Raw genomic sequence first — 62,342 nt, 5'->3', positions numbered from 1 at the left:
CGATTCCCTAATATTTAAAGTGTTGGACGATCTGCAATTCTGTATTTAGGTTTAGTTCAACCATGGCACTATTGAGGGGTAAAAGACATGATTTATTCAAATGTATCTTGTAACGGTTAGGGTTAGGGGTTTTTAGATATTGAACTAAATTGGGTAAAGATATTTAACAGTTTAGGAAGCGTAGTTGGTACCTCGTCCAAGTACAGTAGTAGATCATCCGCATATAACGAAATGTTGTGGTCTGTCTCTTTTACAACTATCTGTTTTACTTCTTTGGATAGTCTTATTTTCTGTGCAAGCGGTTCTAGAGAAATTGCAAACAGAAGCGCGGAGACAGGGCAACCTTGCCGTGTGCCACGTGGAATTGGAAATCTAGGTGACCACTGATTGCCTGTCAGAACCATAGCACTTGGATTATTATATAGGATCTTCAACATAATCATGTTGCCCCAAAACCCATTATTTGCATTGTATGCCACAAAAATTGCCATTCTAGCCTGTCAAAAGCTTTTTCAGCATCAACTGATAATACGGCGCAAGGCGATGTTATGTCTGCTGCAAAATGAATAACATGCAGTAGTCTCCTGATATTATCTGGTGATGATAATCGGTTTTTCATAAAGCCTGTACGAAGAGTAGGCTACATTTTATAAATAAACACACAGCAATTGTCCACTTGTCCCCATAAGATGAATCTGTATTAAGTACAGTACACTGGAAGAGACAGACTTGCTGTAGCACTAAATGAGTAACATGTAAGAAAGAAAAGAAAATGGGCCTGAACCTCAGTTGCTTCATTGCTGACAATGTCAATATAAACTAAACCAAACGAAAGTGTCTTCTTGACATCGATTTTACACAAGGACTCTGATTTTGAATCAAAGAACAACCATTTTTTATTTGGCCAGTGATTACATTTCAGCATAAGTATACTACTAATGTGTGTGTTTATTTTACATCACTCTGTCTAGAGTAATAAAGTAAACCAGTCTAGAGTCTAGACTGGTTTACTTTATTTATTCCATTTTCCATTTTTGATACTGAAAACAAATATTGTTTTCATATATTTCATCCATCTTTGTTTTCCTGCTCAGGTTAGCCTCAGAGTCAAAGTAAAGACCTCAGCCTAATGGTGAATCTGCTCCATACAATCAAAACACTGAACAGCAGAATGTGTGAAATGTGAGCGTTTAGTTATAACTATAATGTCTAAACAGAAACTGCGACGGATTTTGACTTGTGATACAACAGCATAAGACATGTATTTAAAGAAAGCCATTTAGCAGACAGGTTTGTTTTTAAAACCAACTTGCCTCTGATTCATTTATAATAACCATATAATGAACGTGTAACAAGTAACATGTAATGTAATGCCGATTTTAATATGCATGTGTTTTTTTTTTCGAACTAAAGCAAACCTTTATTTTCTGTGCTGTCCCATTGGGATACTGAAGCATTAAATAATAATGTCACTGTTGAATAATGCAGACAGCAGCAGGAAAGGCTTGTAGGCAGCAGTTAAACAATATACCAATGAAAGTGATTGTGGCATTTCCAGGAAGAAGGACAGGGTGAAGAAAAATGCATCAAGGCAATGCAACTGATAAGAAAGGTTTCCGGTGTAACGTCCTCGCCTTCAAAATAAGATGCAAACGTTTAGAAATCAGAACTTAATCATTTAACTGAATTAAGATAATTTAGTAGTTAAAGTTATGCACTGTCAAAGCAAACTGTCCGATGACAGGATGCCAGCATTGAAGTATGTCATATTTAAAATATACATATTTCCACGTCTACAATGAGACAATTGTTGTGTCAGTTTTGATTGTTAAATCTTCCTGAATTATTATAAGGGGTTTCATCAGGACATTTTTGCCCTGAGGCCCCGATAGCAGTTTAATATGTTTATGTCTGCACAAGATAGAATAAGCCTGTATTGATCCAGGAGGGAATTATGTTAATAAATGATAGAAATATGAAAAGAAAGATAGTAAAAAATGTTTTAAATAAGATTGGAAGTAAACATCAAAAACTATTCAGAAGCAATTAAATACAAAAATAATACTGTTGCAGCATTCCCAGGTCAACACTTCTTCTGTCAATAGAGAAAGCCGCTCAATTGCCAACATCACATCTGCAAGCAGCATGGAGAGGGTTTCAGTCTTTAGAAACTCTATTTTTGTTTTGATAATGTACAAACGCAGCAAGAAGACCAATCAACAAACAACTATCTCCCACGTTAGGCTACATACTTATTTAATACGTATAAAACACATATTGGATCAGTCAGTGCATTAGGCAGGCATCTCCATGTCTTCTTGAACTGTGTCATTGCGACTCTTGTTTTGAAAATCAAAGAGCGGAAGTTGCACGTTGATCGCGGTCAGTCCAGCAGCAGGAACTTTCTCTACGTTCCTTCATAACAACATGGACTGGAATGAGGGCGATAATGTGAGTCGGTTTATGTTTCTTTCGCTCTTTCTGATGCTTGTATTGTTTCTGTTTTACCTGGTGGAGAACAACCTAACGTAGTGTACCCTAAACACATCACTAGTATCGGGTTGTTAGCATTTCCTAGCTAGCTTTTTGTCATTCTTCCTGGTCTGTAAGTTGCTGTGAGGCGGACTAACCTGTCCTCAGTGATACTCATCGGCTCAGAGGAAGCTGCTGTCAGTCTGCTAGCTTCTGTGGGCGTAGTTAGCATGCTGCTAGTTACCTGGCGGTTAACAGCAGCTAGCTAGCTAATCTCTCCTACACTCCAAATATCACATTAAGCTTGCTTTCTTCGTGTAAAGGCATCCACTTCAGGGAATGTGTGTTTAATTTCTCTGGATGTCATGATGATGCATTGACAGCCAAGGCGTGTTTTTTAACAAATTATCTGCGTTAGTTACCTTTCTGTTATTCTCCTATTGTTACGAAACAGTAATCCTCTCTCACAGTTTAATACCGGGCTGTTTCTGACTGTCGCTAGCTGCTGTTGTTCATCCAAATCCACATGTGTTTATACTATTACAGCTAGACAGAGGTTAGCCTAGGGTTGCATATCGTTGACTTTTTTACGATACCGATACCGATACCACTGAACGATACCGATACATATCGTGATACTTTCATGTTGCATAAGGGAACAATTGAATCATCCCGCAATTACTCCCATGAAGCGCTTTATGATATAGTTAACATGTCAAATGAATATTAAATTAAATTGTGGGACTTGGATCTTTTAGTACTGAACAAACAATGAAGAACACGTTATCTATGAAGAAAAAAGATTCTGCGATATCATTTATTACAACCATCAGGCGTAAATAGTACATCTTGTCAATGCAAAAATAAAATGGCACCAGTATAATCAATATTCAACCTGAGATTCGACTGACCAGAGAACACATAAAGGATCATGAGATCTGGCATTGCACATAAAACAAATAGCATCATTAAAATCAACATTTGCCTGATGAAAGAAAACAAATCTCATCACAGTTCAGTTTTGTGCATTAATCTTCAAGAAGATGAGCATATCTGCTCTCTGGATCCAAACGGGCCCTTTCACAGCATGGATATCACCTACTGAACTGAACACTCTCGCTTGGCATGCTGCTTCCCTGAACACAAAGGTACTTGGTTGCCATACGAGACAGCATTGGTTGGAGGTTGGATGTGTTGCCACCTTTCCCAGAAATAAACTTCTTGCAGTGGTTACAGACCCCACCATTCAGACTGGCAGTGGTTACAGACCCCACCATTCAGACTTGCAGTGGTTACAGACCCCACGATTCAGACTGGCAGTGGTTACAGACCCCACCATTCAGACTTGCAGTGGTTACAAACCCCACCATTCAGACTTGCAGTGGTTACAGACCCCACCATTCAGACTGGCAGTCATATGCAGCCACACTTTAGATTTTCTAAAGTGACTCGTTTGCGGATTTTCACGGCGAAATTGTCATTGTCATTTCGATGGTTTGGGCGCGAGTTTAAGGATATGACGCCTCACTTTTATAAAAAAGCCAGTAAGCGATATTTCGGTAATACCGGGTACCGGTATGCACCCCTAGGTTAGCCTTTGCCATATGTTAAGTTTGAACCATCTGTCTGGATCATGGCAGCAGCAGCAGCAGTCTGTCAGAATATGACATCAACATGCAGAAAAAGATAGCTTCCTGTAGATCCATCCCAGAGTAGAGATCAGCCTGGATTCACCACATTTAAACTATTTTACATCCATGGCAGTTACTATTATCGATGACCAAAATATTTTCTGAATAGATTTCTATCTGACCTATACAGCACTTTATTCTATATCACTATATCAAAGCATAATTATATTAAAAGTTTGTTGAGCATGAGTTTTTTGCCATACAAGACAGATGTCTGTTTCACCCAAGTCAGACATTTAAATATCTTATCAAATCTTGTTACTTGAATGATTCATCAGTTGTATTTAACATCCAATATGTGAAAACAACAACATGATCACTTATTTTACACAGTGACACCTTACAAAATGCATCTTCCACCTTTGAGTAGTTGGGTGACCAGTGGGGGGGCCCCCAGGAGTCTGATTGTGTAACTGGCTAAATCAATAACCCTTATTATAAATGTCAGTTTAAGATTGCCATGTAGACCACTTTGGACCTTATATGTGTGTTTTCTTTGTGTATGTGTTGCAGGATCACGGCAACATGCATGACAACTGTAACCACGGAAATAAAGGTCATTCTCACAGTCATGGGCCCAGAGCGCCGCACCCCTTCATGACGCCTTTTCAAGGACAGTTCGCTAATAAAGCTGATCAGGCGATGGACATCAGCCAGCAGCCGAAGAGACGCTCACACATGGACGACAGCGCCAGCTTGGACATAGTGAAGGCAACACAGTGAGTGGAGGGACATCTCTGTCAACTGGTGGACACTCATGAAGTGATGGAATTAATTCATGCAGCTTTCTTTGAAATAAGTTTGTCTAAATTGTCGTTTTATATCCAATTTTATAATTGTATTCAACAAGACCAAATGCAAGATTTTCTATCAACCACACACTATCTACTTTTTGAAGGTTGCAGATGCTCCTGTCAAACCTTTTTCTGTAATGTCAGTATTCAGGATGACATGTTTTATTTTGCAATAGATATTTCATTTTAACAATATCACCATAAAAAACAACATATGGGAAATAATTTGAAACCTTCCTTTGAATGGTTTATGACTGAAAACATGAAAACCACAAAGGAAACGATGTCACATCTTGATTATTGGTGTTGGTGTTTGGTTGTACAACTCTTGTGCAACTCTTCAACCAATCTCTGTAAATCATACCATAATGTGGAACTATGCAAACTTATAACCACATATTGAAACCATATAACAGATTGGTGGAGGAAACATCAGGGGGTATATTTTCTGTTCATTCTCATGTTAAATGTTTTACTAGGAATGTTTTTAAAATGAGGCATGTTTTGTGTAAAACAGTAAGACAGTTCCATTTTTATTATAATGATATGATAAACCGATGAAACATAGGAAGGAGAAGTAGACACACAACTGACAGTGCCATTGTGAATGTATGGCACTGACAACTATTTGAACAACGTATTTACACAGGAGTTGTGACACAAAGCTTAAGGAATGCACATAGAGCTCTGTGTTTATTAAAAGTCAAATATGATGAGGGTTTTTATCCGGTAGATACAACTATAGTACAAGCTGCTCAAACCTGTCAGTGTGCTTTAGGTGAGATTAGAAACTCGGCAGTGCTTGCAGGAAAATGAAATACTAATTTATTTTTCCAACTGATCAGTGCGTTGAGGGGCAGCAGAACAAAGGTCACACTTATTGTCAAAAAAATAATAATCTGCAGAGCCGCTCCTCCTGTCCTGTCTTTTCATCTCACTACAGTAAATATATTGGTAACTATGACTACACATACTGCAGATTTATTTTACACAGCCTAAAGCTATGAATAAATACATGTTTGACGGTTGACAACTACCGTCAATCAAGTGACTGTGACTCAAATGTTTTTATAGCTATAGCAGTAGTTTATTATGTTTAGGCTTCTGTATTTTGTTTTGGAGCACTGTGCAAACTAAAGCATTCGATGGGGAGTTACTATTAATAGTATTATTATTCTGTGTGTGATCCTCTCAGGTTCGGTATCCTTGAGCGCTGTAAGGAGCTGGTGGATGCAGGATATGACGTCAGGCTGCCGGACAAAGAGAACGTCACTCTGCTGCACTGGGCGGCCATCAACAACCGCGCAGAGCTGGTCAAGTAAGACCTGCAGATAACTGTTCTGTTTGAGCAGTTACAAACGGCTGAGCCAACTGAAATACAACACGCCTCAAACAGGACATTTTTTTATTTCCTCTATTTGTTTCTTCCTTGACAGGTTTTATATTTCTAAAGGGTCATTAGTTGATCAGCTTGGAGGTGACCTGAACTCCTCTCCTCTTCACTGGGCCATAAGGTAATCTTTGCTCTTTTCTATTCCATATTGTATTAAATCTCGTTCAATTGCTCACATATGATTTATCTGTCAAAAGGAATGTTTTAAGGGTCACCTATTATGCTAAATCCACTTTTTCATGTCTTTTATACAGAAATATGTGTCCCCTGAGATTCTGAAGTTTCAGGAAAAAAGATTCACTGCACTTTTTGTCCCTGATCCAGTGATATAAAAACCTGTCTGAAAACGAGCTGATCAGATTTGGCCACTTTAATGATGTCATAAACGATTTTTGGGTGTGGTAACCATTAGTCAATAACGCAACCAAGGTAACCCCCCACCCCCCCCCCCCCCACCTTATCACCTGAATCTCCTCCTAGAGCACCTTGTGTTCTTTGTAACCCAAGATCTCTCAGAGGGGCGTGGGGAGGGGCTCCTTATTTTTCATCTAAAGTAAAAGACAGAGAAGCAGCACTTTTGAAACAGGGGCTGAAACAGAGGTGTGTGTGTGTTGTGTGTGGTGTGGTGTGTGGTGTGTGTGTGTGTGTGTGTGTGGTGTGGTGTGTGTGTGGTGTGGTGTGGGTGTATGTGTGTGTGTGTGTGGGTGTGTGTGTGTGTGTGTGTGTGTGTTGTTGTGTTGTGTGTGTGTGTGTGTGTGTGTGGTGTTGTGTGTGTTGTGTGTGTGTGTGGTGTGTGTGGTGTGTGTGTGTGTGTGTGTGTGTGTGTGTGTGTGTGTGTGTGTGTGTGTGTGATCAGGCAGGGCCACCTCCCCATGGTGATCCAGCTGATTAGGTACGGAGCAGATTCCTCCATCGCTGACGGAGAAGGTTACCGCGCTCTCCACCTCTCCATCCTCTTCCAGCACATGGGGATAGCAGCTTATCTCATGGCTAAGGGACAGGTCAGACTCCACACGCACACACTCTTTATTTGTTTTAAACCTTTGTAGGAATCATTGTACCATCCTGGAGCTTGATATTTGTTTTTCTTTTAATTTGTTTGTATGGTAATTCTCTCATTTGCATCCAGGAAGTCGATGGGCCTGACTGCAACGGACAGACGCCGCTGATGTTAGCAGCACAGAAGATTATTGGGTGAGCATCCGTTACTAAAAACCCCATTAGTTTCAAGGAAATAGTTAGTGACACCGTGAATAAAGGTAATGTCAATGAAAAACTTTAACATTTGCAATAGGAATCTGACTATCTGATGATATTGCACATGTTGTCTGCCCTCATTCAAGATTCAAAGGTTTTATTTTCATATGCACAGAGCTACAGTGTAGAAATGGCAATGAAATTCTTCTGACCTGAGCTCCTCCAACAATGCAACATATATAATAAAATACAAAATAAGAAGAAGTGCAAAAAGACTATATACATGTCAATAGAATATGGGATATTGGATATGTACAAGAACAGAATATGAAATATGAAATTAAATAATGTAAATTAAGACAAAATTAAATACGGTTTATTGCGGTGATAACTATTTATATAAATGAGTATATTGCAAGATGACAACAGGAATCACATATTTGACTTGCAATCACTGTGAACTAATAAACTGAGGTGAACAGAGAATACAGTCTTTAGTCTTTTCTGAGAATGCGTCTAAATTTAAGAAAAATATTTTCAAATTAAAAGCCTTTGAAAAAGCCTTTGTATTTATTAAAAACAAACAAAAAGTAACTCGGATAGTTAAGTATGTAAGACAAAGTTGATGTTAATTCATGACATTAGTATCTAGAGAGGTTGATTAAAAAATAAACAGCACATGTTTTTCTGTCCTAGGCCTGAACCAACTAATTTCTTAATAAAAAATAACGCCTCAGTGAATGCGGTGGACAAAGTGAACAGGAACACTCCGCTCCACTGCGCCGTGCTGGCAGGAAACGTGGACGCCGCCCACATCCTGTTGGAGGCTGGGGCCAGCGTGGATGCGGAAAACCTCAACGTAAGTCTGACTCACACTGAGAGCGACACGTATCTCTGTCAGCGCTAAGTGTTAAAACTGAGAAATAAAGGCTTCAATGTAACCCTCTGGCGTCAACAGTGAATCTATTCTGTGCAACATTTTGAAGACATTACAAGGACTCTTAAAGAGCAACTTAGAGACCTCAGTGAATAATGTGTAGGAAAATAATGTATACACTAGATTTTCAATAACATATACAGAAATATACACTACAGTGACATCTGGCGTCGTTTTTGTAAGACATTTTTACTTCCGCATAAAAAAAGACCACCCACGTGTGACGTCACATGAGGGAGAGCGGCCGGTCTAACGTATTAATAAACATGGATCACAATGCTAGTTTTGACACAGAAGAGGTTGAAAATGTATATTCGTATGCATATGACGGACCACAACCTTATAATGATGAGCCTGCTAGGCGTCCAAGAGACCAGGAGCAGCCAAGGATTAGAAGAAATAACGGCCATCGGAGAGAAATGGAGCTGTGGTGTGAGGAGAACCAGTGGAGAACTGGGCAGCTGTCTTGGTGAGTGACCGGCGTTAGCTACAGTTAATGTTAGCTAACGTCGGTCACATCACAACATTGTAAAGTTAGCTATCATATATCAGGCTATAACTAAAGTAGTATTGATCATATAGTAACGTTACTGGCAGGACTGTTGATACTGATCCATAACAGAAACTAATGCGCAAGTATCAGCCGTATCTCGCAACCTGCACAAACACAATAGCTCACCATGATTAAAAATGGTGAAATGCAATGTAAAATTACCGAAAAAATACCAGCTCACTAAATCACAGCCGCTCAAACCAACTACTACCGTGAATTGGGCAGCGAAGGAGTCCGAGAAAGTTGCTCCCCCATGTGACTTAATATGACGCATTTATCGTATGACGTTTAAAAAAAAAAGGTTTTTAGTAGCAGAGCTCAAAACGGCTCCTTTCCCCTCTGAATTCCTGCCCTTATGTCTCGTAAAACATATGAAATCCTGCATTAACTTTTTTAATTGTAATTTTCAGGCAAGGTTAAGCATAAATCTAGTAAAAAAAAAAAACCTGCAAGTTGCTCTTTAAGTCCCTGACACACCTAGCTGATTTCGGCCGTCGATAGATGTCTGGCCGTCGATGAGCGTCCTGTCGCCCTACTCAGATTGGTGTGTCCCGCACCGTCGTGTCTTTTCGGCCGTGCCGACACCTTCCGCTCCCGATTGAACATGTTGAATCGGGAGTCTATCGGCATAAGAAATCACTCTGATTGGCTGTTCAGCTTAGCGAAACAGTACATGAGAAGCGAGGTACGCAAACAAACGGAAGGTACACACAGACGGCTATTATTTTTCCTTTTCATCTATCTGCTTCCACAAGCAAGTCCAAGGGCTGATACCGCCAGTACCGCACTAAACATGTTTTCGATGGACGAGAGTGAAAATGGAACGCACACGCTATTTGTTGTTTGTATATACCACGCAGTCTGTCTTCCGGTTGCCTCTTTTGAATGACGAATACACACTACTGCCGCCTGCTGGTAAGGAGAGTTATTGCCACTCACGCATGCGCAGTGCGTACGTGCTACTTGGCCGTCGGCTGAAGTCTTTGCGGTGTGTTCCAGTGGGACTTTTTGGCCAAGACGTGAGGCGACACAACAGTCGGGTCCGTCGGGACGTGTTCTTTGGTGTCAGTTTGGTGTGTCAGGGCCTTTAGTTTCATTTGTAATACTTACTTGAATAATTATGTCACAAGCATTGGTTTTATTTGACAGACAAGAGAGGTTAAAGCCCAAAGAGTCGGATACATAGTTAGATACAGATCAAACCCCCCACTGCACATACACTGAAAGCAATACTATCTGTTATTTCCAATTGAATGAATGGTGAAGCATTTCTTCTTCTGTGTTTTCCACTTTAGGGTCACACCCCCATCGACTTGGCCCACCAGGTGCACAGCCCTCTGCTCATCCACATGCTCAACCACGTCAAACAGGAGAGGATTCGCTCCAACTCGCGCTGCCTGCGGATCGTCAACAGATACAGGGTAAACACACACACTAAAGACCACCCCCATAACATCTTAAATTACAAATGTTAAACATTTTGATGAAAATAAATCTCTAGTATCTTTGTAGAGAACTATCCTAAGCTGTAACACCTTCCTGTATTTCCAGGTCTTTCTACAGTTTCTGCTCTGCACAGCCGTTTTTGGCAGTGTGGGTGCCATAGTGGATATGAACTCTGAGTCCTGGCTGCTCAAAGGGGTCCTGCTGGCCTGCGTGATCGGGGTGCTCAATTTGGCTGCAAGGTAAGGACACTTTTCTACTGAGCTTCATGTAAAAGAAGAAAGGATTTCTAACAGCTTAAAAATACATTCTGCAGTGTCCCACCCATTCATTCACAGTGGTTGACGGACATCATGTCCTGCATGAAACTTGAAAAGGGGTGCGCTAGTGAGCACGCTCATGAACTGTTCGCCGGAGCCTCGCAGCAGGGTTACTGTTCTCTCTCTCTCTCTCTCTCTCTCTCTCTCTCTCTCTCTCTCTCTCTCTCTCTCTCTCTCTCTCTCTCTCTCTCTCTCTCCCTCTCTCATCTCACTCACTCACTCACTCACTCACTCACTCACTCACTCACTCACTCACTCACTCACTCACTCACTCACTCACTCACTCACTCACTCACTCACTCACTCACTCACTCACTCACACTCTCTCTCTCACTCACTCACTCTCAAAAACCAGTTATGTGCAGCCCTGTTTATAGACATAAGCACACATATACACACAACCTAGTTAACCACTGTTAACAGAACTAACACAGAATGTACGGAGTGAGTGCCGAGAGACGTCTGACACAGATTCAGACCTCTCCCGACTGATCGTTGTCCACAGGCTTTGTAGTCGTCTCCGGAAGATGTGCGCTGGGATTGGAGCGTGTCGGGCCCGGCATGCTCCAGTCACAGTCTTCGGGGCGGGCCAGGAGATGAGCAGCCTAGGGCATCAGGGCAACCGCATAGCTCATTTACATAGAACATATTCAAAGCAGAATTGACAGGACCGGGGATTGATCTAGCTTTTCTGCAGCATGTGTATGTATACAGTAGATGTGTACTATGAGTATATGTGTTTGTTGCCTGTATTACATGCATATGTATTACATGCATATATATTCATTTAACAATGTTTCTGGTAATTAATCGTGTGTATGAGGCTCACTGGCAGTGAATGTAGGGGATTACTTTAGTCGTTATTATTGCTTGTTTTATGTTTTTCTTGGTACATACAATCAGTACAAACCACTGTCTCATTTGTATGCATATATTTTGCTTTCCATTTCTAAATGACAAAAACTGGTTATGCATTGTCGTAACGCAATAAAACGATTTTTGATCTAAAAATAAACATTCTGCTTCAGGTCACGTTTGCCTGCTGCTAACAGGTTGTATGTTGTTTAATAAGATTTTTTTCTGAACAGGAACTTCCCAAGTCCTGGCTTCCAGACCCTCCTCCCTGCCACAGCTCTCATGGCCTCAGTGTTCTGGATGATCATCACCTGGTGCCTCTGGTTCCTGCCAGATATCCTTTTTTGGAAGTAAACATAAAACAGTTATGAGACAGCTATCATGTGATGTTCCCTGCAGATAAGGGTTTGTTTCGCATTTCTGTTACCTCTGCTGTTTGCTGTTTTATTCTTTTGATCAAGCCCATGAATGGAGAGTTTCTTAACCTTTGACCCCACATGGGCCCAGTGCCACGGCTCAGGCTTTGTTCACTGTGAATGCCACCGCTCTGCTCTACTTTTACCTCCGCACCTGCAGGACCGACCCAGGCTCCATCAAGGCAACTGAAGAAGAGAAGAAAATGGTGAGAGGGACATTATATGTTGACTCTGCATAAAATTATCTTTATAAAACCTTTTCTGACAAATTAGCTGGGTTTTGTTTGTTTGTGCCGTCAGAATGTGTTGGTGTTGGCTGAAGCCGGCGGCCTGGAACCCAGGATATTCTGCACGTCCTGCATGGTGAGGATCTGAACACAAACACTTTATACAACTCTGGCCTATCAACGCAAGCAGTGCAGCTTATTGTGTTTGTTATTGTTTTCACAGATTAAGAAACCGATGAGAACGAACCACTGCTTTAACTGTGACGCCTGTGTGGCCAAGCAGGACCACCACTCCATCTGGACCAACGGCTGCATCGGTACGAATACCAGGCATTAGAGAAGATAAATTAATGACGTGTTTTGTTACATGAACATCATCTTCAGAAAGTGTTATTTTAGAAAAATGTGATTATATTTACCCGTGTAGGTAAATAAAAAACAAATATTATAAATATTACCGTAATAAAACAGTAATAGCAGCAAATAAAATAATTGGAACTTAAAATGTAATTAAATTAAACATTTACACACTTGAGAATAATGTTATAAATATAAAAATATGTTAAATATTTGTTTCTCTAATAGTGGAGGTGCTTTATTTAGGGCCTGATAAGTTTAATTTGCATCAAAATTCACACTGTGGTAAAACTGGACCATTGACATGTACTCTATCTGTGTCAAAAAGATTAGTACAAAACTAAAAAGATTATTGTCATATAGGTAGTGTAAGGATGATCTTAAAAAAGGCTGCTTATATAACTAATTTGTGCCCAAAGAAAAAATCACCTTTCTGCTTTGTCTTCCAGGTGCGAGGAACCACCACTACTTCATCCTCTTCCTGTTCTCCCTCATGCTGATGGGAGCCTGGATGTTCTATGGTTGCCTCAAATGTTAGTACTTTTGCATTTGGTGTAATAACAGACTCTGCCGCAGTGTACACTCCTCTTGATACACATGCCTGTGCTGTGTGTGTTTTCCAGACTGGGCGACTCACTGTGTGCTGCATTACGAGGAGCAGGGCCTGTGGGGGGTGGTCTCGGTGCTGGTCACCTGCTCCCCCTGGCTGCTCAGCGTCTTCCTGCTCGCCTTCTACCACACCTGCTGGTCCGGCCTCATGCTGCTGCTGCAGCTCTACCAGGTGACCGCAAAGATCCTATCAGGAGTGTCATACAATCCAGACTCAAACTGAAGAGAGACCTCCGAATGAGTGTGTTATTTAGGTTTTTGTGCATGTGAATGGTCTGCATAGGCTAAAATCCCAAAGTTCCCTCCAGACGGAGTTTTGTCCAGACGGAGTTTTGTCTCCAACACAATCACAATCCTACATTGTACGTGCTGGTCTAAGGGGCGGGACATCTCTAAGCCGTTGACCAATCACAACATAGCCGACCAGCTAACCAATCAGAGGAGACTGGGCTCTGGTTTCAGACAGAGGGTGAAAAGAGGTGCTGCAGCACAGGCAGTTTGAGACAAATAAAGACCTTTTTTTTTAACATTAAAGCTGTAATGATCACTGTCTTTTCATCCCTGAAATGTTCAAATATTGCATATAAAACCATTTAGAGTTCGATTGGAAATGTCTCCTCAGTGTTTGATGTTTTCTTTGTGCCGGAGCAGATTGCCTTCCTGGGACTGACCACAGCAGAGCGGACCAGCCTGACGATGCACCAGAGGAAACAGCGACAGCCCGTCCCCCTCAAACAGAATCCATACAAGTGAGTTCATATTACTGACGCCACTTTGTCATCACAATCCTTTAAAATGATTTTACTGAGCGCTGCTCTTTGATGCCAATGATTTATTTCCGGTGGAAAACACTTTAAAACTACATGTGACTTCAGAGGATACATGTCTTTAGTTAATGACTGAGTTTTATTAGGATGCAGGGGGATCTTTATGTGTGTTTTTAGTCAAGGTCTTTTGTGTTAATGCATGTCTTCTTGCACATTACCCCTGATTCATTATTAAATACACAGTGCCAAACAGTCTATTCAGTATCTATGGAACTACAAGCGGCAATACTAAGTGGCTTACCTGAAAAAGTGTGACAATCAGTTACAGTGAGCCAAATAATAATAAGATGGAATGATAGAGCTTGAATAAGCTTAGTAATTGTTTGTTGGGCCTTGAACAGATGGAGCTCTGCTTTGGAAGTTAACTTTAGAAATAATTTTTAGAAAAGTCCAGTGATTTGTTAAATAAGAAGAAGACAGAGTTATTATATCAAATGGACATCATTGAAAGCTTGCAATGCTGGACTTGATTTCTGAGGAAAGAATACTACTAGGTTAAAGGATGGCACATTCATATTAAGCTTTTATATCTTTTTCATACTCTTTCAGCACCATCAGTTCAAAACATACTTTATATTTCCCTAAAGATGCAAGTTTCAGGCAACACATACAATTCAAAAAATATAAATGAGTACAGAAAAACACATTTTAAATATCATTGGTAGACATGAATCGTGTGAACAATATTGCACACCATGATGGCATTTAGTCACCATTCACTGATCCCCCTCTCCTGATTGGTGTGTCTGCAGTTTGGGCGTGATGAGGAACCTGGCGTCGTTCTTCCAGCTGCGCTGCTGCGGCCTCTTCAAACCGGCCATCATCGACTGGACGCAGCAGTTCCCCCCCGGCCGCGACCAGCACGGGTTCGGACTCACCGATTTGGTCTGACCCCTCCCTGCCACCCCACTCTCAGGGTCAAGGGTCGGACTCTCACAGTGGTTCTGGACCAAAAGCACAAAGTGTATTTATTTATTTTTTTAAAGGGTTGGCTCCATGTGAAGAGAGAAGTTGGGAACAGGCATCGTGTAGATATCATTTGTTCCGGTTGCTCTTTGTAAAGACTGCTGCTGCCTTATACTTGACCAATGTAAGTGAAATCACACAGATGTGTTAATTTTGGTGAGGTTCAAAAACCTTTTAAAGGCCTAAATTGTAATTTGAAGTTAGGAGATGTTTTTATAAACGCATCAAGCCTATTTTGTATCATGTTCTGATGGAAAAAAGGATCTTTGTACGTGTAAACAGTTGGTTTTATGACTTTTGTAAGAGTTGCATGTTTGATAACGAATGCCACTATTCAATAGAGCAATGTTGTGCCTGTCTTCTTAACTGGCTCTGTGTGGACTATCAGGCCTTTACATACAGGGGTGGACAATATCATAGAAACACTGTAAATCAGTAAATATCTATGTGTCGAGGCTCATAAATGTCAAGCTTTTGCAGATTGTTTAACCCTGGTCATTTTTCAACCCTGATTTTGAAGACTTCCTAACCAGAAAGAACCTATTCTTGACTTTTTTGCAGCATGATGTGTCACCATCAACCGACCTGACAGTCACAATTTTGTCTTCAAAAGTCTATTTACTTATATTTTGTATTAAAATTGAGACACATGTCTTTGTTTCATATGAAATGAGTCTGTTAAGGTAGCCCCTAAAGGCACACTCGTTGCTCTGTGAATGGTTTCCTCCATGTTCTCATCACTGCTAATTTGATAGTGCCAGATAACGGCTCTAATTTTAGCTTGACAAAAACATCTAATCCCGTTACGCTCTGCACGGCTGCTCACACATAATTGTTTGGGAAAACTAACACGTTCCATTGGTTAATCACTTGTTGCCCTGATAAATGTAATTAATTATGGCAAAGAATTATTTATGAATGCAAAAACAATTTGATAAATAATTAACTTTAACAAAATGAGTCACTGCTAATTGTCTTCTCAGCGGTAAGGAAATCATTTCATTGACTAATAGGCAGGGTTGGGCAAGTTGTAATCATCAAAACTATAATAAGTTATTTTACAAACAAAAGGATTATCTAATTATTTTTAATTATGAGTGGTTCCTATTCTTTTCTGCGTGTGAGGTACACATGGACCACAGACTGTATTTCAATTCTTTCTTCACTTTAATAAAGAATAAATCAATTCAGGATACATTTTAGGGTAACAAAATCATTTTATTGTGTACTCACAATGAACATAAGTATTATTAGTTAATCTCTAATAGTGACCTTAAATATGCCTCGATTCAGCTGTTATTTGACCCGCCCTGGTGCTTCAATCATGTATTACAAACATCCAGTGTATGGCTTCATTGAAACAGCTGCCGTGTGACAGTGATGTGAACTTTACACCAGAATGGTTCACTGCTCTTAATACAACATGGCGGCGTTCCCCAGTCCAAATCCTTTAGGGCCGAAGTTTTTGGCGTAACAAACTGAAGAGAATTTTGAAAAACAAGAATAAGTTCAAGTTATACCACAAATAAAAATGCTTCCTGTTCTATAAAAAAGTTGTAGGGTTGTAACTGCCATTTTTATTTCTGAAAAACTAGACTATTTTCATCTAAAGTAACAGACAGAGAATCAGCACTTTTGAAACAGGGCTGAAACAGGTGTGTGTGTGTGTGTGTGTGTGTGTGTGTGTGTGTGTGTGTGTGTGTGTGTGTGTGTGTGTGTGTGTGTGTGTGTGTGTGTGTGTGTGTGTGTGTGTGTGTGTGTGTGTGTGTGTGTGTGTGTGTACCTACCTTTACAGTACAGCTCTCCCTCCTTGTCTGTCACTGTGGTCGAATCCAGACTTTTAGCACACAGAGCGCAGCGGAAACAGGTTTTATGCCAGGGCTACGCACACACACACACACGATTATTATACAAGTATTGAGTAATATGTAACAAAAAATAAAGGTTAAGAAATACTTTCTTCTAAACTGAACAAACTTGATCTTAAAACCTATAAACTTTGTGAAGGTGACACTACAGTTAGCGATGTAGGGCACCTTTTTGATAACTTCAAAATGTACATTTTCAAACACAGTTCAAACTGGAGAGTACATAATAACAGGACATTTACAATTTAAGTTGTCCAATTTTAAATGAATTGAAAGTACATTTAGTCATACTGGAAAGGTAATGTGACCATATCCTCAGAGGAAAGGTCAGGTCATTAAGGTCACAAGGTTTTATGTTATTGGGTCCTTAATGATCTGCAGTTGATTTCATTAAATATCAGGACCTACAATTTTGTTTTAATTGTCTAACAGTCAGGTTGGTTGTGTTTTAGAAGTGTTCTAGCTTGTGTGTGCAATAATGTATTTTGGGGCCAGAATGTTTCTGTTACAGTACGAATGCATCATGATTGCACATAACCAATTGTCCCATTAGTATAGACTTCTCGTGCTGGCTCTTACAAATCCCTGAACTGAGTCCCAGCTCCGTCAGCATCTCATTACCCCATCATGGCTGACAGTGTCTGCAGCTGTCTGCACTCACTCAGCCAATCAGATCGTCAGCCTTTGGGAGTTCATTGCCTTCAGTCTCTGTTTGAGTGCAATGACTTTGCCACAGAGTTTCTGCTAGAGTTTAATGATTTTTGCTGTGGTTTTGGTTCCTGCCTGCAACTGCCCAGTAAGTAGAACTTTAGTTAGAAGAGCTACTGCCTTTTCTGTCTGTCCCTAAGCAAAGCTCCTTATTCTCTGCTCCTGTTTCACCTCTTGTTTGGGCTCTAAGAACACCTTGGTAGTTTTATGGACAACAATTAAAACACTTTTTAAAGAAGCATCCTGTCTGTGTGCTAGTGCCACAGGACAGTAACAACAACAATGAAGTATAATCCGTAGAAAAAGGTTGTATAAATACAATTACAACAGACATAGTACTGCTTACCTTCCCTGCTCCCATCACCTTCTCTGCTGCGTAGACGGCTTTCGAGCAGCGAGGGCAGCGGTCTGAACATCCAAACTTCTGGGAGGATTTATTCTCACTAGAATTTGAAGAAGCTGGTCGTGGTTTAGACCTAGAAAAAAATAATTTAAAACAAAAACATTTGTAATGATCTCTGGTCACTAGAGTTTGACTTTCGTACTTGTAGTTTGATTATTGTGGGTTTTTGATATGTTATATACACCATTACTTTTATATATTCACAATCATATTCAATAGTTTTTCACTCATGCCAGAGTGGAACTTTCTCTGAAAGAGCAGTAAGACATCATGGTAGCTACACTAAAGCTTTATTTACTTGTTTTTTCCTTAAATGTAGAAGATAAACAACATTAAGTTTAAGACTCAAACTTTTCTGCAGCTGTGTTTAGAACGGAACCTTCTTCATACTGGAGAATGATACATTTAACATAGTTTGACTTTCAATCATTTAAGGTTTAGTTCTCCAAAAATGATGATGGTGCAGGTTGAAATGTTACGGGTGGATATCTTAAATAATGTGCCCGTAAAAACACCTATGTGGCTCAACACCATTCTCTCTAGATGTGGGTGGAATGACCCTTTAATGAAAACCCAGGCTCCTGTTTCTAACCGCAGTGAACACATACTCTTGAGGCTGCAGGCCGGCATATCGAGGAGGGTCTGAGCTCAGAGCTCCAGCTCCCTGCCCGTATCCATAGCCTTTTGGCCCATATTTCTTGCCATAGCAGGACTTGCAGTAAATCTCAGACTCATGTGCTGCAACCGTGGTGCTGTCCAGCCCTTTTCTGCAGCCCACTGTGTGAAAGAAACACAAACATACTAGACATTTGCATCATTTGTTGTCTGACCACAAGGCTAGGGAGAATGGATTCAGTTTGCCTAGCGGGGAGTGTCATGGAGGAGTCATGGAGGGTAAATACAGCTCCCACTTAGCTGGTTTTATCAGTCAACAGTGACATTACACAAAGACAGATGTCTTGTGTTTCTATTTGTAGGAAGAGGAGAGGGTGTGAGGTGAATGTTTGAGAAAAGATGAACACTTAGCATGATGGTTGAGCTAATAGCAGGCTTTTAGAGCTCCCACTGGAACAATCCAGCAGTCACACAGACTCGCATGTTACCAGCTGGTGGGGGTTTGAAGAAAGCAATAAGAACATGAGGTGTGCCTTGATTAGACAACTGCAGCTGGTGAGGGACAAAGGAGTAAGAACCTAAACTGTATCACAGCAGGAGAAATTCAAGTCATTACAGACGGTCAAACCAAAGGATAGGAGGGGGAACTGCACCGTCCAAGAAAGGCTATTCAATAACTAGAACAGGTTGGATGAGGAAAAGGAGATGTCTATAGAGTACATGTAATTAATGAGAGAATATGGCCAGTGCTTGTTTAACTGTGAAAAGAAAAGAGCCGCAATAGGAGGTTGAATTATAAAAAGAGTGAGATTATTTTATTAAAATATAGAGATGGGGGGAAGGGAAAGAAATAGCAGTAACAAAGCCAGGAGAAAAGAAAGGAAGTAGGCAGATTAGAAATACATAGATCTTTGAAAGAAACACAAAAGAGACAAAAGTAAAAAAGAAGAGGAAGAAAAGAGACAGATTTGAACACGATGAGAATGGAACAAATAACATTAAAAATGCGAACAAATAAAACTAAAAGCGGATTTACTGAAGAAGAAAGTGATCAGATAGAGGCTCATGTGCTGCTGTGAGTCTTCTGACAGTGCAGAAGCAGATGGCCCCTTGATGTGTCAATAAGAGCAAATGGGACGAACTGAAACAATGTTACACCGCTCTTTACTCTGCTGATCTATGACACACTACACACTGGTCCAGCAAAGACAGGGGCTCACTGCAGATGAAGCAGGTCTTATGGAAGCTCCGGCCGTTACACTGGACCTCCTCTGCATGGTACACTGTCTTCTCACACGCCGCACACTTAGCTCCACCTCCCAAGTTTGGCATCTTAGAAAAACCAAATAAAACAAGCTTAGAGCTGCAAATAATTACTAATTTCATTGAAGATTACGGACTCTCTCAAATGTGAAATAGTCTAATAGGGCCTGACCAACCAATAATGGTCATTAAAGATTGTTTTTTGTGTAAATCCTTTAATCAAGTGAAGTATGCCCATAATATTTCATCATAATGTATCTTAGTGTCTTTGAATCCCTTATTATGTCTGACCAACCAACAAAAACATTCAGTTTATGATTATATGAAACAGCAGAAAAACAGATTTTTCTTTTACATTTCAGAAGCTGAATTGAGAGTGTTAGGCATACTTGCTTATAAACATTTTTTGAAGATTTATCATAATGTTTTAAGTACATTTTATAAAGTAATTGTTCCATCTCCAAAATAAGAGATCTGCACCACCAGGATTGTGGGTTAAAAATCTAGCCAAAATAATGCTTTCAGAGTTAAAATTGAAATCAAAAATAGCATATCTTACCATACCATAAATTCTAAAAACCTAACCACACCTCAGTGATGTCTTGACCTCCTGTGACTTTGTCTTTCTTAATTTCCAGTCTGATGATTTAAAAGTCTCTTACAAACATCAGTTTGAAAGCTTCTCATCTCAATTTGACTCTATTGTCAGCCGACATTCCAGTTCCTGCTCATACCAGAGGCTGCCCATCACCTCACAGGACTGGAATGTGATATTCTGGGAGCAGAGGCTTTTATGGGACCTCAGATAGACAAAAGACGCAAAATAGGCAATGTACGATAAAATACATGTAATTACATCTATGAAAACTAAAATAAAGAAACATTAATTAGCCCCAAGTTGTACCCTAACTGAACTACGAACAGGACATTTTAAAAATAAATGGGTCCTTACCTTGAATCACGGCCTGTGTGCTTCAGTGGCAGTGAATGCATCCCAGGCGGTTTATATACTGCCTGTCTCGCCATCACCACAGTCCACTGGTGACGCTAAAATGACAATATCCTCCTAAAATAACTTGTGACAGAGCAGAGCCCTCTGACCCTTCATCACTGAAAGAGGTCTGAACATCAGCCAGGCTAACATTTGTTCTGGACTCACAGGCAGACACCGGAAACTCTAAACAGAACTCTAAAGACAGCTGGGAGCAGGGAGTTATCCACATGGTTATGGGATTATGTATGACGGGAAAGCAACTGCATATCTGACTGTGATTACATCTCTTTAGATACATGAGTGACCATGTGATGGCTGCTCATGGCTACACACCAGAAGGCAAAATAGCTTCTTGGTTAAATAAAAACTGTAGTTTGTTGTGGGTTAAATGTTAAGGTTCCTCCAGAAGAGAGCCAGTGTTGACACCTAAATCAAAATGGTTAACCTGTATGGTGTCCATTTTCAAAGTTGTCACATCCAAATTATGTTTTACTAGGGGTTTAACAATCCATCGATCTGTATTGATTCAATGACCAATGAATCATACTCCTAAAATATACTCTGATACATATCAACTCTAAGACATTTCTAGACATAAATATAAATATATATTATTTTTTATTTTCATCAAAAATCAAAGTCAAATCCCATTTGAGTTATTTTTGATTAAATGTAACATTTTGTCTCATTAATACCAGCCCGCTGAATTAAATTGAATCAAATGTGCATCTTGGCAGACTTTTCTAGTTTCACAAAGAATTGACATATTGTATCGTGAAGAGACTTGTGATTTACACGCCTAAATTGTAAAGAAATATTTTAGCCATGCGAGTAAAACATGCTGTTTTGTGACCTCTGAATCACCTCCCACATCCATTTGTTCAGCTATTCAAATAAAAGGTCAAACACAATGGAAAATGTATAATCGGGTGAGGAAATAAACAGCTTTAGTTGTATTTATGGTTGAAAGTGAGATGTAGGGACTTTCAAGACGCATCTACCTTTAAAGATTTAAATAATACTTACAACTCCCACTTACACTCAAGAGTTTAAATTCAAGACTTTTGATAAAAAACTGTTTTTAATGACAATTTGCTGCTTATTTGCATTTGATACGATTGTAAACGGGGTCAACCTGTTTAGTCAAAATCATGCAATGTAACCTAGAGCACTGGGAATTAGGGATCTGTATTTCAAATTGTATAGATCAAACAATCGTAGTAAAAATAATAAAGTTTCATCTTCAATGATAATATTGGTTTGTAGCATGTACTGATTCCAATCCCATAATATTGTATCACCGTAGAGACGAAAACGGAGACCAACTTCACATGATGTTCATAGAAAAATGTATTAAAATTCAATTAACATTTTAACATTTAACAAGACAACAGATACAGAAGGTAATTTCCTTATAAATTAAACTTTTGAAGAAGTCTGATTAGTCTTACAATCTCTCATATTCTTACCAGGGGTAACATGTACATATGTGCAAAAGTCTTTGCATTAGGTTTCACTTAGAGACAAAATGATCATAAAACAATGGTTCCTAATCATACTTGTCTTTCAGTCAAACGTCCATCTGACTTAAGTGTGTTGCCCTTTATAGCATTGATTATTTTTGTACTACTCTTGGTAATTTGAAGAAAAGGAATTGGTGTTCACATCACCAACTTTAGGAGAAATAACTCAAATAAACAAACAAAAAAAAACAAGAAAATTCAATCTCTATCAAGTTATGCAGAATAAAGTTGGGGCAAAACTGTTTTGACCAGAATGACAATAATGTTCATGAGTTTCTGGTGAACTTTGTTTCAAAAATGAAAACAGTAAGGCTGCTGTGAAATGTTCGGAGGTAATGAATACTGTGAAATGCTAACCAGACAGAAGATAAAAGGTCACCCAACACAAACACCACCCATACACACACTCAAAGTACACACTCGTCAGAGGGTTTCAGTCTGGGCTCTCAGGACTCCTCAGTGGCAACGTCCAGCTTCCTCTGAGGGATGTAAACTGTGTTGGGGGCCAGTTGTCCACCTGGGGTTACCATGGCAGCCAGAGGGGAGAGGTGGACCGGCGTGTGGAAGAAGCTGTGCTGGGGGAGAGCCGTCCCTTTGGGGGTGGTCATCAGGGGCTGCGGGACAGATAGTGATCGGTGAGGGTTTCATCTTAAAGGGTGAGTTCAAGAGAAAATGTCCCTGCTCCAATGCTCAGATCTCAATGCAATCAGTTTTCATAGGAACTAACTTCTCCTAAATAAACGTCTGCAATGAAGTCTGAAGACCAAAAACTATCCCCATTGCTACACTGGCTCCCACGCCTTTGTTGTTGTGGTATGTGCGAACATTAAACAATACCAGCAGATGGGATTTTATGTTGTTTCAAGGGCAAACGGCAACATATTTATCTCCCAACAGCTATTTGCCAAGTATTTCAAAATGTGTGATCTGTAAAGTAACATGTTCAGAACTTCCTATCTTCACCTTGAGACGATAATACAAAGTTGATTCCCTTTCGTAAAGTTTGTTCAGTTGGGAGAGACAGATTTTTAGAGATTTTCCCTAGTGTCAAAATGGTTGTCTCGTGTGTCGCAGACTGGGGTAAAAACCCCATTTGAACGACATATTCTGAATGCTTTTCGATATAAGGCCACATTTGTTATGTTTAAAATAAATATGTTATGGAATATGGTTATACTCCAGATGTTATCCAAACACAAGCATTAGTTGTTACCTGTTGTAGACTGAACAGGGTCATGGGCTGCCCTGACAGAGACTGCTGCACCGGCACAGGGGACACAGGTTTGATGAACACCATGCCTCTCTGCTGCAGAGCCAGAGGGCTGGCCATGCTGCTGACACCCTCTGGGGTCTGGGGGGCCGCAAAGGGGCTGGACCCTGAGATCAGGCCCAGGTTCTGCAGGGTGAAGTTGAGGATGGCGGGGCTGGGGCTGTGGAGGCGGTGCGCCTGCTGGGTGGTGAGCGGCGAGGCGGCGGCTGGTTTGTGAAGACGGAGGCTGGTGGGGGTCGTCTCCTGGGCTAGGGCCTGTCTGGAGCCTGTGGACAAAAACAAATGTGTGAACAATTAATATAGACCCTTCATTTAATCGACAGTTATTAGCAGGTTCAATTTGAGCAATACAATAAAGAATCTTAGATGCATTTCACAACAAAAGAAAGCTCTAAAAGTAGGGAAGAATGATGGTCTATGCTAGGAAGATAAGTGTAAATATAGAACATTCACTATTTGGATGAATTAATTGTGATTTAACAATCTCCGGTTGAAGCTGATTAAATTCTGTAAGATCTTTTATTTCTTACGCATTTGGACGATTGGTTGAACTAAAAAATGGACTCGTATCAAGAGTAGTCTAAAATCCACCTTTCATGACGTGTTTACCTGCAGTGGGTGTTTGGTAGATGTAAGCGGGAGTTAAGGCCTTGTTGCTTTCTCTCCCTGCATCTTGGGCTTCCCTGTAGCTGATGAGGGACTGCTGGGAGATTGGGATCAGGTATCCGGCCGGTATTAAAGTCTTGACAAGCAAAAAAAAAAAGTCAAACTTTGTGCAGTTGAATTGACAAAAGCAACACATCTCAGTCTCTCTGTGTATTTTACCTCTGTGTGGAGCTGTCCCGGCGTTAAGGGTACGACCCTGACTGGTGTTAACCCCGCCTCGCTGTCTGAGTATGCTGTCCTGTCCTCTTTGTCCAGGAAGGTCTCCAAGCTTTGTTCTAGTGTCTGATTGGCTACAGCACCACCGGGGGTGTTGACAAACTCCGGGTCAAGGTGGAGGGCGCGAGGCGAGGGCCGGTTTAAAGGCTGAGTGCCGCGCCGGGCCTTCAGACGGGCCTGCAGGATCTCACACAGCTTTGGAGACGTGTCCTAAAGGAGGTCAAAGGGAAACAGAGAGGCGGGGGAATAATCTGAATTAGGGCTGCCAAAATAATCACAATTCGATCAATATCGCAATATGGACTTCTTCTAATATTCAAAATCGCATGGAGCAGAATGTGTAAACAATGTGTTAAGTATTGTGGCCTAATATAGCAGCCTAATAATTGTATTCTACAATCATCAGAAAAACATCTTTATTTGGTTGTGATCTCCTTAAGTACCACACCATGATTATTTGAATATAAACTGTAAGGAGAATTTGAATATTCTTGCAATAATGAGCATTTTCTACAATGTCAGGAATCATATCGCAATAAGAAATCTCAGCCAAAATATTGCAATTAGATCATTTAAATTGAGCAATGCTAGCCCCTCTAGTTTTTTATATTTTGCAGAAGTCTTGCCATTTTCCACAATTCCTCAACATCAGAGTGTTGTACAAATGCACCGTTTCGATGGATTGTATTGGTATTTACCTTAAAGTTGGGGTCTGTCCTCCTGGCTTTGGATGGGCTGCCGTCTGAGGCTGAATCTGAGCGCAGCCGTTTGAGCACTAAGGGGCTGACGTCTGACGCCCTGAAGGCCGGCAGACTCTTAGCGGTGCCCTGGCCCGTCGGACTCTGCCCTGTTTTATCCTCAAAGGTCATGGAGCGCACGGCCAGGCTGGTGGGCTGCGGCCGGACCAGAGGGTTGGGCCTCGGTGACGAAGAGTGCAGGTACACAGCGTATGGCATGCCCCCGCGCTGCTGGGGCAACAGGACGGGGATGAGGGGGGAACACTGCGCTTGGATGTAGGCGAGGGAGCCTGTGGATAGGGCTGTCAGAGGCGTGTGGGGGGTGAGGTGGACGGTAGTGTTGACTGTAGTCTCCTGGGTTGGAGTTTGAAACGGTGCCTGAGGCGGCTCCATTGAAACAGAGGAGGGGTCCAGCCTCACAGCAGCAGGGAATGCCTCGGCAGCAAAAGGCTTTGGATCATCAGCTCCAGTCCTGGAACACAAGCAGGACTCTCATTTAACACTTAATTCATTTAAAATGATACAAATGAAAGGCTGTATGGTATCCATGATACATTCAATCACATGTTGGAATCAATGTTTGTCTGAATGGGTTACAACTTTTTCATTTTATGCGTCTTCACAGTGGTCTTTTATAAACTTTAACAACAACACTCTGATAGAGGAATTTCAACTACCTCTTAAACAGTTTAGTCTAAATGGAACCAAACTTACGATGACTCCTGGTTGAGCTCAATCTGACAAATAGCAGCAAGTTGGGCCATTTTGTTTGGGAGTTCAGTGTTTGATAAATCACCTGAGGACAGAAGAGGAAAAGACCGTCATCACACCACTCATAAAGATATGTAACAATAGTAGCCTGGTCTGAAGGAACATTTTCTGCACTCACTGAAGGCGCCTTTGAAAGGACTGTTGGGGGCGGAGTTGATCTTTCTGCGGTCGTCCTGAATGCTCTTGGCCAGCTTTATGAGTGAGGGGTGTCGGGTGAAGCCACGTTTGGCTCCGGGAGATGAGAACAGGTTTTTGGCACAGTTTTCTAGAGCACGGGGCTCCAGTACACTTTTTTTCTTGGTTGCGCATTCGGATGTGGAGCTCTCCAAATCTGAAACAAGAGTTTACTGTTTAGTCCGTGAAGATCTGAGATACTAATTTAACTTACCATCAGCAGCACTGGCAATCATTATTCAACAAACTGAGAGTCCTGAAATATATTTCACAGGAGTCGAAGCCTTATTTCCTTTTAATTAAGGACCAAAATATAAAGAATAAAAAGGGAAAAGAGGTCAGATGATACCTTCAACTTGTGGGAATTCTTCTGGGCCGACCCATTCAAAGGCGGGCTTCCTCCCCCTCTCTTCGGTCACATGGACTTTCTCAATGAGCTTCAGGCTCCGCAGCACATTAGCTATGTCGTACAGCCGACGTACTTTGGCTGCAAACACATGAAACAAACAGAACGATTATATACTACACATACAGAGACACAGAACATACTGTTACAGAAATACAAAGAAACCCGCATCTAAAGAGGTCCAATGTCTATTCCTTCTCACTGCATTCAAAGTTTTACAATTGCACATACATTCTAAGATTGGGAAATATGAACAGCATGGAGTAGATGTTTACAACTCTCCAAAAGATTTCTATAGATTTACGATGCAAGAAGGTCTCTATTACACATTAGGAAGACGGTGAGTTGGCAAACTTGCTGAAATATCAGTTTTACCAACCCTGCCTATAACTGAGATACAGGTGTTATTCTCACTCTTGAACTTGTTCTTGTCTTGATCCACGCACTGGTCCTCTCCGATCAGGATCTTGGCGGCCACGTCCAAACTGACCACACGAGGATTAGACACCAGGAAGAGCATGACAAACTTCTGGCTCATCACCCTCAGAGATTTATCCTTCCTACTGTTCACAGAGGCTGGACAGGACATACAAAAAGGGGATTTAGTTAGTTAGATTACTGTGTCACATACCCAAGAAAAGTAGAATATTTGACAGAACTCCAGCTTTTTTGTTCAATTTAAGGGTTTTTCAAGGATTGCTTCTCACCTGCTTTGAACTCTACTCCTGGAAGCTCCACAAAGAAGAGCTCCTTCTGTCCCTGCTCCCCGCTCTCAAGCTGCACCACCTCCTCGTTCTCTTTCTCCTCCCCGTCAAAGTCAAACTCCTTGTCCCGGAGACGCTGCCGGATGTGCAGCATCTGCTGGCCGTACCTTTGCTCCTCGCCCACCTGCTTCAGAACGGCCAGAGTCTGGGCCAGTTTGGTCCGGCCGTGCCACGTGTAGCGGTTCTTGGCCGAGCGGCTCACCATGTGCAGACTCTCCAGCACGTTCATGATGTCGTAGATGCGCCGCCGTTCTACACCTGGGTAGAGAGAAAAGAACGTGTTTCAAGTTAAAAACTGATTAGGTATCACAAATAGTTTAAACTGCAGAAATTATTACTTTAAATGGGGGGAAAACACAATTTCAAACCTACTACAACTATGTGTACACTGTGTCCAATTGCAACAAACTTCAATGCTTCTGTAAATCAGAATATACCAGACATCACAATTACAGTCAATGTGGAAAATGTAATTAATGTTAGCATTGTAATAGATAGAAGATAGAATTGGGAGGGATGAAACCCTCTTTAATGGTCACACATGCAGAGCACACAGTGAAATTTCTTCTCTGCATTTAACCCATCCTAGTACCAGGAGTCTAGTACTAGGAGCAGTGGGCAGCTATTGTACAGCGCCCGGGGAGCAATGGGAGTGAGGGGGGAAGGGGGGTGTCCGGTGCCTTGCTCAAGGGCACCACAGCAGGGCAGGAGGTGAACTGGGACCTCTCCAAGTAGAAGTCCACACTCCATATTTAGGTCTGGTCGGGGACTTGAACCGGCGACCCTACGGCTCACAGTCCAAGCCCCTACTGACTGAGCCACTGCCGGACTGACTGAGCCACTGCCGGACTAACTCCTGAATTCAGATATCATGGCATCTATGTCACAGCCATAACTGTATTATTGCTGCTGTTATAACAGTATTATTATGATATTTAAATAAAATTGACCCCTTTAACTACATTGAAACCTAATTGCCACATCTACTACAAAGAGTTATTGAAAGCAATGATAAGCTGTTGCGCTCATAAAGCATTTATTTTGATATTAATACATAATCCTCTACATCAAATATTTGCAAGAGAACACATACTGAGCTCAGTAGCCACATCGTCCAGGCAGATGTCGTTGTTGAGGGTAGGGTTGGGGTGATCCGGGTATCGGGCGAGAAATTTGTGACAGAGCAAACCCAGGCTCTTCTCTTTCCTGCTGATCATTTTCCAGTCTCCATTTTCCGATTCCTACGGGAAGACAAAAAATAATACAAGAGATTTTTGTAACGCCTTGACTCATCAGAAAGAGTTGTGTGGTAATGTGAGGAGATTTATTGTACCTGTGAAGGATCAAGACCTTCCCGCCCGTCGTTGTCAACGCACAGCTCCTTCTCTCGGTTCCTGATTTCAGGACTAGCAGCACTGATGAGCATTTTCAGGTTGGAGGTGGGCGTCCAGGGGTCAACAGAACGTACTTCCATTCCCTTTTTAGGTGTAGTGAGGGGACCCATGGTCAGCTGGTTCTCCACGGAGACGGCACACTGACCAAATGATTTCTTTGGAGTATTTATTGTAACCGTTGGTGCTACAAAGCCTTCATCCTAGTCAGCAAAAAGAGAAATCAAAAGACAATGATTAAGATACAAATCCATCCATTGCCTATTGATATCATAAAAAAAACAAAATGATATCCGAGACACACTCAGATTCCTATGTACTCACTGACCTTAGAATGAGCTTTCTGGGTCAGGGATTGAGATTCAAGCGCCATACTTGAAATGTTCCACCTTAACATAAGAATTGAATAAGTATTATATTAGCTACAGTAAACTAGGCATTAATAAAAGGATGCAATCGTCAAGAGATAGTATAAAACAATGATTGAAACATTTGCTCTTAACACGTTTTGGATATAGTGACATAGGTAAAAAATCATAGTGGTGTTCAGCCGTATTAACTATGATTAATTTAGCCAACTAACATTAATACGTTCCATATTAACTTTAACAATACTGCTATTTAAGTTTTTACATATTATCAGAACGACATCCTTACCGCTTTTTCACTGAAATATATGTGTCGAGTACCAACATTGTTAAAGCAGCGGGAGAAAAGAGAGCGAAACTATGAACCGGTGATTTCATTCGATTTTTTCAATTTATCACCTGGTAAGAATAAATAAAAATCTGTTTAAATCTAATCAAAACACCAGATTTATATTGGCGGTAACTGACATGCATTCCATCGAATCGCGGGGCCAAACGGACGCAGAGGGGCCGCCCTTTTTGCTGAAAGCAGCCAATGGCAGCGTAAAGGAAGTGGATGACTGTCCCGCGCAGGTAAACTGTTTTTTGAAATCCTTGGCGCGGAACGTCTGTACGGTATCAGAGGCTCGCTTTAACTGTGATACCTACAGGGCTAAAGTCTGAATCATTACTATAAGTTAATGTGCATTTACAGGGTGACTTGTTTAAAATGCGTAAGGCTTCCCCAACGTAAGATAATGTTTGTGTCATGTAGCCGGCGAACGCCCGCCGTCTGGATATCCTTATAGCTAAAAGTTAACAAAACGTTGTAAAACCGGTATACCCAGAAGCTTCATCCATTCAATGCTTTGTTTTAAAACACACAGCAGCAACATTCGCTAACATGTCTATCGAGTTAAGCAGTTTATAAGGAGGAGGCGGCAACTTAACCTAGCTTAACCTTAAACCAAAGCGTTGGATAAATAAAACGTCTTGGGACAACGTACACACGTTTGCATTATCAAGCACACATTATGCTATGTTCAAACGTACCCCAAATTCATGAAATAAGCCTTGCTCAGAGCAGGAAACGTCCCATCTTCACAGCAACGTTAATGTTTTGTCGATACCAGTTGGGTGTTTCCAAAATATAAATCCGGGTCCTTAATGTGGATTTTAACAGAACTCCATACGTTTCCGCGCTAATATAACCATTAAAAAAAACACCCAAAGTGGAATAGTACACAATGTGCGAAGCTCTTGTTTTTATTTCCCCTCCTGATAGTAAGCAGTAGCCTCTTGGTCAACTTTACTACAGATGTGAAAAGTTTTGGTGACCAGAAGTATTTGGCCCGCCCCAGAGCCCTAGAGGAGCATCGCGCTGACGTCAGACCACGCACTTCCGCCTGTGGCAGAGCGGAAGAGGAAACACTGTACACGTAGCTCTAATCTGCAGTGTGTAGCATCAATGCCTTGTTTAAATATTGTAAATTGCTTTGGATAAAAGCGTTAGCTAAATTAATTGCAATGTAATATAATCTATTTCCAAAAAAACCTGAAAATATATAACACAAAGAATTATAGCATTAATAAAGTGTCCTAGTGATAGGGGCATCGAGTTCACGTGTTAACCCTATTTAGGCCTACCTGTAGCGTCTTCCAAAACATGGTATTTTAGAATACGTTTAAGAGGGGTTTGAGTATTCATCACCAAAAGCTAAATTAATTTAACATTTTGTTGTATTTATTGTATCGCTGTTGACAGTATTTTCAGATTTCTGGAGGGATACAAAAATATATCCAAATTCTCCTCTGTAAAAACCTTTGACCCTCATATGTCAACAAAATTATATCAACAATTTAAAACCGGCGTTATGAATTTTTCAGATTTCTTATCTTGAAAATGAATACAAATGAACTTTTATTTAATAAAAAAATGACAAATGTTCTCATTTAAAGTGGACCTATCATGCTATATTTAAATGATATATTGTAGGGCCATACCTATATAAGGTATATTTATACGTTTCTGTTTTCAAAATACCAAACAGATCATGCATTTTAGCCATGCCTCATTTCGCTCTATGTGCTGTTTGCTGTCTACGGGTCTGATTCTGCTGACCACGCCCCCCTGCAGGAGAGGTGAGCCATGCTCTGATCAGCTGCTGGGCTGTCAGAAGAGGGGGAGAAAAAGAGATCTCCGTCCTCCGTGTTTTATTATATAGAGTCGTTATTCATTTGTTTTAAAGCTCAATAAATAACAAAGAAGACCTTTGACCGGCACTTTTCTAATTTTGTCTGGAAGATTTAAACTTTAACGGACATCTTGACCGGCGAAAGTAACTGAAACTGAAACTCTGCCGCACGGTCCCCTTGTTCCTTGGAAGAGGCGGAGAGGTGGGTGTTTGTCATCTGCTGGTAGACTAACCGGAGAGATTTACAGTGCTTGCCTCAACGGGGAGGGATTGCATTGAATTAAAGCAGCGGGAGCAAACGCTTGCCTCGGGGAGGGAGAAAAAAAGCCACAGCGGAGAATAAACAGAAGGGTAACCATGGTAACTTTGGGCGGGAAGTCTTCTTCGCTGCTTTTGTGGCAGACTACAGCGCCACTTACAGGCCTGGCATATGTACTACAGCGTCTCCAGCACTTTCGAGCGGCAATGGCCGGCCGTGGCCCAGCCCCACATTCCCCTGATAGGTGGAGAGTTGGCCCAATAGCCGTAGCGCCACTTCTGTGATGACATAGAAGTGTTCAAATCTGGATCAGTCTGTATCAGATCCGTTGCAGCCCCTTTTTTAGAGATTTGGGTATGGAGGAAAATAGAGAGGGTTGTGTTTTCTGACACTTGGTGAGTTCCCTGGAACACCGGGGACACATATTCATGTATAAAAGACGTACAAAAGTGCATTTTGCATGATAGGTCCCCTTTAAATAACATTATTATAAAAATCAACAAGTTCATGTCAAAAACGTTACACTATCCACCTGTTGTCTCCCCTTTACCAAGAGGGACCTGTGCAACATTGGCTTAGCTCCGTTGACCAAATGGCAGATGTGAAAAAAGTAATTAAATGTCACATGTAACAGCATCATAAACAATACAGCTATTAGGCCCATACTTTACATGACCTGTGATTGCTAAATCAGGTTCTGTGCTCTCTGTCAACACGTGATGGCTGTGGAAGATTAAGGCAAGGCAAGGCAAGTTTATTTATATAGCACATTTCAACACAAGGCAATTCAAAGTGTTTAACAAAAATGAAAGACATTAAGAGCATTAAGAAACAGTGCAGCAGAAACATATTATAAAATGGCATTTTAAAACACTAATTTAAAAGCAAAGATAATAAAACATGAATAACACAGGTACATGAATACAAGTTACAGTGCAGTGTGAGATATGAATATATATATATATATATATATATATATATATATATATATATATATATATATATATATATATATATTAAAAGCAGCGGCAAAAAGAAAAGTCTTCAGCCTGGATTTAAAAGTAGTAAGAGTTGCAGCGGACCTGCAGGTTTCTGGTAGTTTGTTTGTTCCAGATATTTGGAGCATAATAACTGAACGTTGCTTCACCATGTTTAGTTCTGACTCTGGGGACAGAAAGCAGACCAGTCCCTGAAGACCTGAAAGATCTGGATGGTTCATCGTTTAGCAGTAGATCAGAAAATCGTGTTTTATTTAAGGAAACATTTAAACGCATAACTTTATTTGTTCTGCTTAAAAAAGCCATGTTGATTTATACATGCATATTTTATCGAAAGTCATTTTAGTTGCCATAACCCAACAATTATACTTTTGTTTGTTTAGAGCCTTGAATTTCTGTTTGCAGTAAAGTCGGGCTTGATTAGATTACTTATAGAGTTAATATCTGTAAAGATGATGAGAAAATGGAGGGGTGCTTATTTAAAGTTGAATAAGCAAGGAAAGCAACAACCCTGCCCGAGGTTCCTCCAAATGTATACAGAACTGCATGCCAATGATTTTTGTCCATTACACTAGTAATGTGGCCTGTTATTGAAGATGATAACCACCCTTTGTAGGCTAAGAATGCTGGTTGTTAAAGGGCCTCAGTGTGGGCACAATGAAACTGCCACATCTCTTATGTGTTCACTGTGGCAGTAAAGGCTCCACAATGCTTTAAATCATTTCCCTGAAAGAGCTGGACCAAGCCCATATGTTGCATCTTTAATAAAAAAAAATACTGAAACGATTTAATTATAAATGTAGTTTGCAATTTTCTGTCAATCAATTAATTGTTTTCAGCTCTAAATAAATCTAATTTCCCCATGCTGTTTTTGCAGAGACAGACTGCTTCCAATTAAACAATCAATCAAATCAAATCAAATGAATGTTAAATGATTGAACAAAAATGAATCAAAGCATGTTACGGCTTAATTGGATCTCAGTGTGAATTGGATAATCATTACACATTAGTTAGAGCTAGGGCCTTGATGAATAATCCAATTGTAATTGATTTTAAGTGCTGTAGTGGCTTGTTTAAAAGTGAAATGTGTCTTTTAGCCAGAAGATGGCGGTAGATCCCTCCTGACGGCGAGGAGTCGCCATGGAAACCGACAGGCTCCTTCAAGGATGCTGGGAGAGTCTGAAGAAGCCAGTGACGTAATGTTACGGATGTGAGAGAGAGAGAGCGAGTGGGACCCTGATGCTGCCTTCAGTTTCTCCTCGTAAATCATACTACCCACTCCGACTGGGTGAGAACAGCGTTTTATTGGGTTTTGATAAAAAAGAGATACACAAAATAGAAATGGCAGAAAATAAATGTTTAATGTATCACAATGGCCAACACATCTGGCTTGGGCCAAGGAATATTTATGTTGGTTAAAGAATCAGTTTAGAATAACAATAATATATAGCTTACATTTACTTTTACTGTTGTTTATTGCACAGCTGTTTACATTGTGTCACAATATATTCCTTTTTATATCAACCAAAGCCTATTTTGGTTTTTCAATTATTGCACTAATATATTTTCTAAAGCATTACATGTTTGTACCTGATATTGTATCTTATTCTGTACAGCTTTTTATTTGTTTTTTGCGCCTTATGTTAATCCGTTCTTGTTTTATAATTTACCGATACTGCACTGTATACAGATGGATATAAAACAATATATATTGGATTTTCCCATATCTTATTGAAGGAGGTTTACATTTCTATGCTTTATACCTCTGCCTTAGAAGTTACAGATCATGTACAGGTACATCCTATATTAACAACGTTTTTTTTGCAGCTCGTTTCAAATACGGCACAAAGTGCTTTACAAAATACAACGCTCTAAAATAGCCTCATTAAAAGAGACCACAAAGTGAAAACTTAAAACAAAAACAACACAAGTCACAAAAAGGGGTGCATAGGAGAAACCCATTGTAATGCAAGTGACAACGCGATTTTTCCGACAGCGCCTGAATGCAGCAGCTGGCTGCTCCGCTGCTCGCAGCCAGAGGAAAGGACAGCACTGTGCACGAGGCAGGGACCATCTCCACCGGGAAGGTGAGGAACAGAGAAGTACGGGGTGAGCATCATTTTCTGACCACAGATACTCCTCTCTAATGGGCATTTCTCCTCGCAGTTTATTTGTTGTTCTTTAATTTAGACAACAGAGTTTCCATAAAGCTCAGCGCAGCAGCCTATGAGGGCTCGCAGACTCTGCTGTAGGGAAGGGATGCTGCAGTAGCTGAAACCTTCGGCAAGCAATATTTCCCCAGGTTATAACTCCAGTTAATGTTTGTCTGTCTGTCGTCAAATGCATGTCGAGGAGCCGTGTTTGATACAATGTACAATTGCGTAGCAGATAGCAAGTTTGTGATCACGCAAAAAGTTAGCTAGTGATTAGCGTTAGATATTTGTCACGGTGCACACCTGCAGCAATTAGCTGGCGGTCAGTTCGTCATTAGGCTACTGCCACGAAGGAACTATTTCCTACACGCAATACATTCAACTTGTACCTCACAGCATTTGGACAGACCTTCTTTGCAAGTCAGGAGGAACTTTAAAATAATGAAAATATGTTTATCAGAGTTTGTTCATAGAGTCAGTGTGTAGTCTCTTTGCCTGCATTTGGGATGTCTGTATGAAACTGAATTTGTCTCTTTGACACCAATGCTTCAATTAACCTCTGTTTTTTTCCTCAACAAACGCACCTGTTTGTTGTCAGGATACAACAATTGACCTTTGAGCTTTGAGTTACACCAGCTTTTACAAATCTGCCTTCTCTGGGCATTCTTTCTGCTTTTTTCCATATTGGTAGTATGCATCTGCTGGAAAACTGAACTCTTTTTGCTGCATTGAAACTGAAACCTGCCTACACTTTCTCCCCCAGTGGCAGACAGATCCAATCTCGGGCAGGAGACATTCATGATGATCACATCCTCCAACAAGATCAGGTCTCCACGGCAGCAGTGATGGTTTTGGGAGAGAGATCCATTCTGGTTATCTCCGGTTCCGGTTCTCTGCCCTGATGCACCATCAGGCCAGCCCCTCGGGACCAAGAAAGAGAAACCATCAAGGAACAATATGACTGAGAGCAGGAGTGTAGCTGAGGTTGGATCCTCCCAGAGATTGGGTGTCATTTTTTTAAGGAAGCAAAGTTGATGGACAGACAGTTTTTCCTATTTTTCTGGATTGACGACAACTGGGAACCAACTGGGAAAGGGACTTGAATACTTTGAGCAGGTTGCCCATTGTTCAAGTTGGATATTTTATCTGTGTGGAGAGCCTGAACAGTCACTCACTTATGGGAAGATGGAGGCAGGAGCAGAGGCTAGTCCACCACAGCACCAGAGGAGGAAACCTGTGCAGCACGGCTTGGAGGACCAGAAAAGGGTAAGTGAATGATCCTATTTTTCTTCCAAATCTACCTGTCTGCTCACTGCTGTGGGATTGCTACCACTTTGGTGAGGCTGAGCAAGTGGACAAGCATTTTTCAGATGAAAAGTTTTTGAATGTTGACCGGTGAAGATGGATAGGTTGGTGCATTGGAGATCAATCGGTAAAACAAAACTAATTCTACTTAACTTGATGAAAAGTGGATGTTGAAATAATCTTTCCTGGTACATATAAATATGTTTCTGATGTTTTTAAAACATATCCTGACTAAATGGTCCACAAGAAAAGATCAAAACTATTTGTCTCATTGCAAAAAACAAAAGCACCTTTTTACTTTATAATTTCTCAAAGTCTTGGATGACATTGCATTGTGACCTAGTCTGACCTTCATTAGGAACACCAACCCTGGTGTCAAAGGATGCATAACTGTATCGATTCATAGTCAGAGAATCAGAGAAAGCATTAAGTCATCTGTGAAGTCTTCTTTGATGCTTTGTGGTTGTGTAGAATTACTTCAGCAGTCTGTGTTGAGATTGATGGGGTACTTGATACCGTGACTCATTTTCCCTGTTTGAGCTTTGCTCTGCATTTTCCACATGATGTTGATGTAGTGCTTTTATTCTATGCAAACTTCATTGCTCTTGTTCCCCAGATTTGTGTTCATGGTTTGACTTCAGATGAAGGAACAAATGGTTGTAAATTGGATACAAACTGACAGCTCTTTGGGAGTGTGAACCCTTCAGGTACATTCATAAACCTGGCGTCCTGTTTTGCAGTAGTTCTGAATGAGCACACTTGGGAAATACAAGGTTTCTACACACTGAGACACACCCAGAGGAACATTGAACAGCCTTAATACATTTCTCTGTTGATTGAGAGCACATTAGTCTTCTTTTTAATTCAGAGGCGGAATGTATTTCCTCTTGACGCCTTCAGTGAACGCTGATTCACCCGCTAACGCTGATTACTATGTAACTTCCATGCTACATTAATTGCTCTATTTACTGTGAATTTTAAAGCTAAGGCAGCAAAACATGGAGATCCTCAAATCCTCTGGGTGGGTAACCTGGGTTCATAAGGTCAGGGCTCTAGCTCAGCTGTAGTTTGGACAACTGATGGCATACAAGGTCACAGCATGCATGTTGAACTTTAGTTACTAAGTCTGGTTCTGTTTTGAGATGTTTTTGGGATTTATTGGACTTTACTCCCTTTGCTATACTGTAGGCATGCCAGAGATCAGATTTTGTAATATGCTTGATTCCTTTTTCTCGTTTCTTTTTTTTCTTCCCTATCCTCCTCCTCCCGTAAATAATTAATTTGATCAGGTGTGTTAAATTAGTCACTTGGGATTACGTTGAACATGAATATTAATTGATGTGGCCCAAGCCCCAGCTGCTGTTTTCCAATTCTCCAGACTGTAGAGCTGCTCTCTCTCTCAACACTAAGTGACACACTGAGCAGCAAATTACTTTAAGGATTTATGCCTTGTGTTTGAATTCAGAATTCGGCATTAAACTCAATATTTATGAAATCCCACCCACAACTTTTTTTTTTGGTTCTGCGTTACTACTTCGGTAACCAGGGCTGATACAGTTCGTGAAGGGAGTTGTTGCCCTTTGCATGCTCGAAGAGTTATCAGTGGTGACATGTCTCGATTTCATTAGAGTCCTCAGTTGCACCTGCAAACGTGGTGACGTTCATCCATCGGAGACCAGACGCACTCTGGGGAAGAGAGGTTGTGCCAGACAGAGCCAACACTCACACACCCACCTTCCATCTTAATGGACATCAGACGACTTAAATAAATTGGAAGCACTGAGGTAGTAATGTGGACACACGGGTCTTCTATTGTTGGAGAATTACCTCAGGCATCCATGCAGCAAGGTTCAGTGTCCCCCGACAGTTACCTTGGCTGCGTGAGTTCAAGATCCTATATGTGATAGTCGCCGCATTAGGATGTAATTGGATTTTGTTCCCTTTGTAGATTTACTCCTCACATGTCGCCAGTTCTATATATGAATGTTCATTGAGTAACAATCATGGACCTACGTGTGAAAGCCGAGAGCATTTGAGGATCATCAGAAATGTATTGTATTGCGGTGAATGTCGGCTGAGTGTTTGATGGAGCAGAACTGCAACCTCTCCGCCGTCCAGAAATCTGCCAATTTGTAGTCATTTGATATTCATTGAACTAGGATTCCATGAGATTGGATCTTCAGTGTTATGAATTGTCCAGCCGGAGACAAGAAAAGATGAAGGATGTACACTATGTACCTTCTTTTAGCTCTAATTGAAAGATGAGTATCACATGGGATGTAACCTTTTCAGAACGCGTTAGAAGCCTTCACCAACACACAATAAATCATTAAACTGAGGAGTAGGGGGCATTTTCTTTTTTGTGACAGATGGTATATACTTCTGCATCCATGGAATAACAGCGTCAGAAGTTGAACGATTTGACCATTTGGTTCTAAAGAGTTATACTGGATGGAAATTACTTTCTTGGAATCATAATGAAAAACAATCTTTTATTACTTTGAATTCAATCACATTCAAAATCGAAGTAGAAGAACAAACGGGCAGGATTCAAGACCTTTTCTCCTTTCAACATTACAGTAGGGTATTGTGTTAACCTCAAGAACAGAATGTTGTACATTTAAAAGAGGTTGCCTTTTGAATTTGCTAAAAGATTGTATTTCATGACAATAGAACTACATCTTGTTCATCGTTTTTGATTAATGCATTTCGTCTTCTCTAAATCACAGGTTTCTGTGAGCTAGGGCTGCTCGATTATGGCAAAAATCATAATCTCGATTATTTGGGTCAATAATTGATATCACGATTATTAAAAACGATTATCCATTTACTTTGAAAACATACATTTATTGGAGAAAAATGTGAACAGTATGTTTTTAACAGTTGATTACCCTGAACTTTAAGTATAATTCAACTGAAAAACCAATACAAAAAAAGAATTATAAAAAAAAAGAAAAGTAATAATAAAAAAATAATCGTTTTATTTCGATTACGTTGTTTTCGTAATCGTAATTGCGATTAAAATATGATTTAATTGAGCAGCCCTACTGTGAGCCCACGTATAACTATGTTGGAAATGTAAAAAGCCTGTGAACTCCAGGACTAGACAGGCATGCTGAACGTATTGGAGCTCAGTCCAATAAAAGGATCTGTGAGCTGATCTTTGATTACGGGTGCCTGAGCAGCATGTTGGACATTGGCATATCCCTGCCTCCCATACAGCATGTTTCTTTTAGCACACACTAATGAAACACTGAATTATTTTTTGATTGAGCTGCTGTTTGATTTATATCCTGACCTCACACTGAGTTGTTGTGGACACAGTACAGATTTACAACACCAATGTTGAACCCAGGGCAGACAGTGTTGACCTAACCGTGTGTTTCTCTTTAAAGCGGCATATGTGTTTTTTGAGTAAGCAGTGCTCACAATATTTGATTATCCACACTGTCAGAACTTAAACAAGTCTTTGTAATGCTGAGAAAATGCAAAGAACTCAAACAGCCAATCAAGCCTGACTGAAAATATAAATAAAGACTGAGTTTGAAAGCAGATCTCAACCCTCTTCCCAATAGCGTCTGCTGGAGATGACGAAGGGCATTTTCAAGGTGAGAGAGAGCATTCTGTCAGGTCTCTATTATTGATTCAGCCCTTTGAAGATGAAAGGGAATATGACACTAATTGCTCAATCAGAACCATTGGAAATTATGTATTTTCTCTAGTCAATTCTGACTGCTCATTAAGAAGCGTCCGATATGCTTGGTTGGGGTTCTGTAGGATAATGAGGTGTTTACAGTGGGAACGTGTGCCGCTGACTGCTCTGCTGCAGTCATTCTCTAACAGCTTCATAATTAGCACACTTGAGTGGAAAATCCTACATGGCTTTGTTTGTTTCCTTCACAAGATGGACTTAATCCTGGACCTCTGGATACAGTTCATTCGGCTTTCCTTCACTTGGCTGCCAGGCTCTAGAGACTTCCAACCGTGGAATGGTCAGATGAGACATGATGGGTCACTGGCTTGTCAAACATGTACTGAAAAAGAGCTTTGTTTGTTTAATTTTAATTGTTTATTGAATCAATGGACACGTGCACGTCACATACAAATGAAATCCAGGGGGGAGTTTAACTTGGAGAAATGTTTGCTTTGTTAGGAACTCCCTGATCACGTTTACACCTGGAAGCTCTCCAGCACAACCACAGTCTGATCGGCCGGCCCCTGAGCAGCTCCCACTGGAGCTGTTGGGTTAAGTGCCTTGCTCAATGGTGCCACAGTGGTGTTAATGAGAGAGGGGCAATACCCCAGTTGGCAGCAGGCTTAGCCTAGACAGTAGCCCCGTCACCCATTTCCTTTGCTTCTTCCTTTGGCTCCTCCTGGGGGACTCCATTTGGATACGTTATCCCTCCAGCAGCAAAATGTATCTGGGATCCCCCCCCCCCCCTCTGTTGGACCAGAGTGGAATATCTCCACAGGGAAGCGTAAAGGAGGCATCCTTAACCATGCTTAACCACCTTCACTGGCTTCTTCCACTGCAAAGTCGCAGCGTCTCTACTCGGGATGCACCAATATAAAATGTCTTTACCGATAAGAATAACACGCTTCAAGTTAGACCGGTCACACTTAGGTATTTTATCTACCTCTGAAACTACCTAAACTAGTTATAAATATGTTTATTCTTTACTGTCGGGTCATTCATTACGATCAGCGAGCTGCATGAGACTGAAACAGACAGGCTGTCAGGAGATGGAGAGAGGAAAAGAGAGCGCTCCGTTTATTATTCCCGTTTTATTATCCGATTATTATGTAAACTTTTGAATAATGTAGTTGATCTACTATTAGTAGTTTGTGTAAATGTATTCATTATGATGTTTTTTGTTTGAAGAAGCGCACCATTTACTGATTTGTTGTTAAATGAATCTGAACTTCGTTGTGCTTTCCTTTCCTCATGGTCATCTTCCGTTTTGTATCCGCTTTTAGGTAATCGTTGCACTGTCTACTTTTCAAATGGCATGTGATGTGTTGAAAGACTTGACTACTGTAGATCCTCTTGAAATGTCAGAGGAACACTTTTTTGCAAATCGTGGATCTCTGGGCGTAACAGTGAAACACTCCCACACTGCCAACATGTTGTTTTTTTGTTTTCTTTAGTCACTGTTTTTTTTTTTATATAAACAAACTAAGGGTGCCCGCAGAGGTTATGGCAGGTCATGGTTAAGGGTTAAACTCCTTATTGTGTGTGTGTGTGTGTGTGTGTGTGTGTGTGTGTGTGTGTGTGTGTGTGTGTGTGTGGTGTGTGTGTGTGTGTGTGTGTGTGTGTGTGTGTGTTGTGTGTGTGTGTGTGTGTGTGTGGTGTGGTGTGTGTGTGTGTGTGTGTGTGTGTGTGTGTGTGTGTGTGTGTGTGTGTGTGTGTGTGTGTGTGTGTGTGTGTGATGTGTGTGTGTGTGTGTGTGTGTGTGTGTCTGTGTGGTGTGTGTGTGTGTGTGTGTGTGTGTGTGTGTGTGTGTGGTGTGTGTGTGTGTGTGTGCTGTGTGTGTGTGTGTGTGTGTGTGTGTGTGTGTGTGTGTGTGTGTGTGTGTGTGTGTGTGTGTGTGTGTGTGTGTGTGTGTGTGTTCAGTTGTGTGTGTGTGTGTTTTCAGTTGTGTGTGTGTGTGGTTTCAGTTGTGTGTGTGAGTGAGCAGGCTCGGATTGGCCATCGGGAGATTCGGGACTTTTCCCGGTGGGCCGTTGGTGGGCTGCTGCCTTCGGTGGGCCGCGGGCCGTGGACTTTCACAGCGCCGCTTCACAGGTTAATGCATCTTGTGTCTTCTAAAAGGTGTTATTTGAACAAAACATATTTGTCTAAGGCAATCTTTCAGCCAAGAAAAGGATCGGGGCAGTGATATAGATCCTTCTTTTTCAGACAATCTCTTAACGCTGAAACGTATATCTATCTCAGTTGTATCAAATAACTATTGTGCTCGTAAAAATAGAAAAGTATTTCCTTTTTTTTTTTTAATACAGACTCTCCTCTCCATTTAGCCGAACATATGGGAGAGGTCATTGTGGCCGTGCCCTCCCTAGGCTGCCAACCTGTTCATTAGGACTACAACATCTGTGCTAACCAGCACTCAAGATTGCTGCAGTCGGTGCCCGCTTTACTGTATTCTCTTAAACAAGCTAACAAATAGTACCTTTTTGACCACTTGCCATGATCATTTGTTGCAGAATTGATTTGAATAATGTCCCATCCCTTTGCTCTCAGAGAGAACTAATGCTGGATTATAACCCCACGCTGAGACAATCATTAGACCTGGTGTTTCCCGCCCCAAAATCATCTGTTATGTTGATCTGTTTCCTAGAAGATGAGTGACTGGAGGGGTGATTTTGTCATTGACAGTTTGATTGATTGCACGTGCCAGCCGCCCTGCACCGCTGGTAACTGAAACTAATTGGATGTAATATCAGAGAGATAGGACGTCGTAATGACAAATGAGCAACCTTGTGAGATTATTTACAACCTATTGCAGACTTTATCCCCCTTAACAGTTGCTCCTCTCCAGCCCCTGACTGAATCCCTGTGATAAGCGATTACCATCTTTGGTGTTCAGAGCCTCGCTCTTAATATCTGATTTAGCTCAGGTACTCTGAAGCTGAAGCAGACATAAACCATTTCCCTTTTTAAGAGAGTTTCAGTTAACCAATAAAGAATCAGAACGAGGAGCAGGTTCTTGCACTTTGTGATAGTGAAAATCTTAATATCATGATTTGCGTTTTGCAAGTAGAGATGAGGGCTCTTCTAAGGACCGGCTAAGCTTTTCTCAAAATCCAGGCAGCTGCAGAGGAGAGACCAGGGATTTGTTTTGGTGAAGGACTGTGTTTACCCACTCATGCAGCACTGACGAGCGCTGGGGCTCAGGGGTTTGGATTGGGGAAAGGGAGGAGGGGTCAGTGAGTGGAGGTGGGACCAGGCATAGCTCTGAGGTTGGGGGTGGGGAGGATGCTGCACTCAGGATGCTGCTTGGCCCTCAAGAGCCATCTGGTCTTCACCCTCTCCCCGCGCCTTCAGGGAGGATGAAGGACAGGTGGCAGGGGCTGGTGGGATGGACTGGACTTTGGCTATGGGGGCATGTGATTGGCTAGATGGGCCCCCTGAAACATGGACCCCTCACACACCAAATGCCTGCTCAGCTTCGTGTCAGGAAGGACATCCTTTATGACCCTGGAAGGAAATCTTTTTCCTTCAATCTGAATTTTAGGATCATTTTTGGTATTTTGTCGGACAAATTACAGGATTTTGATGTGGTTCAATTTAGTTTGTACCAAACAGATGGTGTCATAGTTAAGGAAATGAAAGATATTTACATAAAGAATTATGACTTCACACCACATAAGCTGATATGAAAAGAAAAATAGCTTAATCTTTGCAAAGTAAGAAGTCACCAATTGCAATGACATATACATTTCTCGAAAAACTTCAGCATGACCTCAGCTTAATTCATCTAACAAAGATAAAGAACCATATTTTCAGAAGAGGTATATTTTTTTATGTGTGACAGCTCGAGTCTATATTGCCGATGACATTCTGTGGTCAGTTTCACACCCAGCAGGGTGTGTGATGGTCCGGCTGTCCTGACTCGCACAGCTTTGTAATCCCTGTCTGGGGGGTCAGTGGCCAGGATCCGGTTCAGTCCGGTTCAGGGGAGGTGCTCAGCTGAAGAACAGGTGCTTCAGCTCACTCCTGTGGCGCTGGGATTTCCTCTCTGATTTGGCCATTATATCAATATTCACATAGAGAAACACGAACACATTTTTTTAATCATTAATCAATCCAGCATGTTGCTCTGAATTGAGAACAGTTTTTGGTTTAATTTGAGTGAATAATGAATTTGTAATTACAGCTGAAAACCAGCATTTCTCATATCTGGGGAGAGTTGAAATGTAATGCTGTCTACCTCCTATCAGACATAAACTCTGCTATCACTTTTACTGTTTAATTATTTTCCCTCTTAGCAGTTATTCTTTATAGGTTCTTGCCAGTGGATATATTTCATATTATTAGATATGCTTTTTTTTCACTTCAAGCTCATAAAAACACATACAATCATTGTGCAGCACCTGTTCACATAGCTTTAGGCTCAGAATGTACATGCATGTGACTGGAATAGTTATAAACAGGAAGGTAAGATTCTAGCGGTGTGTTACTGATGGGGTGTGAACACCATCTCCCTCAGACTGGCATCTATTATACTGGAAGTGAGCTCTTTTTGCCTCATTGGCTTAATGAGAGTCCACTTTGGCCTTTGTTCTAGAAAGACTGCGATAGATAGGATGGAGAGGGTTTGGGCGTGTGTTTAAGAGTGGTTGCCCCAGCTTCTCTACCTTGTGTATCTTCAATCCCTTGCCCTGGAATTTAATTTTACACATCAGGAATTTTCCAAGTGATAAAGAGGGATGAAGGGTAAAAAAGGTGCTATATTTCATCTGTAGCTGTCACACACACATAAAAGCACACACTTGGAGAGGACTTGTAGGAGAAGGCTGTGGACAAAAGGAAAGTGGATGAGAGGGAGCATGGACAAGCTTCCTCTATCAGCCTCCTTTGTTAGAAGAAATAGAGATTTCTGCCATGTGTGTTGTTCATTGAAATATTCCTGGACGGTGTTTGCCTGCAGGCTATGAGAAACACAATTGGCACTGTGACGCTGAACAATGGTTCCGAGGGGACGTGGGGCCTGTTTTTTCCAGAAGGGAAATTGTGTTTTTCTTCTAGGTGTTGCTCAAAAATGTATTTACTTTCATAATTAATTTTTTCTGTGGCCGTGTTTTTAATATCTGTTTCATATCAGACCAAGACTAAGGTTTGCCTGTGTGAACGCAATCCGAACCTTCTGAAAAATGAAACGATGTAACAAACTTGCGTCTGTGCACGAATGAAGCGGACCATTAGGTGTGAATGCGACCTTAGAGTCCGAAGGTATACACAGATACGAAGTGTTAATTGGATTTGTCTTTCAGAATTCTAAGCCATTCCTTTGTAGTCCCTGTGTTGGTATGTAGCTTCCATGAGAGGATTTGTGAGGAGATTTATTTGCGATCCCATGGGGGATTAGACCTCAATTGTTCTTTTATCTTTCTGAATTAAAAAGTCCTGTGTTTTAATTCATGGCACATTTTTTCCCACCACATTTTCAACCAGTTTTCATCTCAGTGGGTTACCCGCTGAGATGAAGTGATGAATCAGACAATGATTTCCTGTCTCCAATACCTTCCCCCAGCCTCTCTCCACCTTCTCAGACTCCACTGTTGCTTCTGCATCTTAATGCACTCTCTAGGAAATGTGCAAGCGGGTCAGAGTGGTGTTGATCTGAAGAATAAATAACTTCTACACTATGCAGGTGGGAAGGAACTAATTATGGCTGCTTGTTTCTGTACTCGTGGAATGATGCTTGCTTGTTTAATTTGAGATAGTCGTATCTCTTAATCAGTTTGATATTTGGATCCATTTTCAGCTGCTTGAGATGTGTAGTGCTGGATTATTCATTATTTAGGCAACCAGCTGATTTGCAAATGGTGAGTGTTGTTTTGTTTTAGGCTGTTGCACCCAGTGTTTATATGCAGTTGTACGTGTAGTGGCTCATTAGTGGGGATACTAAAGAGATATCATATTTGTATCACAGTGGGCCAGGATGTGTTGAGGAAATGGAGTTTCTGCCCCCAGGGGACCATGTTAGGTCCCCCTGAAGGCTGCTGGGTGCTGCCTCAGCACTTTTTTGTAGGGCAGTGCTGCAGACATGGGGCTTCAGTAATTGAGCTATTTAATTCCTGGGAGAGCACTAATCCTGGCGTTAGAACAGATGTTTTTCATGGGACTCTGTCTATAGCAAAGACAAAATCAATGTTAATAAAGGGCAGCTGGGATGACAGGCGGGTCAGGGGTCTATTTGGAAAGGAAGGGGGTCCTCTGTAGTTCATTATGTCTATGGTACAAGAAAATGTATGATCAACATTTGTTGTATTTTATTGTTAACATTGTGTGTTTTCAAGTATTTAAGCCCTATTCCATCTAATATCTACAGAAAAAGGATATTCAATTGGATTACATTTTGCAACTGTTGCACATTATGCGGGCTCAGGCTGTTTGTGAATAAATCCCCATATTGCTGGTTATATTTTAAATACAGATGGTACACATATTTTGCTTTAGGTTTTTTTGCATCAAGTTAAATGCACTGAATGCTTAGAAGGAAGAAATATCCAAGAAGTTAATCAACAAACCCTAATAAAATCAAGAAATAAGGGTTCCATGTCTTCTTTTTCGAGCATAATGCACATTACATATGTAATATAATTAGAGCTATTATTTAAAACAGTTTCTAAGTGAAACATATTTTTTTTGTACAAATGGATCGATGTTAAATAGTTTCAGGAACTTTGACATTAGTGGATTTCGTGCATTCTTTGGGTTGAAAAACTCCAACATTACCTAAATATCCTCACATCTTATTTATAATGGACGTAGTACCTACAATGTGAACTGTTTTCAGGTTGCAGCTTGTATTTTCAAAAATCCAATGTAACAAACATGTTGAGTATAAATTATAAATAATAAATAATCAAAGAACCTTTTAGGGGGTTGGTACCTTTTGAGCCCACAGGTTTAAGATTTTGTAAGATGATCCTCGTTGCTGCCTTTTCATGGATCATCCCATCATTGATCAACAGCTTGACAGATGAGACCAGCACAGTTCTTCATTCAGGCCTCAATCTTGCATCGTGATGTATGCGGCTCACAATCGATAACAACTCTCAAGACACAGTGCAGATAATCCAGAATGTCAAAACTGGTGTGGGTTGTGATGCTAATTAGTCGAAGGTCCTGTTTGAGGTGAAGTGAGACAAGGCGGTTGCAAGGGTCAGTCCAGGACACAGGGGGGACATATCATATGGAAGCCTTGGAATCCAGGGGTCAACCTTTATTGAATAATACCACATATCTGGCCACACATTTGAGACATTCTGCCCTCTGACAGACCAGGGCATGTGAAAGAATAGGTACACCCAATAGCAACGCGCACATGCACACGCACACGCACACGCGCACACACACACCAACTTACCAGGGTCACCACAAGGCTGTATCCCTGTTCCAGACCACCACCCTCCCTCCTGCTCCCCCTTTCTAGTATCACTTACAAACATAATCAATACAGGCTCTCTGCTGTTATTGATCCAGGTACGGTGTATACACAGCTGCTGAGCCCAGACTGTGGCCTCCTGCCTGGAATCAAGGACCCAGAAAAGGACACTTGATCACCCGCACCTGGTTCTCCCAAGCCATCTCTAAAATGTGTTGAGACAGACATCAAAGCACTTGATTTATACAAGGACAATGACTCTATTACTCTCATTTACAACATAATGAAGTGTGCGCTTAAATGATAACACCATAGATTACTGACCTTTACCTAGCCATCCCAACATTGAAATGGCAGCATTTCTCTTGCTTGATGGGGGATACATTGTGTCCATTGGTAAAGCCTGATTCAGCCTGATTGTGATGTCATAGACACTGGATAGTTGTGCGTAAAGTTGCGATGCAAAACATGAGCTGAGACTTTTTTTGAGTGTTGGTGGTTCCAACGTCTTCCCTTTTTCTGTGGGAATATTCTAAAAGATAAATAAATAAGAAATGCCTTTTTAAATGTACCTCTGCCAAGAACACGGTTACTTTGGAGTGAGGAATGTTAATGCAATTTGAACCATTTACAAGAAAAAGTATAGATTAATTGGTATAATTGGATGGATGTCCACTTCCAATGCTCAATTGCTTCCCACTGTCAGTCTTATTTGTTCTCAATTGGCATTAACACCGAAGAAGATAAAGTCCATCCTGCACGACAGGAGCAGTTAGTCAAATGAATGAGCTGCTGAAATTGAGTTTTGTGCAAGTGCCAAATATACAAAATAATGTAGGGTTCCACACTTTAATGAAGGGCCACCTACTTAACTTAATTATTTTGTATATTACAATTCAGTACAATAACACATTCATCAATGCCAGTTTATAACATTAATGTGTTGCCTTTATGAAAGGCAGTATGCTACGCTACCGAATCTGACATTAGTGGTTAGTAGTCGGCTCAGTATATCTGTGTGTAAATTGAGCATCCAGTTACAGGTTAAACTGAAATTAGTGTTCTACACAGATTGCTGTCTTTGTTCAGCACAACATGATACAAGTATACATACAAGAAAAGCCTGTTGAACAATGTAGAGAAAACGGTGAATAGCAGTGGTCATTCTGTCAATTGCTATGCTACTGCCCCATATTTGCTTGTATTTAGGGACATATGCGACATAAAAGAAAAAATGCTGCAAAGTAAACTTTTTTTAATAAGGTTTGGTCTAAATAAATCAAACTGTAGGCGGGATCACTCTGTGTCTGATGGTTGCCTGAAGGTTCTTGCGTAGGATTGAATATTGCCCGGAGGATCTGAAAGCAGATTTGCCGGTAATGACAGCAGACCGTAAACGCATCCTGGGAATTAAATTACCTTCATTTTACCCTCCTCGCCTGGGCATATTCCCCTCCGTCAGAACCAATCAGTATAATCAAATGAAATCATATATGATGCGGTTTCCTCTGATTGATTCACGCATGGATTGGGCTGGTTGCCTTGGCGTAATTAAATTGTTGCAATGACCTGCAAAACTGTGAATTGTCAGTATTTGAGATGGGGTATTGATATTAATTTGTTTAGGGGACCTGAGGTGATGAGCTATTGTAGGAGAGCCATGCTTTTGACAGATCAGAACTGAAACCAGGATTATTGGAAATGATTGGGTCATGTAGGGGTTCGGTAGGGATTAATGGTGGTTATAAAATTGTGTTTGAGGTGTTGCAGGGGAAGGATACATCACTGGCTCCAATCCACACAGGGTAACCCCAGAGACTTGGAGTTAAATCTGTACATCAGCAGATGGGGCATTTCTTTGCGTTTCTAAAACGTATATATTTTTTAAATGTTGCAAATCAACAAAGTGAAACGGGGAAAAGATCCACAAAAACCTAACCTAAAAAGACTAAGTAACACTAAGTAACACTTGTGCTTCTGTTGGCTAGCGCTCCAACACATTGTACGTGATTGGTGAAGGTTCCGGTCAATTGTTAGTCGTTGACCAATCACAACAGAGCCGGCCAGTTGTACCAACATCAATGCAGTCCCTTCCTTGCCTTTTTTTAACACATTGCTTTTTTTCGTTTAAAAGCTGAGTGTCACTGTGGAGCCGTTTCAGGCTTTATTTGATTTTTACTGTCGTGTCAAGTCAGATTATGTGTTTCACCTCGCATCACAATGTTATTATAGTGGTATGATCAGATTAAAGTGGCAACAAGACAAAAAGTGTTTCCCATTCAAAGCCCCACATACACACACACATCTGTGTTAGGGTGGTAGTTCCCATCATTTTTGAAGGCAGAGGTGCTACAGCACTACAGCAGGGGTCACCCAACATTGGGCCCAAGGACGTCTCAGTAATGTAATCTCAGCCGTTAATAGTACTCTGAGGGGGAGTGTAATAGCCCAAGAGTGGGAAAGCACTGTAACCCGATAGTGGCTACTTATATACACCACAGGGCATTTGTGGTACACAAACACACACCCTGAAACACATCTTTTCCTTTATCTATGTTGTCAGTGCTTTACAGAACTGCTCTTTGAACAACCTTACAATCATCTCATTAGAAAACACTTTAGTGAAGGAAGATGCTTTAAGCCTTTAACCTTTCATTCTGATTTGACATTCAGAGGTACCAGGAGTGTGAGTGTGTTCATCTAAACAGTGATCACAGTCAGTCTGGGATCGATAAGGAGCGGATAAAGGCTCTAATCAATACCCATCAGAGTTCCGCTGATCAAATATTTATCCAGGAAGAGAGAGGGGAATAGACTCCCTGTCTGTCTGCCTGTTGATAGTTTTCTTCTCCAGGTCTGTCTGCACCAATCTGTCTTTGTAATAGGAGTCAACCTCAGGGCCCTGCCAGTCCACACTGAGATGCTTCACTCAGGAGAAATGCCTTTTTAACTCTTTGTCCTGTTAGTTTGTTAGAGACTGTGACTCATGTGGCACTCGTGTTGAGTTGGGGCACAGCAGCACTGTGATTTTATGTGCCTGTGCCAGAGGTGACAAAAGTTGAAAATATGTAATCTTTTGAGAAGATGCGTCCTGGATTGCCTGCCCAAACTGCGGCAGGAAACCAATGAGTGACAGATTCTGGAAAAACAATCAGTTCTCCTGTCTTTCTTTTTCAATGTGGTCGCTCGTAACTGTCGTCTCGCTCGGTTTTCCACTCTGTCTTAGCAGGGGTGTGGATGTGCTCAGACATTTGATCAGTCTGAAAGTGGAATAAGTCTTTCAGAAGATCAGATATGGAAGTCTGCAGGTGCATATATACAGGTGTCAAAATGGGCAGAGCAAACTCTTTTCTCCACCATCTTAAAAAGACAACAATCACTTAATGTACAGAACAGGTTGACACCAAAAGGCTTTGTGTGTTTTCGTAGGAGAGACTCTGATCACCCCAATTCAATTTTTGTAGCTGTTACCAGCAGCTTTAAAGGTTGCTTGGTTGTTCCACAAAAACAATCCCCACTCTTTGAAATGAAGATCAAGTGAAGGTGTACGTTTTTTTTATGAAAAGTAGCAAAAAGGGCTGTGAAAGTGGACTGTAACCAAAAGGCACATCTAAACGGATTCACATACAATGGCTGAGCAGTTTATCTCAGACATGCACTGCATTGCGAGTGAAAGCAATATTTGTGGATTATCCTAAGTGAAAGGGACTTTGTTTCTGGGAAGAGATTATACTGCTTTGTCATTTTTAAGTGTAGTATTTAAAGCTGTGACCACCACAAACAAAACATATTTGCAACATAGCAAAATATGAATCTCAAGCATGTCCCCACCTTAAATCGAATTCATTTGTATGAACTACTTCCCTATATAAAGCTTCTCTGTTCTCATGCACAGCCATCTACAGCTCTGAGCTGTCAGGCGGAGACGAACACATTAGCAGCTCCTCCTCAAACAAGATCAATCCAAAACACACAGGAATACCGCATGTCAAAACATGTTAATTTATTGGCTGTTGGGCACCTTGTCTCCCCATCTCTCTTGTCTCCTTCGCTGGGGGGAAAAGGATTACTCGAAAATCCGAGGCTGGGAATGTGGGTCGAGGTGATTACAGGACTGCTCCGTTACCCTGATTGCGTTAACAGTGAATGTTTATCTGTGTTTTTCTGCCCACTCTTCCACCATCTCCAGCAGGTTTAATGCTGTTTGAGTTGTCTGGTTCAGGGGGTTAATTTGCTGCCTGTGTTCTCTCTCCCATTGAGCTTCTGCTTCCAGCTGTTTCGGCTATTGGCACACAGCTCTTAACGCTCTTACACCGGCCCTCCCTGGCTCGCTGAATTGTGGAGATCGCAGAATGTAGTGGTGAGGGGAAGGGGTGCTGCAGGAGAGCAGGAGGCGGTGCCAGTTGGCTGAAGCAGTGAGAAAGTGAGGGTTTTTCACTAAGGAGACCCCCTGTAGCTGCAGTGATAACAGAGTGATAGTGTGTGCCTCGGAGGCAGAGGAGCCGGTACCTTGATGCAGTGTTGAGCAGCAGATAAGACACACACACTGTGTGTGTGTGTGTGTGTGTGTGTGTGTGTGTGTGTGTGTGTGTGTGTGTGTGTGTGTGTGTGTGTGTGTGTGTGTGTGTGTGTGTGTGTGTGTGTGTGTGTGTGTGTGTGTGTGTGTGTGTGTGTGTGTGTGTGTGTGTGTGTGTGTGTGTGTGTGTGTGTGTGTGTGTGTGGGTGTGTGTGTGTGTGTGTGTGTGTGTGTGTGTGTGTGTGTGTGTGTGTGTGTGTGTGTGTGTGTGTGTGTGTGTGGTGTGTGGTGTGGTGTGTGTGTGGTGGTGTGTGTGTGTGTGTGTGTTGTGTGTGTGTGTGTGTGTGTGTGTGTGTGTGTGTGTGTGTGTGTGTGTGTGTGTGTGTGTGTGTGCTTTGAATAAATAATAATATAATGTTCCACTCTTTACCGTGCCTCCTGTGTCCACCCATCTTCTTTTACTACAAGCTAATAAATTGCCTCCATCTAAAGTAATCCAATATGCATAAGCAGTTTTGATAAGTATGCATTATTAAACAATTGGCTTATCACAGAGTGTATCTGCATTAGAAGCTGGAGAAAAGGTACCATATTGTACTAATTGGATTGTTTTATGTGCATCTATCTGTGTTGCAGTGTTATAGATGACTCTCTCAGAAAAGGCCTTCCTTAAATCTTCTGCCCTTCTATTCCTGCTGCTTCCTCTCCAACATCTGCTCTGCCTCAGTGCTTTTAACTGCAGAGCTGAATCCTGCTAGTAACTCTGTAACAAAACACAATCAGTCTCTCTCTACGTCCCTCACTTTCTCTCCCTCTTTCTCTCTCTCTGGAAATCTTTCAGTTCAAAGTGGAGGCTTACATCCATCACAGTGAGGTATAACGGTTGTTTATGATGGAGGCTTAATTTGTATTTCAAGTTGACACAGGTTGTTATGTTAGGCCGTAAAGTAAGGATGGTCTTAACAGCTCAAATTGATTTGTTTGAATGTCTAGCTGTATTAGGTTTTTGGTATCTCTTTCAAGTCAAGATACGACATGATATCACAGGAAACCAAACCATTGCTAACTGTGGACCTATTATTGCTTCAGAGATTACACCTTGTGCTGTTATTGACATAAGAACAGATCATATATCACGTGTGACATTATTCTCTGTGGGTAATTTTGTATCGTCTCAGCCTGGAAATGACATTTTTCTAGCTGCGAAGGTGCAGTTTATTTTTAACTTGGCCAATTAGGCTAAGCTTATTTTCCGTGTGTCTGCTGTGTTAAACCACATAAGCAAAGTATATTTGTTTCTATCGTAACTGCAGTAGCACACAGGAAGAATCTTTAAGTTGCAGAGATTCATGGGGTACCTACTGAGTACCCACGGATTGTGTTTCTGTTTGGATCCTTAAATCAAGGTCAGCCCGGGCTCCGCACCTGCCAAAAATGTTGCCTCATCCAGAATGCAAATGAGGCTGTTTGGTTGTTGCATATCTTAATTTAGACTACTGTAAGCACTTTTGATTAAAGGTTAACTTGGATACAGGACCCAAGCCTGCACGCAGCTATTTCTGCAGTTTTTAAATGATGCAGTATTCACAGGACTTTGCTTTAACTGTTTGTGTGTATGTTTATATGCATGCATGTATGCATGTACGAGTTTCTGTGTGTGCATGCATTTGTACAGTATGATCGGTTGATGTGACATAAAAGAAAAAGCCCATTTATCACAACATGCTCTGGAACCTTCAAGGGTCAGCCCGCTGTCCACGTCTTCTCTAATGAAGAACACAGTTGGGCCAATCAGAGCTCACTTCCAATGAGGCGGCCCCAACTGCCAGCCAATGAATTGCGCAAGGTTCAGCGGAGCGACGGGCACAATTGATGAGCGGAGTAAGTCCTAGTGAAGGATCACCATAAGCTGCCTGAGATAACACTATGCGGGAGCCGAGAAACACTCAGCTCCATGGAAATGCAATAAAGCCTGCACCATATCTCACTGTTGGGCGATGGGCGATAACAGTCCTATAGTGGAGCGTGGAAAATAGCCCATTGAAATGCAGTGTGAAATACAGCGCCTCCAGAGCTATACATGTAGACCAATGGAAATGTGATGATGTGTGAATACAAGTGTTTTTGCAATATTCCCTTTTGGTCCTCACTATTCTTGAAAAGGACAAAGAATGAGCTGCTGAGACCATTTGTTAAATTGCGGCTGTAAAGGTGCTACTGTGTTGCTGCTACTGTGAGCAGAATACAAATGACAGTTTAGCTCCACAGTTCACTCCGAGGGCACATTGACACTCACTCAGTGTTTTTAGAAACCGTTTATCCACCAAGTCCTTCTCCAGTAGAGCTTTGACACAGTTGGCAATCTCTTATTTAAAACCAGTTACAGAAAACACTGGTTGTTTAATGATAGTCTGCTTCTCTTCTTCATTTCTTTATATCTTTGGTACTTTGTCGTTTTTGGTTTTATACAGTATTTCTGTTCTGATACTCTGCACTTCTCCTTTACCTCCATTTACTGTAAACTCTGTACATGCACCACACATGGAATTACAAATTGAAAGGAGTCTTTTCTGGCGGTAAAAGTCCCACACATTTTCTGCATAGACAATGATAGGTGACGTAGAGTGGGAGCCCTTTTAATGTTTACATGAAATGAAATTAAATTAAATGATCCTAGTTGAATCACCAGTGAAAAGGTTGTGCAACTGTTTGAAAATAGCTGGTTCTTAAATTAAAAACGGGTGCCGAACAGAAGCATTTTGATGAGAAACTGCCGTTTAGGAAAATGTTGATATAATCGACAAAGAAGAAAACAAGTCTATTCCGTCTGCAAGAGTAAGCCCCCACTCTGCTTCGATTTTCCCGGTTTTTGTATGTGTTATTTTCCCTTTCAAAATCTACAGTACAATTGATTAGAGGATGTTTTATGTTGTACAGATTTTACAGCCCAAGATTCTGATCATCATTTTTCTTAAATCTCAATCTCTACATGTATGGCAGCCATTCCATTCCAGTGTCTGTCGAATTCCAACACAGAGAAATGTTGTCAGTAGTTTATAGAATAACAATAAAAAACCATTAACTTTACTCAAACACACACCTATAAATAGTAAAACCAGAGAAACTGATCATGTTGCAGTGGTCTCTTAATTGTCTCCAGAGCTGTAGATATGCTTGACTTGAAACATGAAAACATCTAAAATTCATGTTTACGAGGAGGATGATCTCGACATCTGGAAGCCAGGAGTTCTTCATGCTCTGTAAGCGTAACAAAATGAAGATAAATCCATTGTCCTTAAATTACAATGACTGGGGCTCAATTGGTTTTGACTGCCAAGCATTTTCAGGTTTGCTTTGACATGATTAATGACTGCTGGTTTGTGGGCTTTGACCATGATAATTCAAGCGTTGCATCTCTTATCTAATCAACCCACCAAGATGCTAGTCTGGACAAAGGTGTCAGTCACAGAAAGAACATCTCAAAGTCTTTTGTTTGTTGACTGCTAGAAGTGTGTCAGGAGAGCAAACTCCAGTAACCGTTTCCTCACAGAAAGGGCTTTCTAGATGAAGGCTTAACAGGCATTTCAAATGAGACCTGGATAGACCAGTCTCTCTGCCCCATTTGTTTTGCTTCTGGTAGTCCTGGTTTTATGCCCCGCGATAAATTCTCTTATTGGAGAAAGTGGTTGAACGCTTTTTATTTTTCTAACAAGGAACCCACTTAAAATTGATCTTGTTATGGTGGAAGTACCAAACCAGCAGACTGGATTAATTTGCCATGTTGTGATCCTGGCCGAATAAAAAGTGGTTTAACGTTGCTTTGCACTTGAGACAAATGTGCCTCCCTTGTGTTGTTACATTCCCTCATACCGGGACGCTTTTGTAACGTATGTATGAGATACTTGAAGGAAGAAAAATGGCCATGGAACTCAGATGATATCGACTGGAGTCCAGAGGTGCTGTCGCCTGCTGATGATGTATGAGGCGAGGAGAAGCGTTCATCAGCGAGCGCGAAGATTACTCCTCCATCCCGAGGCACCTCTCTCTCTTTTTCTCTTCCTCCCTCGCTGCCTCTGTCACCTCCCCAAGTGAGGATCCATCACCCTCTCTACACCCCCACCTCCTCTACAGATCACAGTGGCTCCTCTCAGACACTTTTCACTATATGTTCTCCTTCTGGAAGTGTATCGATCCTGTGTTTTCCTCTTCTCCTCTTTGATCATGAGCTTAGGGGTTATTGGCATGCTGTTACTTCCAGTTTCAGCAAATGTATAAGCATCTTGAATCAGAGATGACCAAGGTTACTCAATTATGTGTGTCACAAGTTAGTTTCCCTTATCACAGCGGTATCTGCAGGTATGGAATAGTCTTAAATAAGCTTGAAGTTCTCATGTTTCACCGAAAAGGCTTTTGAATATAATATAAGGTATAACATGTATCTTTTAAAACTGATACATTATTTCTCATTCCTGTCATTGTTGGTTATCAAAGGCTTTTGTATCAGATTGCCCACACAGTTGGACACAAACTTAAAGTTGGATTATTCATCAGACCTGTAGCAAACCTTTCACTACTGCTACAGTCCCACGATCAAGTCCCTCCATAAAGATATGCATACCATATAAACATTTGTATGCAAGCTTACTCTGCTTCACAGCAGAGGTTTTTGTCCCTGAATCTGACGGATGCTTACCTGTCAAGAGTGTGAGATGTCAAGCTGTTAAAGCTATCAGACAGACATCCAATGAGACTGCGAGAAACACCTACCTCAGCGCAGTCTGTCACACATAAACACAAAACACATCAGCATTTCTGTCATCTGGACCCCTGAGGGTAAAGGTCAGCAGAATTGTGGGTCATCAACACATAATCCTCGTCCTCACCAATGTTGAACTGCATATCTTTTATCTTTCTGAGCATGAGAAGCCTGCAGTGTGCACCATTTCATTTGTCACTAATCATGGGAATTACAGCTGCGGGGCGGCTGCACTCAACACAAATCTCCCCCTGATGATGCAATCCCAGGCCAAGCCGTAGCAAGAGAGACCTCATTTCAACCCCAAAGACCTTGAATTACTCTCTCAGTCAAACAAAGCTGAGTCTTTGAAACCGGTAAAGATAAAGCTATAATTCAACACTAGCACTATCAATTGGCAAACTTGGTCTTGGAATTCAACTCAGGTCAGGTTACAACTTTTTCTACCATTCGACAGACTAGCATCCCTCTTGCTGTTTGTCATTTACACTTCTGCCCAGGAATAGGCTTTTTCAAAGATGCCCATATTAATATAACATACATGGATTTTGAGAAACTGAAGTAGAGGTATGAGAGGAAGAGTGAAGAACCAAAAGCTAAATTACCACACTTATATACTTCAAAATACCTCTTGAACCAAATTCAACATGAGAGGCTTGACGATGTCTGAGGGTCCAATTTCCCCCTAAAAGTGTCTCCATAAGAGCTCGAACACCAGTGACATGAGGTCAGCTCTGTTGCATGCAGATACATACTGCTGCAGCTCATTGTGTCATCAGCAATATTTGAAGCTATAATGACATGGCTTTAGCAACAACCATATCACTGAATCTCTCAGCTGTGCATGTCTAAAAATAACAATTGTAGCTTTGAACTTTTCATTTATTCTATAGTTCTGTGCTATGAGTTTAAATAGACACTCGAGCCACACAGGGTCATTAACCTGACTGTACAGGTTTAGTTTTTGTAGGCAGGTACAAGATGCAACCATTTATTGCTGAACTTGTCCGATGGTCATAGTGTCACCACAGCAACCACACGAGCAATGATTTTATTGGCATCTGAATCCCTATTATCATTATGTTGCAAACAATTCTGTGTATTGAAGGTCTACACATTATTTACAAAGTGATGTGTCTATTTGACAACTTGACTTCGGAATCAAAATGTTGTGAAAATTCAAATGTTGCTGGTCAAGGTGTACAACAAAACTGCGCACCTACACAAACTCTCTATGTCTGAGTTTCTCCAGTATGGAGCTAGAACAGGAAGGAGGATTGAGGGTCTGATGGTTTCCTCTCCAACTAAACACAAAAGACTTTGATTTCTCCTTCATCCAAGTGAGAATGAGCTAATCAGTGAAATCAGCTGGTATACATTGTGGATGTAAGAGCCTCTCGGCCCCCGCTGCCATATAATGACTCTCCCTGAGACGGACATACAGGTTGGCTTTCTGCCTTCATGTAGCCTGTGTAATATTACCTCTGGGAACTGTTTTTTTCTTAAATCCATTGTGCTGTAATTCTCTTCTTAGCGATTTGTCTCAGTCCGACCATGTGAAACCAGCGTCTCTGAATATTGATGAGCTTTTTGGTATTCCATATATCCACTCCAGTTGCCTGCAAGACCTCACCAAAGATAAATGAATACATGGATATGTAAATAAGTGGAGGTGAGGTATATAGAGTCTGGGACGGAAGAGGCATGAATCGTGCTTCTTCCAATTGATTTCCGCCTCCCTGCACTTTAACTCATTTACTCAGCTCAGGGAATACCTTATGAACTCATGGAAATCTGTTTTTGTGTGTGTGTGACCCACACAAAGTGTAATCACAATTGTATGTGTATAATTAATATGATTTAATATGACCTGTTTAACAATGGACAGCAGGGGGCAGTAGATGGCAGGGTATCACTGCCGCAAAGGGGTTGGTTATTATTTACGCGTCTGCCGTAAAATGTCTGACGCGATGACGGAGCTGTCGTTAGCTTGTCATTCTGGCAAGACCCGCCAAACGAGCAGTAAAAGGCATTCTCTGCTCATCATTTCTCCTGTTCTACAGGTCAGTAATGTGTACAGATTGTCACAAATGTTATAAATCGCAATGTCTTAAGTTTGAAGTGATGTTTAGATGTTGTTTATTATGTTTAATGCCGCGTAGAAGACCACCTCGTGGTGTCTGTGTGTGTATGTGTAATGGCGGTCGCTATTTAGATGTAAGACCACCTCGTGGTGGCTGTGTGTATGTATAATGGCGGTTGCTATTTAGATGTAGTAGACTCACGCTCCCTGATGAAAGTGAATGCAAGTTAATTGTTTATAGCTCCTGTGCACTTTATTAGCTACCTATTTTCAGTGTTTATATTCCAAATGACAAGGTGTGTTCTGTATTATCGATAGCCTATGTGCAGTCGTTCTTTAATTATTGTAAATGCTTGTTAGATGCTAATGCTAGCACATTTTAGACTAATGCTAATAGTTATCCTGAAAAGGTACTTAACAGTACATTCTTATTTTTAGTCATGAAGTTAATGACATTTGGTTATAGACAAATGTGTTTATTTTGAATACTTCAAGCATGTTAAAAGTATATTTTGAAGACATGAACATATAAACATGTGTTTATATTGAGAGTAGGAAAAGGGCAAGAACAATTGTGTTTTGTTTTGTGCCAATTGTGAATAAATTCTGGCAAGACCCGCCAAACGAGCAGTAAAAGGCATTCTCTGCTCATCATTTCTCCTGTTCTACAGGAACATAATCTGTCATCGCGCCCTGCATAGTGGGGCCTGCGGACGAGCCCCCACACTCCCCGACAAAGAAAAATGGCTCCCGACATTAACCATCAACCTCTTAACTTGTGCCCCTTCTCTTTGAACTTAAAACACTTATACACACTCTCACAAGGGCACTTCTTTAAATGTACAGGTGAATACAAATATGTATGAGAGTGGGTGTAACAATCTTTCCTTCTCAATATGCATGTATGTATGGCAGCATTACAGTGTAAGGCAGTGTCTGGTGTGTAGTGTAAGGCAGTGTCTGGTGTGTAGTGTAAGGCAGTGTCTGGTGTGTAGTGTAATGTGGCATAGGAAGGGGCTGCATTCCCCAGAATGGCAGGGCTTGTACAGTATATAGTCCCGCTGGGTCTGTAGGCCCACATGATCTGGAGGATGGCTGACCAAGGGAGTCATATGTCAGCGTTTGAGGAGGTCTCCTGTCCCGTGTGGATTTCCTCACTGGCTCATCCTGAGGTGTCACAGGTCGGTCATAGCCATAGGGTACTTGTACATCCTCATGCTCTTCCGGTGCTTCAGAATCCACAGGCAGGTCTTCCTCATCAGTCCGTTCTTCTGGTGGTTCTTGTCTGGTTTCTCTCTCAGGTGTAACAACTCGATGTTGTTCTGGTATATGATATCTCAATGGCACTCTATATCTATGTGGTTCAGGTACCCTTTTCCGACCGTCTGTGTTTTGCTGAGATCCAGAGCTAGGTTCAACATTCTGTGAGTGAAGTCCAGCTTGTGGGGGTACTCTTAGCCAGTATCGTACTCTAGGTGCCTCATCATCAGAGTTTTCTGAGTCACTGCTTTGTGATGTCTCTCTCTGTCGTTGTTTCTCAACATGATGACTCTTGCTCTTCCCTCTAGGTGGTAGCAGATTTCCTGTTGGTTCAGGCAAGTTTACAGGTAGGTCATTGACAACGTGTAGGAGATTTCGATGGAGGGTACGGATCTTATGACCACCTGTCTCAGAGCACACTTTGTACACAGGAATGTCACCAACTTGTTCTTTGACGACATACACAGTTTGTTCCCAGTAGGACCTCCATTTTCCAGGTCCACCTCTCTCACTCATGTTGCGGACTAGGACTCTATCACCCGGTTGGAGCACAACTCCCTTGATGTGACAGTCGTAGTACTTCTTGTTTCTTGCACTGGAGTGTTGACTGTTTTCAGATGCAATCCGGTAAGCCTCTTTCATTCTCAGAGCCCATTTCTTAGCATAGCCCTGTGTTGTTTCAGTCTGACCTTTGGCTGACAGACCAAACATTAAATCTACTGGGAGACACGGGTGCCGTCCAAACATGAGGTAGTGGGGTGAAAAGCCTGTTGCCTCATGCCGGGTGCAGTTGTATGCATGTACAACCAGGGGTAAGTGGTCTTTCCAGTTGCTCTTTTCTGTTTCTCCCAGGGTCCTCAACATTTGGAGCAGTGTTCTATTGAACCTCTCAGCTGGGTTTCCTTGGGGGTGGTATGGGGTTGTCCTCGAATGAGCAACTCCAGCCAGATGCCTCAGGGTCTTGAACAGGTCATTTTCGAACTCTCTGCCTTGGTCGTGGTGCAACCTGGCCGGGTAGCCGAATCTTGGAATGAAGTCATTATAGATTTTTTCAGCAGCTGTTCTGCCAGATTTATTTTTTGTTGCGTAGACTTGAGCAAATCTGGTAAAATGGTCAATAACTACTAAAATGTACTCGTAGCCCCCTTTGCTAGTTTCCAGGTGCATATAGTCTATAGACACAAGCTCAAGTGGTGCAGATGAAGTGATGCTGCCCATTGGTGCTCTGACGTGTGTCACAGGTTTCTTTTGTTTGATACAGGGGCACTTTCTGGTTACATAGGTTTCAATGTCCTTTTTCATGAAAGGCCAGTAGAAACGGTCTCGAGCCAGGTGGATGACCCTCTCAGCCCCAACATGTCCCATGTCATCATGGAGATGCTTTAGTACCAGGGGGTGGTATCGTGATGGTAAGACGAGCTGCTGCCGCTGACTGGCTGTCCGGTACAACAGTTGATTTTCCATGTGCAGTTTTCCCCACTCGTGCATGAGCTTTCTGAGCGTACCACTGGCTCTCTTCCTGTCCTCATTGGTCAATACTGCCTTTGCCTCTTTAAGTTTGATAAGCTCACCGATTGCATGGTCCTCCCTTTGGGCATTGACTAGCTCACTGTGGTCAATGGTAAGGGGTGACACATTCACAGGTGACTCTGAGCATGAAGCTAGGTCCAATGCAGCAACATAAGCAACATCCTGCCTCTTTGCAGACTCACAGCCATCCCATGTGGTTTGGATGGTTTCTCTTGTGAGTTCTTCAGTACACTCTCTGACGTAGGTGTCAATGTCAAGAGGGAGACGAGAGAGCGTGTCTGCGTCTATGTTCACTCTTCCTGGCCTGTATTTGACATCAAACCTAAAGTCTGCTAGCTCACCTACCCATCGGTGGCCCACAGCATTCAGCTTGGCAGTACTCATCATGTATGTGAGGGGATTATTGTCTGTGTATACTGTGAAATGGGGTGCATAGAACAGGTAATCCCTAAATTTCACACATATCGCCCACTTAAGAGCAAGAAACTCGAGTTTCCCTGAGTGCATGTTGTAATTCTTCTCAGCGGGAGACAGAGTTCTTGAACCATAGGCGATGACTCTCAATTTTCCATCCTGTCGTTGATACAACACAGCGCCGAGTCCCTGCTGAGAGGCGTCAGTGTGAAGCACAAATGGCAGTTCGAAATCCGGATAGGCCAACACAGGTGGGTGTGAAAGTGTGTCAATCAGCTGTTCAAGGATCCTTTGGTGATCATCAGTCCACAGGACAGGTGTCCTTGAGGGCAGCTGAGCTCCTTTTCCAACCTTATGTTTCCCCTGGGTCACGGTAGAGCTTCCTTTAATTTTTAACAGATCATAAACTGGTTTGGCAATGCTTGAGAAGTTTTGAATATAGGCTCTATAGTAGCTTAAGAAACCCAGTAACTTCCGCACTTCTCCAACTGTGCTTGGCCTCTTCTCTTTCAGGGATGTGATGGCATCAATGTCTTTTGGGTCAATCCTGACACCGTCTGCAGAGACCAGCCTCCCAACATACCTG

The 62,342-nt window shown here is 41.4% G+C and overlaps 3 protein-coding genes across 4 annotated transcripts; 1 reads left to right on the top strand and 2 right to left on the bottom strand.

Annotated features, from left to right (window-relative positions):
- The first annotated feature begins 2,373 nt into the window (after positions 1 to 2,373).
- zdhhc13 (zinc finger DHHC-type palmitoyltransferase 13) lies at positions 2,374 to 15,710 on the top strand. Its single transcript, XM_034116622.1, has 17 exons — positions 2,374 to 2,451; positions 4,677 to 4,882; positions 6,153 to 6,275; positions 6,394 to 6,471; positions 7,207 to 7,351; positions 7,480 to 7,544; positions 8,244 to 8,406; positions 10,333 to 10,458; positions 10,589 to 10,722; positions 11,889 to 11,989; positions 12,153 to 12,277; positions 12,372 to 12,434; positions 12,522 to 12,615; positions 13,105 to 13,188; positions 13,279 to 13,436; positions 13,916 to 14,013; positions 14,844 to 15,710. The coding sequence occupies exons 1-17, from the start codon at positions 2,428 to 2,430 to the stop codon at positions 14,980 to 14,982; spliced, it is 1,926 nt and encodes a 641-aa protein (XP_033972513.1). The 5' UTR covers positions 2,374 to 2,427; the 3' UTR covers positions 14,983 to 15,710.
- A 232-nt stretch (positions 15,711 to 15,942) lies between these two features.
- csrp3 (cysteine and glycine-rich protein 3 (cardiac LIM protein)) lies at positions 15,943 to 20,894 on the bottom strand. The gene is made up of 6 exons (XM_034116623.1): positions 20,867 to 20,894; positions 19,872 to 19,983; positions 18,645 to 18,813; positions 17,980 to 18,109; positions 16,845 to 16,938; positions 15,943 to 16,535 (listed from the first exon to the last, which is right to left on the bottom strand). The coding sequence occupies exons 2-6, from the start codon at positions 19,981 to 19,983 to the stop codon at positions 16,471 to 16,473; spliced, it is 570 nt and encodes a 189-aa protein (XP_033972514.1). The 5' UTR covers positions 20,867 to 20,894; the 3' UTR covers positions 15,943 to 16,470.
- A 1,346-nt stretch (positions 20,895 to 22,240) lies between these two features.
- Positions 22,241 to 30,537, bottom strand: e2f8 (E2F transcription factor 8). Of its 2 annotated transcripts, XM_034117078.1 has the most exons (14): positions 30,227 to 30,537; positions 29,155 to 29,215; positions 28,769 to 29,029; positions 28,529 to 28,676; positions 27,379 to 27,693; positions 27,086 to 27,247; positions 26,615 to 26,752; positions 26,210 to 26,422; positions 26,035 to 26,116; positions 25,282 to 25,792; positions 24,527 to 24,793; positions 24,311 to 24,443; positions 23,645 to 23,967; positions 22,241 to 23,045 (listed from the first exon to the last, which is right to left on the bottom strand). In XM_034117078.1, exons 1-14 carry the CDS (start codon positions 30,235 to 30,237, stop codon positions 22,878 to 22,880), a joined length of 2,793 nt encoding a protein of 930 aa, XP_033972969.1. In that variant the 5' UTR covers positions 30,238 to 30,537; the 3' UTR covers positions 22,241 to 22,877. The 2 variants fall into 2 exon arrangements, with proteins under 2 accessions (XP_033972969.1, XP_033972970.1); XM_034117079.1 differs by lacking the exon at positions 29,155 to 29,215.
- Positions 30,538 to 62,342: the final 31,805 nt, after the last annotated feature.

Source organism: Trematomus bernacchii, unplaced genomic scaffold, assembly GCF_902827165.1.
Source record: "Trematomus bernacchii unplaced genomic scaffold, fTreBer1.1, whole genome shotgun sequence".
In the NCBI taxonomy this organism is placed as follows: domain Eukaryota; kingdom Metazoa; phylum Chordata; class Actinopteri; order Perciformes; family Nototheniidae; genus Trematomus; species Trematomus bernacchii.
The sequence above is the reverse complement of the archived record's forward strand: the minus strand, read 5'-3'. Positions and strand labels throughout refer to the sequence as shown.

Excerpts from the sequence above, each read along its gene's own strand:
- zdhhc13 (XM_034116622.1), top strand. The coding sequence starts at position 2,428 with ATGGACTGGAATGAGGGCGATAAT. Across the intron at positions 6,276-6,393 it reads AACCGCGCAGAGCTGGTCAA|GTTTTATATTTCTAAAGGGT; the intron begins GTAAGACCTGCA and ends CTTCCTTGACAG. Across the intron at positions 7,545-8,243 it reads GCAGCACAGAAGATTATTGG|GCCTGAACCAACTAATTTCT; the intron begins GTGAGCATCCGT and ends TTTCTGTCCTAG.
- csrp3 (XM_034116623.1), bottom strand. The coding sequence starts at position 19,983 with ATGCCAAACTTGGGAGGTGGAGCTAAGTGTGCGGCGTGTGAGAAGACA. Across the intron at positions 18,814-19,871 it reads TAAGACCTGCTTCATCTGCA|TGGGCTGCAGAAAAGGGCTG; the intron begins GTGAGCCCCTGT and ends TCTTTCACACAG. Across the intron at positions 18,110-18,644 it reads GCCGGCCTGCAGCCTCAAGA|GTCTAAACCACGACCAGCTT; the intron begins GTATGTGTTCAC and ends ATTTTTTTCTAG.
- e2f8 (XM_034117078.1), bottom strand. Across the intron at positions 28,677-28,768 it reads AAGGTCTTGATCCTTCACAG|GAATCGGAAAATGGAGACTG; the intron begins GTACAATAAATC and ends GTCTTCCCGTAG. Across the intron at positions 24,794-25,281 it reads GGACAGACCCCAACTTTAAG|GACACGTCTCCAAAGCTGTG; the intron begins GTAAATACCAAT and ends GACCTCCTTTAG.